Source organism: Mytilus californianus, unplaced genomic scaffold (assembly GCF_021869535.1).
Source record: "Mytilus californianus isolate M0D057914Y unplaced genomic scaffold, xbMytCali1.0.p SCAF_2, whole genome shotgun sequence".
NCBI lineage: Eukaryota > Metazoa > Mollusca > Bivalvia > Mytilida > Mytilidae > Mytilus > Mytilus californianus.
In genome coordinates this window covers 126,348,333-126,420,421 of record NW_026262668.1, presented here as the reverse complement: position 1 = coordinate 126,420,421, position 72,089 = coordinate 126,348,333, and the positions used below count along the sequence as shown (strand labels likewise).

Here is a 72,089-nt window from a genome sequence, read left to right as displayed (position 1 = left end):
ATATTGCATAGCAAAAAGCATATTGCACGGTTATTTTTAGAATATCTAAAAACCGATATACTTTGTGACGTCATGTAATGAATTTCATGATATTGTTAAAAGATTTATAAAAAAAATATCTATGATCAATTATTTGAAGAAAAAAAATCTTCAAATACATAAGATGTAAAAAAAAAACCAACATAAAAAGTAAATGAAATAACAACTAATATGTTGTTATTGTCTAATAATTTAATTTTGGATGTAACGTGTCTTCTGATTGGCTGACGTTGTTTTGTTTATCAGCTCATAGACATAATTTTGTCATGCGACCGTGACGTCATCAACGTTTTTTCATGGTTTACGCCGGTTTAAAATGGAATTTAGAATTAAATTATAAGAAATGACTGTAATATTTTTTCTGTCTATTCGAAATAACATAAAAAATGTGGTGCACACTTTAAAATAACCCGCTACGCGCGTTATTCAGTGTGCACCACATTTTTGATGTTATTTCTTCATAGACAGAAAAAATATTACAGTCATTCCTTAATGAGACAATATGATATCTATAAAATTCCAACAAAATCAAATGACGATTTTGATACAAATATGGTCGGAAATTAATAATATAACAATTATAGCCTATGTATGAGGTCAATATAGGATATATCGACCCAAAGAAGTATATCGACCTCGGACTTCGTCCTCAGCCAATATACTTCTTTCAGGTCAATATATCCTTTTATTAATTAACTACTCTGTTATTGGACTTAATATGATGAAAACTGCCTATGCAATATAAAAGTGTCAACTCGGCCAATACAGAATAACTCGGCCAATATTGATTTTTTTCTGTATTGGCCGAGTTCTGATCCGGCCAATACAGGATTTCGGAACGTCTCTAATTTTTAGATCGAAAGTCATGATAAACACAAACTGAAAGTAAACAGTCGTTAGGAAGACGCAGTTTTCATTTACTCACCATAAACATGCCGAAACGTTCAGTGTGGCATATATTTCAGGCTAAAGACGGCCACATTCATTTAAAAAGCATTTTGTAAGCAGACAATTGAATTATTTCAGGTTTGGGCAACGAGTAGTTTATCACAAAGTTCATTTCTTGTCGACCTCAGGTACAACCGATTTACTGTTTACTTTCGCTTCTCGTGTTTCGTAAACTGTCATTTATTTTTCAACCCGAACCAGGCATATGCATTGTAGAAGGGTGATCTGTAATTGTTCAAATCTTCGGTCAGTTGCCTTATGGATAGTTGTATCATTTTCAATCATATTCAACTCCTACATTTTTTTTAAATAATTTGTTTCTGCATTACACGTGCAATGGCAGTACCTTTCAAATTACTATTTATGTGTTGCGTGATATAATATGAACTGTAACACTTTATAGTGACTGGTAAGGGTAGAAAAATTCATCAGATGAGAAAATGTAGAAGACGCCTGGAAATAGCACCAGATCATTTGATATTGCAGCTTATAAACATGATAAATGGGAACTCAGATTTGGATAGTTCCACCTCAAGGTAAAAAATGTTTATCTCTTGTGGTATATAAAACAATGATAACACTTTAGTTAATTAATAAAGGTATCATTACGTGTATTTCTGTATTGGCCTTGTTATTGGTCCTTGGCCAGCTGTATTGGCCTTCGGCTTCGCCTCAGGCCAATACAGCAAGCCTTGGACCAATAACAAGGCCAATACAGAAATACTCACGTAATAATACCATAGTATCGACATCATACAAATGCTATAATTGTATAATACAAATAGGTCCCATGCACTTACTCCTGAAACGCAGGTTTTGTTAGCTTTGCGCTACTCACTGGTTCTCCGGTAAAGCGCCCATTTTATGACGCTGATTTGTTCCACCGTAACAAAGCAAAACTAACGACTACGAGTTATATACCCGTAGCTTGTTATACTTATATCTGAGATTTTTATATTTCTTTATTATCTATATTTTTAATTTATATAAAGTTTAGTACATATTGCACAACGATAGTGATCGTACCGGCCGTCATAATGTTTTCTTCGTAAACCTGTAATTCCCATTAACGGATAGACGACCAAGCAAGACTAAATATTGTAATGTTTTAATGTTTTGTAAATAATGACCTCTGGTTAAATTGGCTTTATAACTGTTTATTTGTGTACAGAGAAAATTAATGACGCAAGGCTAATTTGACAAATGGCTAGTTTAATTATCTGCAGTTAAAGTTGAACTGTCAGATGTAATTAAGACAAGTAGCAATGTCTTGGGGTATAGGGTAATAAAATTAGTTATGCCTATTTGTTTGTCTAGATATGCAGTAATTAAACTCTATGATAAAGGTCAGTTGGTCAGAGACTGGCAGATTGTGTATCAGCTGTGATACTGGAAGGATGTGATTTTCCTTGAAGTCTTGAATCAGTATTGATTCTGGAGGACTTGTATTTAAAGTTTATATGTTTAAACTTTGTTGCTAATAATTTGTCAATAAGTCTGAAGTAATGTACATTTGTGAATAAACTTGTAAATAGATACCGTATTATTTAGTTAATGGAATTTACCACAGGATACATTGTCGTGCCATAGATGGCTATGTCCGTCCGTCTGTGTCGTTGTCGTTCCTCCCCTTGGTCACGTTACAATATTTAGTACAACATAGAGTGTGATATGAGTTAAATTTGATTATCAGGTTACCATAAATAATTTTGTTTATAAGGTTACCATAAATAATTTTGTTAAATCGTCATTTATTCCAAATCATATCAGTCTTGAAAACTAAACAAAGTTGAAAACTGCAGAGATTTGTTAAGCATGTAATCTCCGTGGAATGGTATATCCTAAACAAACACCTATTTTGAAAATAAATTCTACACCCAACAGATCGATATCGTTGTCAACATTCAATTTTGATACAACTTCTATCTTCAGATTCACGTATTTTGTTTTATAAATGACGAAATCATCGAAATGTAATCTCCGTGGAATGTAATCTCCGTTCACGTTTTGTGTGAAGAGTGCTTTCTTTCACATCCGCACTTCTATCGAGTATGGCATGCCAAATAAACATTTTAGATAATAATTACGGATGTCGAATATATAGATTACAAATCAATAACTTACATTGTAATTCAGACGACATAAGAAGACACCATGTGACAATTTTAATTAGTCAATTGTTTTAGTGTAACAGAGTTGCTTTTTTTCTTAGATCTACAAAAAAAAAACACAAAAAAACGAACTGGATGTTTTTATATCAATATTAATGCAAGTAAATAATTTTAACCCGTTTTCAATATTAAAGATCTGAAACTTTTATTATTAATATAAATTTGAATGAATGGTTTACACTAGTAATTTTTGGGGCCCTTTATAGCTTACTGTTCGGTGTGAGCCAAGGCTCCGTGTTGAAGACCGTACTGTGACCTATAATGGTTTACTTTTATAAATTTTGACTGGATGGAGAGTTGTCTCATTGGCACTCATACCACATCTTCTTATATCTACAGAATTTAATACGATTAAACAATTATGCAAGTAGTCATAAAAATTGCTTTGCCTAATGAGTTTAATAAATCATATTGCACAGGGAAAGAAGCTTTTAAATACTTTCTTTCATTAAAAATAAAATTACGACGTCGGCTGAGAGGGCATGGTATATATTGTTCGTTACATTTATTAACAACACCTTGTACAAATATTCTTTTCGAAAATAAAAACAGTTAAATAAAACAAACAAAACTATCCGTCACAATGATATATGAGGATCTGGATTAGGGGGGGAGGGGAATGGGTGGCTTTTACATTTCTGTATTCTGTAATTCTTTTGGCCATTTTTCTCTATTCAGTAAGAAATATGCTTATTCTGTAAATTCTTGTGTTCAGACCGTGCATATGAAAATTTCCTGTTGTATCATGATTTTGACATGATAAGATCTTTTTGTCTGTATCAACGACATACAAATATTTGAATCTACATTTTAAATTGATACAAAAAATCAAAATTCTCTGATCTATAGATTTTCATAAATGTAGTCTAAAATATATCCATAATAAATGCACTGTATCAAATGCATATATGAGAACAACTACTTATAAACTGCTACGCGTCGCATACTATGTATAGAGAAATGCATCATAAATCTAAGTTAAAAGACAAATTAAAAAAAAAAAAGGAATTCTAAAAGCTTTCTTTGACAAATTTTATACTAACTTCATTTTAACATGTTTTAATTACATTTTCTAAAATAGAGCTAAGAACTGTTTGTAAGGTTGTATAAATTTAATTCGTTTGAAATTTTTATTCAAATACGCTGTTGAAGATTACTAAGCGCCAAAAGAATACAATAATTTTGTAATTTATAAATTAGTGTCTTCGATAATGAAAAATTCGTCATCGAACAGTCTCATTATCATGTCGGTATTCGAAATGACTCGTGTCATTGTTATTACAAAAAATAGGTCATAATAACATGACAGAAATTTTTTGTTTCAGAATGTTGTAGATAAATATACAAAAAGCAAAGTTTAGATAATGTACCCTCATAAGCCTGGAAGTGGCTAGTCACATATAGTTAACGGCGGTTTTCTCACAATGATGTTCTACCTCCATAAGCCTGGAAATGTCGTGGCGGGTCACATATAATCAATCCTTCTGACTTCATAAATTTTGTTAGAGAGTCGGCTGAATTAAGACGTTATATGATGAAAATTAATTAATTTCCTTCCGTGAAAATGCATCGCATGTATAATAGAAATGAATCGCCCCTACAGTGAAAATGAAAGCCTAGTATCATTATTCGACAGTAAACATGAATCGCATAACGAAAACAGCATAGTGGAATTTAATTCAATATCAACAAGCTGAATAACAAAACATGTTTTAAGTTATACAACATTAATAATTATGTTAAAACGTACATTTTTCTGCAAATGAAATTTATCTGCTGCTTTTAAATCTCTTGCACGCTCTGTTCGTGAACTATTCTTAATATTTATCTATTTGTGTATCAATTTTACACCTGGATGGCTGAAGGCGCGATGAAAACCCGTCCGCATCTCATACCTATATCATGAATTTATAAAAACAGTACACATTATATCTTATTTCTTATTCTATTCAAAAATCATGAATTTGTCGTCTGTTTATTTATCATTCTACATTAGAAATTCATAACGGATACAGTGAAAATGGTATTTCAGGATTTGCACATTATATACACTGGTTTTGTTTATTTTTATTGGACTTTCTTTTAATTCTTTTTCAACGACAACACATGCAACTTCTTATTTCTTGCTTGAAAATTCTTCTCTTGGTCATAAATCTGCATGAAATATTTGCCACTGTACGTTCACAAAACAGCAACCAATCAATCATATCTCCTCTAAAATTGCAGTACTATAATAACTTTAGACATTATCAAATAATTGTTAAAAAATTCGTTTAATCCTTTAATCAAATAAAAACACGTCTCGTCACTCTCCTATTATTTCAAATTTCCGATACAAAGAAAAAAAGTATTATTGAATATCAAAGGAAGTAACCCATCAAAGATACAAGGCTTGTGTTTCGTCTACAAATGAAAAACATACGAACACACCCACTCACCTGATTCGCTCGTCCTCACAAATATAAAAATTCAAAATATAAAACCAATTATATACAAAATAAAGGATAAGGTCACCCGGATGCCGCACAAATGCCAAGGCAACGAACGAGAACACTGTGTCTAAACTACCCCTGCAAAAAATGTTTGGACTCGATGGTATCTAATATCCGGCGCGGTGACGGAACATCAATAGACAGAGAAAAGGTAGTTTTCTGTTTATTTATTTGTTATTGTTATGATATCGAAGAATATTTATATATAATATATATAACTATTTTCTATTGTGAGATGTAATATTTTCTACAACCGTTCTAGATTAACAGAGAAATAAGTAAAAATGCACGTCAAAATGACGAATTGAGTGAACCTTGTCTCGAATTTGTTTAATTTCTCCTTAAATTGTTCAGATGGTACGGAAAGAAAGGTACGGAAAGAAAGATATTGACATGGAGATTGCAAAACTAGTTACTTTGAGCACCTCAATACTTGTATTTCTGAGTATGGAACGAAAGAAATGGGTCATGTCAAAATGGAAGCACCCGGTTTTGTCAATGTGTACAACCCGGTTTTGTCCTAGATTTCACAAGGCAGAACCTGGTTTTGTCAAAGAAAAAAAAATCATAATCACATAACATAATTGAACTTCAGCAATTAAAAGGAGTTTGGTGGCTGGTTGGAAAACGATTTCTTACAGAGGACAACCTGTTACTTATTTGAATCTGTAAACACTTAAATTCCTACTTTATTGGAACAAAAATAATTATAATTTTGCTTTGCATTAAAAAAAAAAAACTAAAACTGCGAAATAGAAAGAAATGAAGGTTAAACCGCAAATTGAGTTTTAAGCTCTCGTTTTTTTTTATATGAATTATGTAAATTTTAGTGTTAAAACTTAAAATTAGAGTTTATGGTCTTAAAAATTGAAGGACGCACATTTGATATGTGATTTACTTGCACAACAGGATGGTTATCTTTATAAGTAGTCCTACCTAGGGGTGTAATATTTCCTATGATCGTTTAAAATAAATCATCTTAAGGCTAAATGTTCATTATAAGGCATGATAATCAGACAAATGTATATATGCTTGCAGAATCGCCATAGAAAATGAATGTTTATGGTGAGAAAAGGATTACAATAATCATGCATTAAAAATCAAATCTATCTATCCCTAATTGTAACTATAATACTAAGTGTAAATTAGTATAATAGTCTCAGGCCATCGAGAAAATGCAATAATGATGAGTTTATTAATAGTTGTATAAATAAACGGTTCTGTTATCTCTCCATTGTGTTATGATTATCGTACATTGACGTTGGTCAATATATTATTGACAATATATAGGGACGTATTCAGGTTTTTTCAAAGTGGGCGTAATTCAAACAGCTTACATACCGGCAGAGCGTAGCTAAGCGAACAATGTTTTGGACGAATTATGCTAAAAAAAAATCGTAAAAAAAAATTTTTTTGGGCCATCAAAGGTGGGGGCCTTGATTCGCCACTAATGTTATATAACTAAATCGTATACCAACTTAAAATTTTATAAGAAATAAGAAAGCAGGGACACCGCGAAATTGGATGTATGTGAGTAGAATTATCATGTTTATTCTAAAAATTCACATTGATATTTTGGAATTGTCGGAATGCGAGACCAAGGGATGCAAATTCGTGGCGGCTTGAACTATTTGTACGAAGCTTCATATGTCAGAAGTTAGAAGGCCTGACTGAAACATACCTCGCACACAGATCTTTTATGTAACAATGTTTCTATCTGTCATATGTCCATTGCCCTTGACCTCATTTTCATGGTTTAGCGATTTCCTACACATGACTATTTAAGTGACCTTGAACTTATTTTCTTGATTAATTGGTAAATGTTAAGTTTTTTTTTGTTTGGTTTTAATGATTGTAATGTGTTCATGTCCGTCTGGCAGGTTTCATCAGACCTTGAATTTTTTTATGGTTTCATGAACAATGTTAATTTTATGAGATATTTTTATTAAATTATTTATCTTACAGACCTTCAAAATAAATTCGATAACAATCATTCCCGCAGTCGCGAAATGTCAGTGCGTACAGTCACTCCTGTATAAATAATATGTAGTATTTATTTTTGTTTAAAAAAAAACGCAATTGAAGTTGTTTTGCCGTGTCTGATAAGTTTATCTCGTTCGTGTAAGCCTTAATTATGAAATGTTAGACTTTTTTTTTATTCAAGAACGGTGCAATCTTGTTTGGAATTCTTAGTTGGTTTTAGCTCACCTGACCCCATGGGAAGAGTGAGCTTTTTTCATCACTTGGCCCCCGTCGTCCGTCGTCTCCGTTAATTTTTTTACATAATCTTCTCCTCTGAAAATACTGGGCTACAATACATTTAACAAACCTTATCCACAATCTTATGTCGGTTTTAAAAAGTCTAACGAACTTATGTTTAACAGTTTTTCATCATCATTGGGGTATCTAGTTTAAAAAGTTTTTGATGACCCCGCTTGTCAACAAAGATGGCCGACATGGCTTAAAATAGAACATATGGGATGCAAGTTTTGTCTATTATTTGAAAACAGCTATAGAAAGAGAAAATTTAACAGGGGCAGATATATATAGAAGTTAATGTCCTTGAATGACGAATTTCTCCTTTTTTTCCATTTCTGTCTAATATCTCTATATAAAAGTTATATAGCAAAAATGATCAGCAAGACAATATATACGAATAAGTCGACTTGGTCGATATCCTTGTAAGAATTATTGACCTTTAATTACGATTTTTACCATTTCTTTGCGTTTTTGCCAATTATCTTACAAAAATCTTCTCCTCTTTAACGATTTAATTAAACTTGACCACACGCTTTATTGAGATATCTGGTTTGAAAACCCACATGATCAGCCATTTGTAAATTTATTTTTTGTTTCAAGGAACCAGTGTTAACGTTGTTTTTCATAAAATAAACAAAACCGGGTTCTATACATAGACAAAACCGGGTCGTTATGTAGTAAACAACATTGACAAAACCGGGTGCTTCCATTTTGACATGACCCATTTCTTTCGTTCCATACTCAGAAATACAAGTATTGAGGTGCTCAAAGTAACTAGTTTTGCAATCTCCATGTCAATATCCTTCTTTCCGTACCTTTCTTTCCGTACCATCTGAACAATTTAAGGAGAAATTAAACAAATTCGAGACAAGGTTCACTCAATTCGTCATTTTGACGTGCATTTTTACTTATTTCTCTGTTAATCTAGAACGGTTGTAGAAAATATTACGTCTCACAATAGAAAATAGTTATATATATATATATATATATATATATATATATATATATATATATATATATATATATATATATTCTTCGATATCATAAAAATAACAAATAAATAAACAGAAAACTACCTTTTCTCTGTCTATTGATATTCCGTCACCGTGCCGGATATTAGATACCATCGAGTCCAAACATTTTTTGCCGAGGTAGTTTAGACACAGTGGAGAAACCTGAAAGGACATACTTGGATTCCAAACCGATACCGCTAAATGCCCAGCTGTATTACTGTTAGAGGAAAGCCGAAAATCCTACAATAAAGCATCTCGGAAAGAAACTACCGATCCATTAGGGGAACAACAGCTAAAACCCTCAAACATCAAATAGATTGGTCTGATAGTTTCTCACATGGAAACTACTAATGGATTCCATCTGACCACATGTCTCAAACAAACCTGAAAATATCTGCAGAAACTTTCCTCAACAAAAAAATATAATCCAAAATATAAAATATAAGATGTAAGGATAACAATATTTATCCATGAAACCAATTTGGCAAAACAATTTCAATGATGTTGAAGGATTCTCTCTGCACACATTTTCACGTCCGCTCTCATCGGCATGCTCGACTCATCGGTCTGTGAAAGAAGAGTGTGCCATATTCCGATGTAAATAAACTACGATTCACACCTCCTGTTTACAGCTAGAGTTCCTTTTAACGATACACTTACGATGATACACAGTGCGTAACTTGCGACCAACTTAGTAGTCCTTTACGATGCCTTTGTGAAACACACGTAACGGGAACGTAGAACCACACGTAAACGGATCGTAAAATGATACGGTGATCGTATGTTAAGAAGGCTTTGTGAAACGGTGGCCTGGACATATCTATGACCTGTGATATTCGCTGCGGATCACTTGGGTTTTTATCGTCAATTTTGTGTGTCTCTGTTCCTGTGATATTGGATAGCTGAGTTCTTAATATTAGATCTTTTCAATAACTCTCGACACCGACTAATGACACCTACAGTTTACAGGTAAAATGAAGGGGTCGTCTCAAAACTAAAAATCATTCATGAATAGTATTACTTTTACACCTTCGATTTATCGTTTTACACTATTTTGACGAAAGAACATATTTCAAACAAGTATGAACTATATCTCTCTCTTTTGTATATCATTATTATAACATGTAGTTATACGACATTTTACGTTGAATTTATTAAACCTTCAAGTAAATAATTACTGCAATCAATTCACATAATCTGCCTTTTTTTCTTCTTAAATTTCATGATTATGTGAGTATTTAGATAAGCGAGTCTGTCAACGCAGATTGTTCCACATGCCAATTGCGATTAATTCGCTTTTGTAATGCTATTTATGAACTTTGCTGAAGGAACATTGTAACAGGACTACCGTCCGTCCGCTAGAGTTGTGTTTCTCAACCGATCTTCACGTCACTTGTTGTACACATTCAATTTTGGGAGGGGTAAAAGCCTATTTGTCTAAAGGTCAAAGGAAAAGGCCACATCGATAATTTAGTTACGAGAGACTACTCCGCTTTAAGATACCATGTTTAAATTGAGATGTTTCCTTAATGAACTGGAAACATTAACGGCACCATTTTTTTCTGCGCCACATGCGCATTTTTACAATTAATTTCTCTTCAGTGATGCGTATGGTATTTATATCCCAACAGAGCTTGTTGTCATTGCAGTGTCTTTTTGACAGCGCCGAACTGATTGACCGTTATAGGTTGTCCGTGTCCCGAGAGACGTGAACATACCTTTTCCCCTGTCGTAAATTCCTTTCCTTTCCTTTCCCTGTTCCTGAAAAATGACCTTCGTGTGTCTTGCAAGAAGCGAGAACTGCTTACCCTTCCCCTTTTCAGGACATATCTTTGGTTTTCTACTCTTTTCTATTTTTTCCATGCATAAAGGTTTTTAAATTTCATCTCTGACCATACAAAGGGAAGATTTAAGATCCCAATTATACTAGTGAAACCCCGCCGCATGTTTTATGCGCCTGAAACAATTCCTAAACAGGTTGGTCATTGCAATTGGTAAGTTTTTGTCACAATAGAATATTTAGTTTACAATTTGATATTTTGACATCATGCTTCGCTCTCATATTTATTTCCTTTTTATTCGATCAAAGATAGTAACTTTGTTTCCTTTTTTTTTTGGGGGGGGGGGGGGGGGGGGGGGTGAACGGAACGAAACGAAACGAACAGAACGACAAAAAAAAAAACTTAAGATTTGAATCTGAATCTGAATCAGAAGAGACACCAAGGGCCTTTAAAAATCTTGGTATCTATTTTGTTATGAGTACCATTGAGACATTGGAAGCCAAAATTAACAGACATTGTAGAAACATGTACCGCCCTAGTCAACAGATATAAAACATTGATTAATTAAACATCTACTACAAAAATACAGGTATTTTTTTTTTTTTCATTTTTCAACTCGACGTCAGGCTAAAAGAAATGAAACATTGAAGTCCTTCCTTTTCTTCATAGTCAATTCACAAATAAATTTAGTTTTGATAAACAAATATCTAATAAACAAAATAAGGTACGGTACACAACAATTGCTTATATACACGTCATGTTGGATAGTGGTCTCATTGGCAATCAAAATAATCATATGCGATCAATAATATTTTTTTTCAATTTTATTTTTGAGACGACCCCTCATATCTCACCTGTCGTAGTCGTTCTCAGCTGTAGGTGTAGACAATTGTTGAAAAGGTCTATTTCCACATGTCCTGACCACGTGAGCCATTTACGCTCGTCCGTTATCCACTGGCGTCCATTCATCCATAATGTCGAATCCTCAAATTGCGGTGCAGTTATTCCACGTGTTTGTAGGTAAGCTGGGTTCATTTATGTAGGTACATATTTCCATTCGTGAGTTTCAGTTATATCTTGAATTTCACTAACACGATGTTTTACAAACTTGTTTAATGGTTTCGATGAGGTAAGCAAATGTAGAACTTTTTGACTATCGCTCCAAAATACTGCTCTTTTAATCCTTAAGTTTTCAATTACATCTTTTGAGGTTCGTGCTCCGATCACTGCAGTCATTAATAAAGTTTACTCAAGTAAACGGAAGCTCCATATGCTTTCTGACTTGCATCAACAAAAATGTGTAGAGTAGAGTCGTGGTTTGCAAAATAGTATCTCTGTAGTTTAAGTTTCGAAGTTATCTGTAAGATGTCATTCTTCACATCGTTCCATGCGTTTTCAATTTCTTCCGGTAGTGTCTCGTCTCATGCATATCCTTTTTTCCAAAGTTCTTGAATAAGTGTTTTTGCTCTAAAGGTGATCGGTCCGAGTAGTCCTAACGGATCATAAATAGCGGAAGACTGTCGCAAAAGTTCACGTTTTGTCAATTGTGTGTCCATCTTTAATTGTTTCGATCCGGAAAACCCGAGTGTATCTGAGTCTGCATTCCAGCGCATCCCCAATATTTTCGTCTCCTTGTCTGCATCTAGTACTTTTTCAGATTGGGCCAAATCTCTGAGTTTGTCGCTGTTTGACATCCATGACCTAAGTTAAAGCCTCCCTGTTTCAGTAACCCTCTCGATTCATTGAAGTATTTAACTGCTGGTTCTTCGGTGTCCATGCTAGTAAGTACATTATCAACATATATAGAATTGTAGCTACTTTGCTCAGATTCATCGATATATGTTTTAGCAATGTCGCGTTTAAAATAAACGGCGAACACGTCGCTCCAAAAAGTACAATTTTAAATCTGTATATTGTGAAGTCACTTGTTGGGTCAGTTGAGTCGGACAACCAAAAGAATCGTATGGCGTCTCGGTCTTCATTGTCAAGTCTTACTTGTAGAAATGCCTTTTCTATGTCTGTTGTGATTCCATATTTTCCTAATCTAAATCTTGTAAGAATGTTTGTTAGTTTATTCAAAATAGGTGGTGCTGAAGATAGGCAGTCATTAAGGCTGGGTAAATCTGGATTTCCACGGCAACTGCAGTCATATACAATTCTAATAGGGGTCGAGTTTGATTCCTTCTTAACGGGATGGTGCGGTATGTAGTGGATTCGTCCATTTTCGCGATCGATTTCTGTAGAGGGTACCTTTTCTATGTAGTCTTTCATCTCCTGTTCTTCGATTATCTTATCGTAAAAATGTAACATATCCGAGTCGTTTGCTAACCTAGCTATAACATTATGGGTCCTCCTTCTTGCTACATATTCATTTGTAGGTAACTCTGGGTGATTTGGTTTCCATGGAAGTTTGGCGACATATCTATTTTCCTTAAAAGTTATGCTAGAGTTTTGGTATTCAAGCATCAGGTTTTGTACGTTTTTTTTTTTATTTCTATCAGAATCCGTCTCTAATCCGCTCGACTCAATCTCCCAAAATTTCTGTAAATCGCACTCCTCGGGTTTGTGCGCCACTAAAACATTCATCATCTTAGAGTTCCATTGTCTAGTGTTAATACCTGAGTTCAGCGGTCCTGATAGCAAATAGCCTATTTTGGATTTAACCGCTGTTGGTCCGTCACCTCGAATAATTTCATCCTGTACTAAAGACCAGTAGTAATCTGCTCCAACAAGTAGTAAAATGTTGAACTTTTCATCGTGTGTGACTGGGTGGGCAAGTTGTAATCCTCGTAAATAGGACAAGCTGTTGATGTTTACACGTTTCTTCATATGTAACGGTGCGGCAATTTTTGGAACAATTATTACTTCCATTAGAACTCTTTCTTTTCTTTCGGTCCCAATCGATATTGTCGCTTTCTCTAGGTTGCGTACCTCACCTTCTTTCCCGCCAAATACAGAAATTTGCATACTATTACTTACTATACCACTGGGTTTGATATGTAGTTTTTCTACTATTCTTGAGAAATAAATGAGTTTTGGGCGCCTTGATCGAGTAGAATGTTAGTCGTAACACTTTCATCATGGCACCACACGGGCGCTACGGCAGTTTTTAATCAGAATTTCGGAATGTGCTGTATCGGCAGAATGCATAGCGACGATCTGTGTTTCTGTAGTACTTAGTACATCTCCATTAGCAGGTTTTGTTAAAGGTTTATCTTCATTCAAAGTGGAATTTCTATTTTGAAAATTATTACGGCCAATACTGCTATGATGTTTCTTATTGCAATATCGGCCACTATATTGTCACTTACATTCCGAAACCTTGTGATTACCGAAACAGTTAAAACAAACTCGTTTTTCCTTGACGATTTTCGTGCGGACGTTTATATCGGTGATCTTTGTACATTCATTTGGGTGATGTGGGGTTTGATAAAACAAACACGGCCTTTTAATCTTAATCTTGACCTCCATATTTTATTTGTAGTTTCTGTTACGAACGATGCGGTTGGGATAATATCGGTTTCAATAGGTTTGACGGTGGCCTCTTGAATACAAATTTCTTTCTTTACTGCTTTGCGTAAACTTGAAATATCCAATTCATCATTATCGTGGTCTCGAGTAATGTTTTGTCTGACAAAACATGGAAGTTTGTTGAGTATTAGTGGTATTGATAGGCTTCCATACGATTCCTGATATCGACCCATTCCTTCTAGTTCACGTATATAACTTTCTATTGGGTCACTGAACGATTTCAGTCCCTTAATTCCGGGCGTTGGTGTAGGCAAATTTAGCAAGTTTTGCATGTATGCGTTTAAAATTTTGTGTTGTTGGCCAAATCTCTCATGTAGAATTTGTATTGCTTGGTTATAATTTGTACTAGTAATTTGCATTCCCGATATACACTGGCTAGCTTCTCCGTAAAGTTGCGATTTCAGATAGTTAAATCTTTGTACGTCACTCAATAAAGGATTTTCATGTACGGCAGAATTATATGAATCCCAAAAGGCTGACCATTCTAGTAGGTTTCCGCCAAAAGTGGGCAAGTTGAGTTTAGGCAATTTGTTGTGATGATTTGACAACATAGAGGTGGGCATGTTTGACTAGCTTACGCTTGTTTGTTCTGAGTTCAAATTTATCGGATTTGAATGCTCTTGCTCGCTCGGTTTAGTGTTTATGAAATCTTGGGGCTTTAGGGTTTAATGCGGATTGGCTTTTTGACAGACTTACTTCTTTGATATACTTCTCAATTTTCGTGATTCCAATCTGTATCTCCAACTCGTATCTGTCAACTTCTTCAATTTCTTCGTCGAGGTCTTTTTCTTCTTCAATAATTTCCATAATTTTCTGATTAAGATCGGACAATGTCTTTTGCTTTGTTTTGATCAGCTCCATCATGGATTTCAGTTTTACAAAATCTTGTTGTGGTTCTTCAGCCGGGTCTCCTTTTTTTACTGCTCGCCTATGTGCTGCTCTAAGACGCGTAGATACGTAACAATAGCGTTACGTTACATTACAATAGTGTGCGCGAAAGTACGGGAAGCAATTACATAACATAACGTTCTAAAGTCTCTTGGCCCATATTCACGACACTCTGAACACCGATAAAACGTGTATCACTGATCTGATTGATTCTTGTTGATTCAATTTTGACATCGTTTTGGAGCCCCTTATAGTTCTTTGATAGTACTGCTATATACTTCTTGGGTTTTCCGGATTCATGTTTCAGCTGATCCCTATCCTTCGCAGAATTACTTAGATTTTTGATCTGACAAAGCCAGGGAATTTGGAGATAACATTATTATGTGAGAAACATTGAGAATTTCGTTCCATGAAGTGAATCTTAAACTCACCGAGCTGTTGACCTGAGTTTTCGCACGTATTCCGTAATGTGCTAATTTGATTTTGAAAGTTCTTGAAAGTTCTTGGTTTAAGAAGTAATATCAAGTAACTGGTTGTTTTCCTTTGTCAGCTTGGATACCGTATTATTAAGGTATTCAATTTATTGGGTATGATCCCCTTTTAAGGAGTTGACATCTCGAAGCCAAGTATAACAGATAGCAATCTTTCCCAGCTTACTCTCAATGGGTTCACTAGACGTTTTTAAAGACTAGCATTATTGTACGGAAAATATTGCTAACGCTTGGCGATATTCATTAATTCATATCGAATTGTTTCAATATCACTATTACGTTCCCTGCATTTGTCTACTAAATTCGACACAAAAGTATCTCTAGGCAGCGTGGCAAGAACATCATTCATATAATTAATAATGCGTGTTTCGTCAGTTTCTATTTGCGTGCTAGTAGTATTTGAATGATACGATAGATTGTTAATAAATATACATTGAGATGATGGAAAGTCAATACTCTCGAACAGGAAATGAGGTTTAAAATTGGATTTTTTTTTATATTATCATTTTCTAGTATTTTTATGTTCTCGGCTTTCATCGAAAACGTTGGAATGAATACATCTATGTGTTACGAGGATTGTTTAAGAAAATATTCTTATATTTGTTCTTAAAAGTATTTTCGGCGAATCGCCTTATATTTTGTTTATTACTCACTTTCCGATATTCGTAAAAGTTTGATGACGTTTCCCGTAAAATTCGAAATGCTGAGCGAAATAACTAACAAGTTTAATTTAAAAAAAACAAATATATTGTATTTTGCTTCATTTAAACCGCCAAAAGATTTCGTTTGTATCTAATTCGATTGGAAATTTTACGCAATTATTGATTTATCCAATGTAAGTCCTGTGATAAGAATCGGTTATTACGACGTCGTCAGAAACATCTGTACTCGTAAAATTGGAACGATCGCTGTAATAGTTGAGCCAAGTTGTTTCTTTTGACTCCCGTATCATTTGGAATGATCGGGCTTCTTTGATTTTCTTGTTTTTTACAAGTGTCTAAAGGAACTCCGACTCATATGAAAATAAGAAGAGGTCGACAAGGAGAGGTGCACAGTTCGTTCCCATAAGAATGCCGACAACTTGCTGAAAAAATCTACCTCCAAATTCAACAAATATGTTGTCAATGAGAAACTCCAACACACTGATCTCTTGTTCCTCTGTGTAGCATGTTTTACCTTTTTGTTCACTATTAACAAAATAAGCCGTATGGTATCCCAAAGCAATACCTTTATAGCGTATGCTGTCATTTTTATATTGAAAAGCATTGTGGATTATTTCTTTTAGACGATTTTTCAATTTCACATTGGGAATGGTGGTATACAGGTTTGAAAAATCAAAAGTTTTGATAGAATTAATTTCAGGGAAAGATCGAGATTTAAAATTATCAAGTTCTTTAGAGTTTTTAAGAATCCACATATGGTTAATACAACAACGCGAGTAAACCGTTTCACAGTATTTCTGAAGACCCTCTTTCACTGCGGCCAGAATGTTTGTCAATCTAATGGACAATTCCTTTGTAAAACATGCAGATGAACCGGCAATGTACCGTTGTTTGTTCGGAATTTTGTGGACTTAGGTATCCAATACAAAAAAGGCAAGTCCTCCGATTTGCTGTTCAGTATAATGTTCATTGAAGCCATGAAGGACTTATGATTCGCCAAAATGCCATCCTTGTCAAATGATATGTCTTAGTATGTGGTATTACCTGAGTGTTGATTTATTAGTTTATATCATACCTAAAAACGATAACAGAGATATTTTACGGTACAAAAGACCACCAACAAAACTAACCCCTCCTAGAACAAAAATGTATAAACAAAGACAAACAACATCGTACAGAGCATGGTCCTGAAAGCCACCTCTTTTGGTACAGCCACAACATATGGTGCGCTTGAACCAGTCTTACGTGCGAACAAACTTCCCCTTTGCCTATATCTAGACCATATGTCGTAATGGTGCGCTTGCACCAGCCTTACGTGCAAACAAACCTCCCCTTTGCCTATATCTAGACCATATGTCGTAATGGTGCGCTTGAACCAGTTTTACGTGCAAACAAACCTCCCCTTTGCCTATATCTAGACCATATGTCGTAATGGTGCGCTTGAACCAGCCTTACGTGCAAACAAACCCCCCCCCCCCCCCTTTTGCCTATATCTAGACCATATGTCGTAATTGCAGGCTTGACCCAGTCTTACGTCCAAACAACCCCCCTCTTTGCATATATACAGACCATATGTCGTAATGGTGTGCTTGACCCAGTTTTACGTGCAAACAAACCTCCCCTTTGCCTATATATAGACCATGTGTCGTAATGGTGCGCTTGAACCAATCTTACGTGCAAACAAACCTCCCCTTTGCCTATATCTAGACCATATGTCGTAATGGTGTGCTTGACCCAGTTTTACGTGCAAACAAACCTCCCCTTTGCCTATATCTAGACCATATGTCGTAATGGTGCGCTTGAACCAGCCTTACGTGCAAACAAACCTCCCCTTTGCCTATATCTAGACCATATGTCGTAATGGTGCGCTTGACCCAGTCTCACGTGCGAACAAACTTCCCCTTTCCCTATATCTAGACCATATGTCGTAATGGTGCGCTTGAACCAGTCTTACGTGCAAACAAACCTCCCCTTTGCCTATATCTAGACCATATGTCGTAATGGTGCGCTTGAACCAATCTTACGTGCAAACAAACCTCTCCTTTGCCTATATCTAGACCATATGTCGTAATGGTGCGCTTGAACCAGTCTTACGTGCAAACAAACCTCCCCTTTGCCTATATCTAGACAATATGTCGAAATGGTGCGCTTGACCCAGTCTTACGTGCAAACAAACCTCCCCTTTGCCTATATCTAGACCATATGTCGTAATTGTAGGCTTGACCCAGTCTTACGTGCAAACAAACCTCCCCTTTGCCTATATCTAGACCATATGTCGTAATGGTGCGCTTCAACCAGCCTTACGTGCAAACAAATCTCCCCTTTGCCTATATCTAACCCATATGTCGTAATGGTGCGCTTGAACCAGTCTTACGTCCAAACAAACCTCCCCTTTGCCTATATCTAGACCATGTGTCGTAATGGTGCGCTTGAACCAGTTTTACGTGCAAACAAAACTCCCCTTTGCCTATATCTAGACCATATGTCGTAATGGTGCGCTTGACCCAGTCTTACTTACAAACAAACCTCCCCTTTGCCTATATCTAGACCATATGTCGTAATGGTGCGCTTGACCCAGTCTTTCTTACAAACAAACCTCCCCTTTGCCTATATCTAGACCATATGTCGTAATGGTGCGCTTGACCCAGTCTTTCTTACAAACAAACCTCCCCTTTGCCTATATCTAGACCATATGTCGTAATGGTGCGCTTGACCCAGTCTTTCTTACAAACAAACCTCTCCTTTGCCTATATCTAGACCATATGTCGTAATTGTGCGCTTGACCAAGTCTTACGTGCATACAACCCCCTCTTTGCCTTTATACAGACCATATGTCGTAATGGTGCGCTTGAACCAGTCTTACGTGCAAACAAACCTCCCCTTTGCCTATATCTAGACCATATGTCGTAATGGTGCGCTTGAACCAGTCTTACGTGCAAAAAAACCTCCCCTTTGCCTATGTCTAGACCATATGTCGTAATGGTGCGCTTGAACCAGCCTTACGTGCAAACAAACCTACCCCTTTGTCTATATCTAGACCATATGTCGTAATGGTGCGCTTGACCCAGTCTTACGTGCAAACAAACCTCCCCTTTGCTTATATCTAGACCATATGTCGTAATGGTGCGCTTGAACCAGTCTTACGTGCAAACAAACCTCCCCTTTGCCTATATCTAGACCATATGTCGTAATGGTCTGCTTGAACCAGTCTTACGTGCAAACAAACCTCCCCTTTGCCTATATCTAGACCATATGTCGTAATGGTGAGCTTGAACCAGTCTTACGTGCAAACAAACCTCCCCTTTGCTTATATCTAGACCATATGTCGTAATGGTGCGCTTGAACCAGTCTTACGTGCAAACAAACCTCCCCTTTGCCTATATCCAGACCATATGTCGTAATGGTGCGCTTGACCGAGTCTTACGTGCAAACAAACCTCCCCTTCGCCTATATCTAGACCATATGTTGTAATGGTGCGCTTGAACCAGCCGTACGTGCAAACAAACCTCCCCTTTGCCTATATCTAGACCATATGTCGTAATGGTGCGCTTGAACCAGTCTTACGTGCAAACAAACCTCTCCTTTGCCTATATCTAGACCATATGTCGTAATGGTGCGCTTGAACTAGTCTTACGTGCAAACAAACCTCACCTTTGCCTATATCTAGACCATATGTCGTAATGGTGCGCTTGACCCAGTCTTACGTACAAACAAAACTCCCCTTTGCCTATATCTAGACCATATGTCGTAATGGTGCGCTTAAACCAGTCAAACAAACCTCCCCTTTGCCTATATCTAGACCATATGTCGTACTGGTGCGCTTGACCCAGTCTTACGTGCAAACAAACCTCCCCTTTGTCTATATCTAGACCATATGTCGTAATGGTGCGCTTGACCCAGTTTTACGTGCAACCAAACCTCCCCTTTGCCGTTATCTAGACCATATGTCGTAATGGTGCGCTTGAACCAGTCTTACGTGCAAACAAACCTCCCCTTTGCCTTTATCTAGACCATATGTCGTAATGGTGCGCTTGACCCAGTCTTACGTGCAAACAAACCTCCCCTTTGCCTATATTTAGACCATATGTCGTAATGGTGCGCTTGAACCAGTCTTACTTACAAACAAACCTCCCCTTTGCCTATATCTAGACAATATGTCGTAATGGTGCGCTTGACCCAGTCTTTCGTGCAAACAAACCTCACCTTTGCCTATATCTAGACCATATGTCGTAATGGTGCGCTTGACCCAGTCTTACGTGCAAACAAACCTCCCCTTTGCCTTTATCTAGACCATATGTCGGAATGGTGCGCTTGACCCAGTCTTACTTACAAACAAACCTCCCCTTTGCCTATATCTAGCCCATATGTCGTAATGGTGCGCTTGACCCAGTCTTACGTGCAAACAAACCTCCCCTTTGCCTATATCTAGACCATATGTCGTAATGGTCTGCTTGAACCAGTCTTACGTGCAAACAAACCTTCCCTTTGCCTATATCTAGACCATATGTCGTAATGGTGCGCTTGACCCAGTCTTACGTGCAAACAAACCTTCCCTTTGCCTATATCTAGACCATATGTCGTAATTGTGCGCTTGACCCAGTCTTACGTGCAAACAAACCTCCCCTTTGCCTATATCTAGACCATATGTCGTAATGGTGCGCTTGACCCAGTCTTACGTGCAAACAAACCTCCCATTTGCCTATATCTAGACCATATGTCGTAATGGTGCGCTTGACCCAGTCTTACGTGCAAACAAACCTCCCCTTTGCCTATATCTAGACCATATGTCGTAATGGTGCGCTTGACCCAGTCTTACTTACAAACAAACCTCCCCTTTGCCTATATCTAGCCCATATGTCGTAATGGTGCGCTTGACCCAGTCTTACGTGCAAACAAACCTCCCCTTTGCCTATATCTAGACCATATCTCGTAATTTTGCGCTTGACCCAGTCTTACGTGCAAACAAACCTCCCCTTGGCCTATATCTAGACCATATGTCGTAATGGTGCGCTTGACCCAGTCTTACGTGCAAACAAAACTCCCCTTTGCCTATATCTAGACCATATGTCGTAATGGTGCGCTTGAACCAGTCTTACGTGCAAACAAACCTCCCCATTGCCTATATCCAGACCATATGTCGTAATGGTGCTCTTGACCGAGTCTTACGTGCAAACAAACCTCCCCTTCGCCTATATCTAGACCATATGTTGTAATGGTGCGCTTGAACCAGCCGTACGTGCAAACAAACCTCCCCTTTGCCTATATCTAGACCATATGTCGTAATGGTGCGCTTGAACCAGTCTTACGTGCAAACAAACCTCTCCTTTGCCTATATCTAGACCATATGTCGTAATGGTGCGCTTGAACTAGTCTTACGTGCAAACAAACCCCACCTTTGCCTATATCTAGACCATATGTCGTAATGGTGCGCTTGACCCAGTCTTACGTACAAGCAAAACTCCCCTTTGCCTATATCTAGACCATATGTCGTAATGGTGCGCTTGAACCAGTCAAACAAACCTCCCCTTTGCCTATATGTAGACCATATGTCGTAATGGTGCGCTTGACCCAGTCTTACGTGCAAACAAACCTCCCCTTTGTCTATATCTAGACCATATGTCGTAATGGTGCGCTTGACCCAGTTTTACGTGCAACCAAACCTCCCCTTTGCCGTTATCTAGACCATATGTCGTAATGGTGCGCTTGAACCAGTCTTACGTGCAAACAAACCTCCCCTTTGCCTATATCTAGACCATATGTCGTAATGGTGCGCTTGACCCAGTCTTACGTGCAAACAAACCTCCCCTTTGCCTATATCTAGACCATATGTCGTAATGGTGCGCTTGACCCAGTCTTACGTGCAAACAAACCTTCCCTTTGCCTATATCTAGACCATATGTCGTAATTGTGCGCTTGACCCAGTTTTACGTGCAAACAAACCTCCCCTTTGCCTATATCTAGACCATGTGTCGTAATGGTGCGCTTGACCCAGTCTTACGTGCAAACAAACCTCCCATTTGCCTATATCTAGACCATATGTCGTAATGGTGCGCTTGACCCAGTCTTACGTGCAAACAAACCTCCCCTTTGCCTATATCTAGACCATATGTCGTAATGGTGCGCTTGACCCAGTCTTACTTACAAACAAACCTCCCCTTTGCCTATATCTAGCCCATATGTCGTAATGGTGCGCTTGAACCAGTCAAACAAACCTCCCCTTTGCCTATATGTAGACCATATGTCGTAATGGTGCGCTTGACCCAGTCTTACGTGCATACAAACCTCCCCTTTGTCTATATCTAGACCATATGTCGTAATGGTGCGCTTGACCCAGTTTTACGTGCAACCAAACCTCCCCTTTGCCTATATCTAGACCATATGTCGTAATGGTGCGCTTGAACCAGTCTTACGTGCAAACAAACCTCCCCATTGCCTATATCCAGACCATATGTCGTAATGGTGCGCTTGACCGAGTCTTACGTGCAAACAAACCTCCCCTTCGCCTATTTCTAGACCATATGTCGTAATGGTGCGCTTGAACCAGCCGTACGTGCAAACAAACCTCCCCTTTGCTTATATCTAGACCATATGTCGTAATGGTGCGCTTGAACCAGTCTTACGTGCAAACAAACCTCTCCTTTGCCTATATCTAGACCATATGTCGTAATGGTGCGCTTGAACTAGTCTTACGTGCAAACAAACCCCACCTTTGCCTATATCTAGACCATATGTCGTAATGGTGCGCTTGACCCAGTCTTACGTACAAACAAAACTCCCCTTTGCCTATATCTAGATTATATGTCGTAATGGTGCGCTTGAACCAGTCAAACAAACCTCCCCTTTGCCTATATGTAGACCATATGTCGTAATGGTGCGCTTGACCCAGTCTTACGTGCAAACAAACCTCCCCTTTGCCGTTATCTAGACCATATGTCGTAATGGTGCGCTTGAACCAGTCTTACGTGCAAACAAACCTCCCCTTTGCCTATATCTAGACCATATGTCTTAATGGTGCGCTTGACCCAGTCTTACGTGCAAACAAACCTCCCCTTTGCCTATATTTAGACCATATGTCGTAATGGTGCGCTTGAACCAGTCTTACTTACAAACAAACCTCCCCTTTGCCTATATCTAGACCATATGTCGTAATGGTGCGCTTGACCCAGTCTTTCGTGCAAACAAACCTCCCCTTTGCCTATATCTAGACCATATGTCGTAATGGTGCGTTTGACCCAGTCTTACGTGCAAACAAACCTCCCCTTTGCCTTTATCTAGACCATATGTCGTAATGGTGCGCTTGACCCAGTCTTACTTACAAACAAACCTCCCCTTTGCCTATATCTAGCCCATATGTCGTAATGGTGCGCTTGACCCAGTCTTACGTGCAAACAAACCTCCCCTTTGCCTATATCTAGACCATATGTCGTAATGGTCTGCTTGAACCAGTCTTACGTGCAAACAAACCTTCCCTTTGCCTATATCTAGACCATATGTCGTAATGGTGCGCTTGACCCAGTCTTACGTGCAAACAAACCTTCCCTTTGCCTATATCTAGACCATATGTCGTAATTGTGCGCTTGACCCAGTCTTACGTGCAAACAAACCTCCCCTTTGCCTATATCTAGACCATATGTCGTAATGGTGCGCTTGACCCAGTCTTACGTGCAAACAAACCTCCCCTTTGCCTATATCTAGACCATATGTCGTAATGGTGCGCTTGACCCAGTCTTACGTTCAAACAAACCTCCCCTTTGCCTATATCTAGACCATATGTCGTAATGGTGCGCTTGACCCAGTCTTACTTACAAACAAACCTCCCCTTTGCCTATATCTAGCCCATATGTCGTAATGGTGCGCTTGACCCAGTCTTACGTGCAAACAAACCTCCCCTTTGCCTATATCTAGACCATATGTCGTAATTTTGCGCTTGACCCAGTCTTACGTGCAAACAAACCTCCCCTTGGCCTATATCTAGACCATATGTCGTAATGGTGCGCTTGACCCAGTCTTACGTGCAAACAAACCTCCCCTTTGCCTATATCTAGACCATATGTCGTAATGGTGCGCTTGAACCAGTCTTACGTGCAAACAAACATCCCCTCTGCCTATATCTAGACCATATGTCGTAAAAGTAAAACACACAATAAAAAAACCGAAAAGTGCAACTATCAACATAACTATCAACATGATGACCAATAACTTAAAGACGAAACATAATTTGGAAAGTAGGGCAAAATATTATCGCTACTAGTATGTCTTATTTCAAATTTCAATAATAATCCCAATACCTTTTCATATTAAAAGACACATAATGACTCTTTACATGGTTGTATTTTTTTCATCCATAGAAGTAAAACGACTAATACTTACTGTTGAACTGTAAAAAGTGGTATGGAAACTATTCTTTTTTAAATTTTGTTATAGATGTGGGTAACACGAATATTAATGAAGACGTTGGTGACCCTAACAGCGTCGAAAACGATAGCGCTGCAAGCACTGAAAATGAAGTTGGAGTCGTACGCGGTGCTGAAAGTTATGAAAGTGCTGAAGAGATTTGATGATCAATAACGATATATGTAAATATATAATACTTCGTTGGATACAATTTTGTTCAATATGATGTTCAAAAAGTAAAATCACAAAAATACTGAACTCCGAGGAAAATTCAAAAAGGAAAGTCCCTAATCAAATGGCAAAATCAAACGCTCAAACACATCAAACGAATGGATAACAACTGTCATATTCCTGACTTGGTACAGGCATTTTCTTATGTAGAAAATGGTGGATTGAACCTGGTTTTATAGCTAGCTAAACCTCTCACTTGTATGACAGTCGCATCAAATTCCATTATATTGACAACGATGCGTGAACAAAACAAACAGACACAATAGGTAAAAATGTCAAAAATAGGGGTACAGCAGTCAACATTGTGTGATCATCTTAATCAATATAAAAACAAACAAATGTAACAAAGAAGCACAAAAAGGCATACATCAAATTTAACATCCTCATTTTGCTTTTTTATTATACGATTTTATTTATCGATGTAAAATCCACCCATAAAAAAGGATGGAAGGTTTTAAGTACTGGCGTAGAATCGCACGTTTGACGGCACACAGGTAGATATAAAATAATTTTGTCGTTCAAAGTATGACGGGATACATAAGTACAGAGTCACGTCAAATGGATATCACAAAAAACATACTTAACAGTAAAAGTAATATTAATAAAGACAAATAAACGAATACTATAATACGTTATTAAGATGATAAACAACGTCAGTACGCAGAATCTATACTTCAAGACCATCGTGTATTATTTGTGAAGTTGATACGGAATATTTATCAACAAGGTCTTGGTACCTTCCGATGAACTTTTTTAGAAAAATGACGAGACGTTCTTTGACATACCCCTGGTTCATCAACTTTCTGCTCAGACACTGGTGACGTTTTACAAAGTCTGAGTAGGAGCTGCAAGGTCTTGAATACCGAATAAGTTGGGAAATGTATATCCCATATGCAGGTGAAGTTGGTATATTGCTACCAAGGTGGGGGAAATTGATAATTTCAAAATTAAAATCGTCTCGTTTGTCATAGATTCTGGTACTGAGATGACTGTGTATGTCAAATTCGAGGTATAAGTCTAAATATGAGGCGGAGGAAGCCGTGTCTGTTGTTTCTTTAATTTCTAGTTCTGGGGGATCTATTAATGGAACATAATCAGAAAAGTTCGGATTGTTAATGGAAAGAACATCAATATATCTGAAAGTGAAATCAAATAACCTGGCTTCTTTGATCTTCTTGTTTTTGACAAGTGTCTGAAGGAACTCCGATTCATATGAAAATAAGAAGAGGTCAATGAGAAACTCAGGCATACAGATCACTTGTTCCTCTGTGTAGCATGTTTTACCCTTTTGTTCACTATTAAACAAAATATGCCTTATGGTATCCCAAAGTAATAAATTTATAGCGTATGCTACCATTTTTATGTTGAAAAGCATGTGGATTATTTCTTTTAGACGGTTTTTCAATTTTACATTGGGAATGGTGGTATACAAGGTTGAAAAAGCAAAAGTTTTGAAAGAACTAATTTCAGAAAAATACCGAGATTTAAAATTATCCAGAAGTTCTTTAGAGTTTTTAAGAATCCACATATGGTTACATTTTTTTTTGTAATACCACTACGTGCGAGTAAAACATATGCAAGGTCAACATAATTAAATGTATGCAAGCAAACCATAATTACAGTTAATTATTTAAATGTTATCAGTTCATATAAACCAAGTGTATCTTGCCCAAACTTGTATGTTTGAATTACTGCTACCACTAGACGTTCGTCTTTATCCTTCAAAAGCCTATAATGGCTAGACATATTGAGTTAAGGGTATCACAATTCAGTTATATTAAAGTTTGCTTTTAAGCAAATTCACTTAAAAGTAGTCTTTTGTGATAAAATTATTATTGTAGCACATGCAGTCTTTCCAAATTAATCGCATGCCATTGGTTAAAAATTGACACTTGCTCCCAGAAAAGCGAAATGCGCGACTTTAATTTGATAGAAATTATTGTTTGTATTTACATATTTCAAAATGCAATGAAATGAGAAACAGAAATACTATAACGATGAAGTTTAATATAACGACTAATGATGTCCGACAATGATTTTAAAGATAAAAAAATATTAAGTTTCAATCTTGAAATAACGATACCAGACGATTTACTTTTCTTTTACATACTAGTATAAGTCCATATCAATCTCATTTATCAGTTTGTTGACCATGAATGTCCATCCTTTACGTCGACGTGCCGAATATTTCCAAATTTTACTCGGCAGTCTCATTTCATCCAGTCTATATACCTTGCACAAAAGACGTGTGCAGGACTTTCTCTGTTTGGTTTCACAAGATGTCCAACCCATATAACCTCGAGAAGATAAATTTGCTGTGTATTTTCCAACGGTTAGAAAGTATTTACATGCACAGTTCTGAACAGATGTTATTTCATTGAATGTGTTCGTTCCGCATATTCCGCTTCCATACAAAAGTATCTGCTCAACTACTGTTGAATAAAGCTTCGTATAAACGACATGGGTCATTCCACCAGCAGCCACAACTTTACCACACAATGGACCTAATACTCTTCTGGCTAATTTTGACAGTTCTTTCGCGTTCTTCCGAAATGTAAGATGCTCGTCTAGTCTAGATATGTGTATGAATTTATTTTCATTATGTTGTGTCCACTACATTCAAAACTAAACTCGGAGACCGCTATTGATTGAGGATGAAAATGAACAACTTTCGTTTTATCTGCGTTAACGGACAGTTTCATGTTTCATACCATTCCGTAACAACGTTCAACATTTGCTGCATACTGTTTTCATCCGGTGCTATCAATGCTATATCATCAGCATATATCAAAATGCTCAACATAGTATCATCCATACGTACATCGCAGTTAAGCGCATTGATATGTACTGCAAAGTCGTTTATATAAACGGAAAAAAGAGTTGGTGACAAAATACAGCCTTGTTTTACGCCGTTCGCTACGTAAAACCAAGGGGTTTAGTCATTATTCAGTCGGACAGTGCATTTGACGTCAGTGTAATGTGACTGTACCGCTGCAGATATGCTTCCCTGTATTCCCAAGACTCGCAGTTTATGCCGTAGTAGTCTTCTATTCACGGTATCAAACGTTTTTCACATGTCGATAAAGCATACATGTGTTGACAGTCAAAATATTTTTCTATCGTTCAAAGTCAAGTATAACGCTTGGGTATGTTCTTCACAGCTTCTACCTTTGCGAAAGCCATTTTGTTCCTTACATAAATGATCGTTATCTTCTAACCATTTACGACGCCGTTGATTAAGAATAATACAGTATATTTTACATGGTACTGATATCAATGTTATTCCACCGTAGTTTAGTGGTATACGTTCATCGTCTGACTTCGGTTTTAATTTTGGATTTATTATTCCTCTTGTCTATTCTAATGGGACTTTATCGAGCTGAAAACATCCACTTATTATTTGGTAAAGAAGTTCTTTTGCTGTGCCAGGAGTTAAGTAACGATGCACATTATAAAATCATAGTATATTTGGTATGGTTTAATTATTATTTACAAGCATTTATGACCCAAGCTTCGACTCAATCTGAGTACGGGTTTATCCTTTTGATGAATGCATAAAAAGTTCCCGCGTTTGAATGGTTTACACTAGTAATTTTGGGGGCCCTTTATAGCTTGATGTTCGGTGTGAGCCAAGGCTCCGTGTTGAAGACCGTACTTTGACCTATAATGGTTTACTTTTATAAATTTTAACTTGGATGGAGAGTTGTCTCATTGGCACTCATTCCACATCTTCTTATATCTATAAAAGACTTTTATGCGCATAGTATTAAAATACAATAAGCAATTATAATAAAATAATGATTTATTTGAAAATAAAATTAGTTAGTTTTTTTTTTATATTAAATTGTCATGAAATATTTATTTAAATAAATACTATAATTGTCAATTTATCATTCTCAGTATAAACCATAGAAATAAATTTTAAATATTTTTATATAATTTTATATATGTGCAGCATTTAAAATAAACGTAAAAAGGCTATTTTAATAGTTCATATGGTTAAACAATTTCTTTAAACGGTTGGAACGAATTGACCAAGCAACTTGGGACGAATTGGTTGGTACGAATCGGAGTTGGAACCAATCATCCAGATACCTTTCAGGTTATTACTATCAAATAGACCAGGAGTTCAACGTAAAATGTCGATTTCAAGTTTAGGACTTATTTTTCTTTGATTTTGTTGATTTCATTACACTTTTCAAAATAGGTCATATAATAATGAGCATTATTCAACTATTCTCTTTTTATTTTATTCCAGGTCATATAGAATGCAATGTGAAGAATAAATGCAGTAACAAGAAATACACTCTGACAGTTATCAATTTTGTTAATTTACATGATATGAGCAATACAAGACAAATGCATTACTAGTTTAGTAGTTAGTGTATAACCACTTCGTTGTTTTAAATAAGAAATAAAGCAAATTCTACAAGTTCAAATCATATATAACCATAGCCTACTTAAGCCTAACAAACTGATTTTTTGTACTGTTCATTTCCAACTGTCAGTTTTATAACAAATGAATGAATGTTTTATGAAACTAAATCTACAGACCTTGTCAAGGATGTGTGCAAATAATTATATACGAACGTGCATGGCTTAACAAATGTAATAAAGCTGACCATATTATTGCATTTACCAGATTTCTGCTGAATCGTATTTTTATACAATTATTACTTAATCCTAACACCTATGACAATTGGATGTTTTCTGTTCTTGTTTGGGCAACATTGAAGCCACAAACAAACCCTCGCAAAGTCTTTACAGAGTAATACATTTTAAAACTTTTGTGTTTTGTGCGCCTCGTGTCAAGTGATATTTTTTTTAAATTGTGTGTATGCAACAGAAAAAATAGTGCAATAGTCATGGTTCATTACATATCTCAGACTAATTTTTGTCAAACATAACAAAAATTAAAAGGTCTTGTTCACATGTCTATTCCCTCTGTTTTACATAGTGTATTTCGACAATTCCTTAATAGTGGAGTGACAAATCAAGAAAAAAGTCGCTTATTTTAAGAATTTAATGGACCGACATACCTCACAGCTGAAAATCCACACGATGATAGAGTAAACATTATACTATCATTTTAGCCCTTTCGTAGAGTTTTCCCACGGTGCAGTTTTTTGTAAAATAGCGGTAAAGCGTGATTTTCCGATTTTTTTTTCTTTTTCATTATCAAACACGGGAACGCTTATAATTAATTTCTGAATGAAGATATCAGCAAATATTTGCTATGAAATGAAAGAGTAATGTATCAGCTTTCATTTAATATCAAAATTAAATATCATATGAAAATACACATAGAGTAAATTTGAAGAATTTCAATTACATGTGACATGTTTTTCAATCTTACCGTCTGTCAAAGTATATTGAATTTCTTACATACATCAAACTTTGTCGATTTTGACACAAAATAGTGGAACAATCAATACCTAAGAAGTTTTAATATATCATAGTTTGATAGAACATACACATCAACTTTTACAAGCCTTTTTTATAATATTTATCATATAGCCTAGCAGTTTTACTATTCAATATCCACCTTAATAAGTCATGTTACGGTCCCTTTTCCTATTTGCCCCTGGCATTTGAATTGCTGTGTTTTTCACAATGAATTAAATATGCATTTTCTTATTTTTTGTAAATAAGAATATAGATTTGTATCAATGTTTGTGTCTAGATGTTTGAATAAGTACAGATGATAAGGTTTAATAACTTTTGAGGTGCTTTTATTCTTGTTGAGTTTTTCGAATAGACTAATTTTAAACCACATTGGAACACATCCGAATTGATCCGGAAAATCATAGACAGTGCTAATTCCATTAAATAAGAACAAGTCAAGTAGCTTAGGTCGTGTTATAAGCCTATACATGTACACTAATAAATTTTGATACATTTGAATAAGGGTAAAACCAATGCGTGTGATGATGAATCAACTTGCGTTAACACTCGCTCCATGGCATTACAATTAGGCTGGTCCAATATTTTATTCTGCAGACAAAAGTCATACAACGCTATAAGCAATTAAGGTATATCGAGTCATTTGAGCGTGCCAATTATGTTTTAAATGACACAAATTACTAGACAGACTATCCAGTGGTAAGTTTACTCTCTATAGATTACTTCAAGGATAAGGCGCTGCGTCATTAATCAGCATGCATTGCTAACTACTGGCTGAAATGAAAAAAAAAATAACTTGCTCCTGATGCTTCAAATCAGTCGGAGCATGATTTTGCTTTCCAAAAACTAACAGAAAGTCAACATGATGATCTGTTTGTGAAAAAAAGCATGTTCGTTGTCGAAAGTTTGCTCAGATACATATTGTTCCTTTCTTCCAGATCCTTCAAGTCATGATGCGGAAAAAATTGTGAAAAGCAGTTTACGATCGTTCGAAGTTTCAAATTATTGTTATCTTTGTCCGTCAAAATTTAGTATTCCAACAGCTTTACAATTTATTACTACCTCTCTGATAAATATTTTTGCCTGGTTTGTAGATGACAATTATCTTCATATGGATAATGATTACAATACACTCTCATGTGATACTGTACGGAAATGTATACCTTTAGCTGAGTGTGTAATATCTCTGCATTGAAAACCAGTACACCCTGATCAGAGATGGTATGGGTATTGTTTATAGTCTTTATGTAGAAAAGTACAACAGTTTTGGAGATTGGTCAAGGACGCATTTAAAACCCTAATAGCTTATTTTGAAAACTTCGGGTGTGTCGTGGACGTGTTTGATTGATATGATGTGGAACATTCTACAAAATTCAGCAGAAAGAATAAGGAGTAAAATTGAGAATGGAAACGGAGATTGCGTCAAAGAGACAACAAGATCTATTTCAAATGGTGGTAGATCTAATGTTCTTCAAGTCATTGAATGCAGATCAATAAGAGATTGCCAGACATTTCTTTGTGCACCTAAAAATGAACAGGGGTTGATAAGATTTGTAGGTGACTCTACACTCCATCATTACAATGATTTTGATTTGCAAGAACATGACGAAATATTCATAGCGGTATCTTTTCACAATCTATAGACTGTGGAGCAATTTTGTGCCGAATCTGTAAGTGACTGAAGAGACAGATATAAGAATTATTCTGCCTGTGTTTGGATAGGATCCCCCCTACATCGGTCGTCCATTTTGCAGAGTGAGGTGTAGAAACATGCATGCACAGCCAAAATTGGGACGGAAAATCTAATGCTTTGTGTAAAGAAACTAAGTGTCACACCCTCGGCAAGTTAAAATATCCTTTTTAACAAATATTTCATGAGTCCGCAGTTGGTCCATAAAAATGGCCAAATGTGCTCATGCCTCAAACAGTGTTCAAATAAAGCGGATCTAAACAACTATAGGTCACCGTACGGTCTTCAACAATGTATTGATTTTCATCAAAAATTTGAGGCCAAATCGGGCCTTTAATAATAATAATACTTTATTCCAATTAACAGATAATAATTCATATGAACCAATAGTCAGAATTTTACCAAAATATCCTATTTGTAAGTGTAATCGAAATACAACATAATAATTTAATTTTGGATGTAACAAGTCTTCTGATTGGCTGAATTTTTTTTGGTCTATCGGCTCATAGACATAATTTTGCCATGTGAACGTGACGCCATCGTTTTTTTCATGATTTGCTCTTTAAAAATGGAATTTTGAATTAAATTATAAGAAATGACTGTAATATTTTTTCTGTCTATTCAAAATAACCTAAAAAATGTGGTGCACACTTTAAAATAACCTGCTACGCGGATTATTCAGTGTGCACTTCATTTTTGATGTTATTTTTTCATAGACAGAAAAAATATTACAGTCATTTCTTAAATAATAAAACAGAATACATAATACAAGCGGAGAGTGATTTACTGTAATAAACACAATTTATGAAAACAAAAACAAAAAAATTATATTCTAAATTTTTCTGAATTTTTTAAAATATACCATTTAAAATTTTCTTTTTTATATTTATGACATATAACAACTTGATTGGTTTTTAAACCGATGGACTTTCTTATATACTTATTTCGGATTTTACTGTATCTTAGTGAATCAAGTATACAGAGTTATTCCTCTTCAAATAAAGCAGTGTCACAGTTTGTACATACAATTTTTATCAGTATTATAATATCTAAAGAGACAACTTTCCACCAGAGACTAAATGACATTAAAGTAAGCATTTATAGGTCACAGTTCGGCATCAAAAATGAACAAAACCCATACCGCATAGTAAGCTATAAAAGGCCCCGAAAAGACAAATGTAAAACAATTTAAACGAGAAAACTAACGGCCTGATTTATGGAGAAAACAATAAACGAAAAAAACAAATATACAGCAACAAACGACAACCACTGAATTACCGGCTGATGACATGGGACAGGCATGTACAGTACGCGGCGGGGATAAACATGTTTGCGGGCCGCAGAAAGATTTTATTCAACACATTCAAGTATTTTTGTGCATGTTACGACATGTAAAATCAATACTTTTAATCTTTAGATTTATTATGTTTTTACATCCTTATCTGTATATATTTCCAGGACTAAGTGCTTGTGCACAATAAAACAGACTTATCCTGCTATTTACCTGAGTTTACCTGTAAAAGAATGAGCGCACATGTAATCAAAAGCTGCGCGCAAACGTAATGATTTTTGCGCGCAAATGTAATGGTAATGCGCGCAAATGTAATGCACCGTCAAAACCTCCCATAATCTATGATATTGGTGTAACAGTTCAACTTAAGAACTAACTGCCTGTTACTATGCTTAGGTTATGAGCTTATAAACGGTATTTACATTGAATTTGAATATTTGAATATATTGTTTTTATATATTTAGTTTAAAGGTCTATCTTAATACAATTGCAAATGATGTGTACCATGTATATATGTAACAAGGTCAGATGAACCCTGCAAGACAGACATGTACACCTTAAAATCATTCCATGCATCAAATATAGTTGACCTATTGCTTACAGTATCTAAGAAACAAAGCATATATATACTATAAATAAAATTATATATTTCGTTTGGGCTTGTATTATATTTGCCTTCGGGTTTATATGATCCGTTCATCCTATTTTGACTCTTTCAAAATTCAAAGAATCTATCCTAAATTGAGGTAAATTATATGGCCTTCCAAATACCGTTTCGATTCCTAACATCACTGAAGAGAATTGTCGAAATCCGGATATGGTGTACAAATTTTTTGCATGTTTGCGGTATACCATCTTTTCCGCAAGTTTATTGTTTTCTGTTTGGTAATAAATTAATGATAATATCTATTTTTTTACATCTTGTGATCCGTTTATTTGGCAATCGCCAATGGCAGTCAGCAGGGTTAAAGAACATCAGTTGTTCGACCTGCTAGTCAAATGCGTTATGTTAAAATATACTTTTTCACTCATTTGGTCTTTTGGAAAATGTTGTTTGTGCTGTATTTAGACCCCTCTACCAAGAAATTTGTTTTGCATGCACACGTATGAAAATTGCGCTTTTTATCCAACGCAATCATAGGTTTGAACGTTGTTTTCAATTTAGATTTATATATATAATTTTTTTATGGTTAATTGTTTTGACATCGTTAAAGTTTCTCACTAATTTTACTGATCCTAATGCTTCTTTCATTGCAAAGAAAAACAGGAAAATCCATCATGAAAGACACCAGGAAAAAGATTTATCTCAAAAACGTGGCATACCTGGTACATACGTATATAAACGTTGTATACCGAAAACTAACATTTTTCTGAGAATTGGAATTTGGTAACAATCATGAGTGCTTGTCAATTATTAGTCCTACCTGAAAGCTCGACTGACTTTTATCAGACTTTGAAATTTTATCCTCCTGACGAAAGATATATTCTGGATTTTGAGTAAAGGAATTGCACTGTCCACCTTTTTATGAATCTGAGGTCCTCCTAAACCTTCGGGTGGGTTTTACTGATAAATCATAGGATGTTTAACAGTTTAGGAGATCTTGGTTTATTGAGTAAATGGAATCTGTGCGAGTTTTTGCCAGTGCTAACAAAGACAAGACTGCGAGTACTCTTAGATATGTACTTTGTGTTTTTTGTCTCTTTGGTACCGGTTTTTGTGATTAGTACCGTTTGGTGAGTCATATAATTGTTATAATTTGTTCTTATGTTGTTCGTCTTAGTTCTGTTTTAATATTGTTAGCTGTTGTATAATTGACTTATACTTTTATTTACATTCTATTATTTATACATAAATCAAAGCAACAGTAATTTACCGAAGTTCAAACCTCATTAATCGATTAAGAAGACAACTTAAGGTATCAAACAAAAACTGAGGGAATTGCATTGACTCCAAAAGGGTTGAGACCGGGTTTGCCGGCAGGGTCAGGCATTATCAGGTCGATGTTCAATGTGGTCCAATTAAAATCTACAATAAATACTTTAAAAACAATGTAAAAGCATATGACAAGTGGTTTATTCCAATTTGTTCACAAACTAATATTATCTGCTTGTATATTTACGATTATGGTAGGTCTGTAATTAATTAAGTCCTGAAAATGTATGGAAATCGGTATAATTTATAAGCTACTACAGCGTCAAATGATATAACAAGTTTTTTTAAAAATGGACGCACTTAGGATACCTATAACTTAAATGAAGTTTTTTTTTGGTCGATTTCGTGAAATTAGTAAAAGACAAACATGCATGCAGTCAATCAAGGAATGCAACGAATTACCACAACAGTTTTGACTTGTTGTAGCCTCTTTCAGATGCGTCAAATGTTTAATCAAACTAAGTTATGTGTACATACGTGGATCTAGTAGATGTTATATACCTTATAGAAAGATCAATTATGACCAATCATTTCCTCAGTGCTTCCGGACGTAACAAAGGCACTAAAGGTTGATAATCTTTCTCAAATTATCTCACTTATATATACTGTAAATTCAGAAATTATTGCGATGTTTTTATTATTGCGCAAAATGCGACAGGGTTATAATCGCAATAATTTAAACTCGCATTTTGAAATTTTTTGTATGAATTAAACAGGATTTTTCTCAATATCGCAAAAATTAAAATCGCATTTTAGTCTAAAATGACAAAATCGCAATAATAAATGCACGCAATAATTTCTGAATTTACATTATTTATGTTATAATAAGGTGTAATCAAAGTACTGAAGTACTGAACATCGGATGTCCGCAAGTTCTTGTGGATGGTCACAAGCACTTGTCTCAGAAAAAAAAATCACATCTCTATACCTTAAAGTGAGATTAAGGTACATAGATATATTTTTTTCTGAGACAAGTTCGTGCGTGGATGATGAATAAATGACAGGGAATTCAACCTCACTGTAATAACTATTATATTGTAGTGATACAAATCAGTATACTCTGGTTTGTTGTTATATATTATATTAATATTTGTATATAACAGTTACATATATATATAATTTTCATCCATTTGTATATCATTCTATTCTACTATATTAATAATAGTGCAGTGCAAGTGCATGGTTAACACTCTTCTGTAATAATTCGATTTTTCTAATAGATTGGATTTGAGAAGGTATTCATATTTTCCCGCAAAACGTTCTTGAGGTATTCTTCCGCATGCCTTAACACAAGTTTTCGGTATTCTTGATTTGTTATTGATATATATATATTTCTCACGACAAAACATTTTCATATCATTTATCTATGTTCCTAAAAAATATTTTCATGAATATTTATTGATGAAATTGATATATAACAAGCAATAAGGAATGTTATTTTGCGTTCGGTTATCAGTCAAAAAACGAAAGTCACGTGGGTAGAAATGTCTGTGGCAACAATACACCGGAATACCCTCACGGTCATCCGATGTAAAAACGGTTCCTTTGCCGTCAAACATAAAGTAATCTGCAAGTCACAAACAAGTTATAATCATAAAATACATTTATGTGTTACATTTATGTGTTTTATGGTAATAATATGTTTCTGACTTGTAGATTACTTTATGTTTAGCGATTAAGGAACCGTTTTCTTTATATATCAAGGTATATAACAAAGGTTCTAGGGTCGTAAAAGCATGTACTTCTGAAAGGTAATAGCTAATTTCTTGATGCATGTTTGATATCTGTTTCTGTACAAAAACTACTCGTATTATAAACTGATTAAATCCACATGCTCGACTCATTTGACAAGAGTGGAGATGCTGGTATTCCAGAAATGCTAACATCCACGTGTCTATGACCAAATAATTGAAAATGTAGCAAGGTGCTAATTTCAACCACGGTTTCTTGGTGGAGTTCGTGTTGCTCAATCTCTAGTTTTCCATGTGGTGTTTTTAGAATGCTGTTTGTCTTTTCTTTGTTTTTCTCTTGGTCATGGTGTTGTTGTTATCTTGGATAAATGTTATTTGTATTACCCCTTGGTTAAGTCTCCTCTTTCTTTTAAACATCGTTAGTATCGTCAAACCGAAAATTTCAAACATTTATTGTTGTATTCATCACGTGTTGACTTATCATGTTCGTTTCGTTTTAATCTTTATACTAGACACAAATCTTGATAAGAAGTGTCTTTTTATAGAAGAAAGTAGTATCTACATTTGTTTTGAAAGAAAAAAAAGTTAGACATACTCTTTTAGCGTATTGTTAGGAGTTCAAGGCAAATGAAAAAAGTAAAGAAATAACTTTCGCAAAAGTATAAGGTCCATTTATGCTGATAGAAAAAAATGTAAGGTAATGTAAAGTTTTTGAGATAATTCATGGCACTGAGGGCCATACGCAGATAAGATGACCAACTGAACAAAAGCGAAGCTGCTATTTTGCCTGGAGCGACATGAATTACTTGTTAAAATTATACTGTAGTGTGAAAGGGATCAAACATTACAGCAGTGTTTCATTTTTAACCGTGAAGCCAAATATATGTAAAGCCATATTTTTTTTATCAGTATTATATTAAAACGACACATACCGTTTGATATTGATTTTCGATATCTCTATCTTTCAAGGAAAATAAAAAGACTTTTAAACATATTTTGTTGGATTGTGTTATGAAATTTTAAGCGGTTTGACTGAAACAATTTTTCAATTTTTGTTCTGATTATATTCGTGATGTCACAGTACACTATACTGATCGGCCCGCTCCGGGTTCAATATACGATATTTGAACTAGTTCATGCTTAGTAGATAAATAAGATAATTATAAGTACTTAGTATAACATTTATTAGGATAATTACTAAAACTCTATAAATATCAAGATGATCTAGGTGAATTCTCCGACGATCAGCCATTTATCGTTGATATCTACAGCATTTCCTACTTTTTACACGTTACAATATTATCCAATCAAATTTTCAGTAATGAAATTAGTTGCTTACAATTTTCAAATTTGTTTATGATTGATTGCTGGTTCAGTGAATTTGTTTTCGAATACCAAAATATATTTTATTATTATATAAACAGGTGGGTTTTTTTAGGGGGGGGGGGGTGCGATAAGACGCAACCAAATGAAAAGAATGAAAATACTTTAGGAATCTATTTGCTAAGCTGTCCATCCCACTTAGGATATATGGTTTGACCGGTTAATCCTTTACATGTTTACAGTTTTCAAGCTTGAACTATTATATTATGTATGTTGTTGGTTCGTATACTTAAGATGTGCATTTGCTTGCTATGCGGTATGGGTTTTGATCCTTGTTGAAGGCAGTGAAGACATTGCGGTGACATATAGCTGCTAACTTCTACGTAATTTGGTTTTTGGAAGAGAATTGTCTCGATGGTAATTATACGACATCTTCTTATTTTCATATTTTGTCAGGAGTTTATAGAACTTTGTCTCTTTCGTTCGTTAATATAAGCCACGAGGGGTACATGGTTTTTCCGATTAAGACCTCCTTCTGTTTTCAAGCTAGAACTTGTATGTATATGTCAGAACTTGGTTCATATTCCAAGTATTTGCATTTGATCAGGATTTTGATTTTCTTAAAATTTTCCACAAAAGACAGAATGTTGCACTTTTTTTTCACTTTTTTTAAATTAGCATGCAAAGGTACTTGGTTTATTCAGCTATCTCTTCCTAAAGTTTTTAAGCTTGAGCTTTTATATTATGCTAAATGTGTGTTCATATAAAAAAAAAGTTGTGCATATTCACAGAATGTATTTTAATTTGTCAAATGACAGAATGTTGAGTTCTGTCCTATTCATTGAAATTATGCATATACATTTTTATATAAATTAAAGGGTATTATTACATATTTTTAGAGTGTGCACCTTATCAATATTTTGATTTTCTTTAAATTTTCAATAATGGCAGTGTTAGATCCTTCTTTTGTTGGGGGCATCAAATGATTCATTCAGACTTAATCGTTTAAATTGCATTTCAACATCCTTGTTTACTACTAAATCAAATATTTACTGCACTATATCCATGCATGCAGCGGAGGCCTCATCTTTGTCTAGTTTTTGTTAATTTAATCTAATTCAATTAGAAATACATATATTCAGAGAAAATGATCGTTTATACTTACATTTTAACAAACATAATGATATAAAATCTTTTAACAACTCAAGTATTACTGATTATACCCCATGCATTCATGTAAATGCGCTAAAGATAAAGAAAACTGCATGCTTACGTTGTTTGATCTATTCGCATGACCTGAACTAATTTTAATGCACCAAACTAACATGCAGCTATATATATATATATATATATATATATATATATATATATATATATATACATCATATATTATTTAAAAGCCTTCATCTTATTGTATGTTCTATATATTTTTCGGGGTCGTCAAAAAGTCGTATTATGTTTTTTTCTTTTAATTCAAGTTAAAAATCCTAGATTTTGCCAGGATTAAACAAAAATCATACAGTGGAATCATCTTAAAGAACCATTAAAAATAATGAGCAAAATATTTCTTTTTGGATCAAATTTGATAAACCGATCTTGTACATTAAATGCCATTTACATCTCCCCAAGATAGGATACATTCGTTTGTTAAACGCCAAGAAATCTTTTCACCTAATTCAAAAATGCAATTGATGTACATTTTAACGGATACAACCATACTTATTATTGTGGCACCTTGCACACTTGCCAACGTTACGTAATCTGCCAAAAGAGATGTTTTTGCTTATCTGTAAATAGATACTTTGTACCTGTCTTCATGTCATTATCAATTAGGAATCAATTTACGGCACGTTAATGAATGAGCGAGTAACACAGTACACGTATGTTTGTTTACGCCTATTTTGATTTGTATTCATATTGAAGATGCGGGATGATCATGTATCAGTACGTATATCCTAATCCACTGATAATGGGGACTTTTAATCCGATACCTCGCGTAGAGATAGTGCCCAGTTCGCTGTACGTTACAGAACCCTTGCTACAACTCTTCGAGGCGTCCGTGTAAGTAGCCTGTTGCAAGGCTTTAATTCTATTCCTATTCAACATACCCTCACTTTATAGTGGCAGTCCAAATTTCCCGCCCCTCATCCCGGTCGATCCCTATTCAGGAGATATTTGACGTAAAGCAAACAACAATCAATCAATGAATGATATTCGACGAGCTAGGAGACAAGCTTCTCAAACAACTGGCAAATGTGTCTTCACTTTGACTTGTATTTCCAAAGACTTGGTACATATATAAGAAAAATAATTTATTAATGAATAAATCCATCTATATTTTGTTGATATCTGTACAAAAAATACTGGGGTTTAGGAGGATCCTTTTTGTGAGTAATGAAATCATTTTAACTATGAAATTCTAAATTCTAATTTGAGAAGCAACATACCTGCATCACCTGTATTTGAGATTAAAATTTATAAGATATGCCTGATCTTGTAGATTTTTCACTGATCTACAGTTAAATTTTTGAATAACGGTAATGTAAAAAAGCATTTCATTTAAAAAAAACAGATTTTGTTGGCAAATATCTAGTATTGATAAGACTATAATATATAATGCCAATTTCTTAAACAATTTATCATAAGGATACATACGTCTAAAACATTTCATACACAGACGTTTGTAAACTAGTAGATGTGTATATGTTGTGTGTATATTATAAAATAAGGATATGTGGTATGAGTGCCAAACTATCCACCAGAGACCAAATGACATAGATGTTAGCCACTACTGGTCACCGTGCGGCCTTCAATAATAAGCAAAACCCATACCGAATAGTACCCATTGCACTGTACGGGATGAACTAAAACGGGGGAACAATTACAGGTTACTTTACGTACAAGTCGGACTGAAAAACGTTACTTTCAAGACACACGAGTAAGCATGCAAAGCGCAAAGAACACCTTAATGACATATCTTTAGATCGTTCATAGATTCACAGTCTGGTCAAATTAAGGTCGATAGCTCAAAATGGTGCATTCGAGGAATGTCAAGTTCTCTGTATCTAAGAGAAACAGACCTGTAAATCTTTCTAAGTGGTTTGGTGTGCCGAAAAACATGTTTCAACCGACCAATTTCCTGTGAAACGTAAAATCAGGGATATGACAGCCATTTTTATTTGTTCCATCATGTTTTCTTTTTAATCCATGGTTTAGGACTTTCGATGTTGGATCCTTAATTTGAATTCAGTACATTTGTCATTTCTTATTCTTGCATTAATTGTAATGTTGCTGTATTCCATTATGGCGTTGTTGCAGATACAGTTATTTGACCTTTCTATCATTAAAAGAGAAAACCAACGGCAATGCCAACATATACGTACATAAAGCATGTAACCATACTGCATGTTACTGCTGTAGCATACTTTTTATATGTTGTAGGACATTTAATGAGTAAATAGAAATAACATGTGAATCCGAGGTGCTTTTCTGGATTTTCCTTCAGCAGGAACTCTCAAATACAATAAATGTGCAAACCAAAGATGGATAAATACTTGAAGACCTAAATGACCAAAAGAACTTAAAAGAATAGACAAAAGAATCTAAGGTCAACTTTACGTGTCTGGCGTACAAAGTTTTAATCCTGATATCTATGATGAGTGTATTTACCTGAGGTGGTTTAACAATGTCTAAATTTATCAACCGAATTTTAAGAATTGTATACTAGTATTATAAAATCCTGACAGTAGCGAAGCACTGACGACTAGGTTGATGATAGAATTAAATATTTAGAATTTTTACTGCACAAGATGCATTCGACCTTTTGCTTGTAAGGTTACCTTAAAAAAATATATCGTTCTGTGAAGACATAGTCGTCATTATGTAACTTTAAAACAACCAACTGCTTGATAACATGTATTACTCATCACAATAAGTTACAGATGTTTATTATATCACTGATTATACATCAAATATTTCAGTCATTATGAGATAAATAATGTTGGCTACGAATATTTTTTATTTGTGGTGCTGTAGTTAAATAGTACAGCCAGTAACTTACAATTTCTTATAATGTTGACTAACATTCGTTAATAATGATACATGTATACTAATTTCTAAATAATTATAATTTGAGTATGTTTATTTTACAAGAGTGAATGAATTTGTGGTTTATGGTAATGGTTTGTCTCCATCTGTTTATATTGAACAAGCGATAGAAAATTTGAATAAAACCGTATTCAAGTTTCTAAAAAATAACTGTATCTTTTTTCTATTACATTTAAAATTGTAAAGAAAATTACAGAATATGTTCATTTAGTCTTCAATTTTATTCTTTTATGGCAGTTACGTTTCTACACATATCCAGTTCCGTGAGGGTCTTCTAGATTCCCTAAGTTCAATCATTCTTAAATCTGAAAGTAAATGTATAACCAAATCAGTATAATATAATCAGTTAAAGGGTCATTAGTTACAAATAAGACAAAAAAATAAACTATGTTTTTGTTTTGTTTCAAACAATTATAAAAGCGGAATATTACGGAGCCCTGTTGGTCTCACACAGATTATAAAGTGTCTTTTAAAGTCCTGCGCTGAAGATGTGTAAAGTCTAGCGCTGGAGATGTAAAGTCTAGCGCTAGAGATGTAAAGTCTAGCACTGGAGATGTAAAGTCCAGCGCTGAAGATGTAAAGTCTAGCGCTGGAGATGTAAAGTCCAGCGCTGGAGATCTAAAGTCTAGCGCTGTAGATGTAAAGTCAAGCGCTGAAGATGTAAAGTCTAGCGCTGGGGATGTAAAGTCTAGCGCTGGATATGTGTAAAATCTAGCGCTGGAGATATGCAAAGTCTAGCGCTGGAGATGTAAGGTCAAGCGCTGGAGATGTAAAATCAAGCGCTGGAGATGTAAAGTCTAGCGCTGAAGATGTAAAATCAAGCGCTGGAGATGTAAAGTCAAGCGCTGAAGATGTAAAGTCAAGCGCTGAAGATGTAAAGTCTAGCGCTGGAAATGTAAAGTCCAGCGCTGGAAATGTAAAGTCCAGCGCTGGAAATGTAAAGTCCAGCGCTGGAGATGTAAAGTCTAGCGCTGGAGATGTAAAATCAATCGAATTATACGAATTCCAAACAAAAAGAAATTAGAAAATTCAGCAAAGAGTCAGAAACTCACTAAAATAAGTAAGAAAATACCAAAACGAGAATAAAAAAATTTATAGACGGAAGAAGAAATGAAGCACACTATGACCAGCAAACAACCATTAGATAGCTGATAGTGGGGGCATAAAGAACCCTAAGATAGCTGATAGTGAGCATAAAGAACCCTCAGATAGCTGATAGTGGGCATAAAGAACCCTCAGATAGCTGATAGTGGGAATAACGAACCCCTTGATAGCTAAAAGTGAGCATAACGAACCCTCAGATAGCTGATAGTGGGCATAGCAAACCCCTAGATAGCTAATAGTGGGCATAACGGACCCTCAGATAGCTGTTTGTGGGCAAAGCGAACCCTCAGATGGCTGATAGTGTATATAAAGAACCCTTAGATAGCTGATAGTGGGCATAACGAACCATTAGATAGCTGATAGTGAATAGAATAGAATAAAGGTTGGCGACGTTGGCGACGTTGGCGAACAATATTGATTTCATAAAGGTTGGCGATGTTGGCGACGTTGGCGAACAGTAATGATTTCGTAAATGTTGGCGACGTTGGCGAACAGTAATGATTTCGTTAATGTTGGCGACGTTGGCGACGTTGGCGAACAGTAATGATTTTGTAAATGTTGGCGACGTTGGCGACGTTGGCGAACATTCACACAATCCTGTACCAGAATGCAGCTTTCTAAAGGTTCGTTATGCCAACTATCAGCTATCTAAGGGTTCGTTATGCCCACTATCAGCTATCTGAGGGTTCGCTTTGCCCACTACCAGCTATCTAAGGGTTCTTTATGTCCACTATCAGCTATCTAAGGGTTCGTTATGCCCTCTATCAGCTATCTAAGAGTTTGTTATGCCCACTATCAGTTATCTGAGGGTTCGCTTTGCCCACTATCAGCTATCTGAGGGTGTTTTGTTCTTTGCTGCGTAATGCCCACTATCAACTATCTAAGGGTTCTTTATGCCCACTATCAGCTATCTAATGGTTCGTTATGCCCACTATCAGCTATCTATGGGATTTTTATGTCCACTATCAGCTATCTGAGGGTTCTTTATGCCCACTATCAGCTATCTGAGGGTTCTTTATGCCCACTATCAGCTATCTGAGGGTTCTTTGTGCCCACTATCAGCTATCTGAGGGTTCTTTATGCTCACTATCAGCTATCTGAGGGTTCTTTATGCCCCCACTATCAGCTATCTAATGGTTGTTTGCTGGTCATAGTGTGCTTCATTTCTTCTTCCGTCTATAAATTTTTTTATTTTCGTTTTGGTATTTTCTTACTTATTTTAGTGAGTTTCTGACTCTTTGCTGAATTTTCTAATTTCTTTTTGTTTGGAATTCGTATAATTCGATTGATTTTACATCTCCAGCGCTAGACTTTACATCTCCAGCGCTTGACTTTACATCTCCAGCGCTGGACTTTACATCTTCAGTGCTGGACTTTACATCTTCAGCGCTTGACTTTACATCTCCAGCACTAGACTTTAGATCTCCATCGCTGGACTTTACATTTCCAGCGCTAGACTTTACATCTTCAGCGCTGGACTTTACATCTCCAGCGCTAGACTTTACATCTCTAGCGCTAGACTTTACATCTCCAGCGCTAGACTTTACACATCTTCAGCGTAGGACTTTAAAAGACACTTTATAATCTGTGTGAGACCAACAGGGCTCCGTAGAATATAGATATAATGTTACGGTATTAACAGTCAGATTGGTCAAATTTCGTCCAAATAAGCTGAAATACATACATCCCTGATGTAACTCATTTGAATCCGTATTCATGCAACCTTTAATTTGACCTTTAGTGGAGAAGGTTGCGTATGTTTTCAACTTGTGGTTCTTTCATTGAACTGATCAGAATGTCAACATTGAAAAGAGAAACAAGGGAGACACCAGGAATAACCATTTCGTTGAATGCATGATCCGGCATACCAAAAATCATTCTTAAATAGGTAAAACGATGATATAAATATATCTTTAATATATAACGAAATCAAACAGACCTTGGAAAATCGTCATTATACGATAGCACGTGCTCGTTTGTTTGTTTCTTTTTAAATTTATATTTATCTTTATATCGGATTATATGACCACCAGGAGTCTTCGGAGTTCGTTCCTATGGAAATCAGATGGCGTCTAGTCTAAAAATACGCACGAAATGCATTTTAACGAGTCCTCGCATTGTTAATTGTTTCTTTTTGACTTTTTGTAATTTGAATATACGTATAAATCGTTATAAATCAAATACGAAAATTTGGGTCAAATTGGTGAGCATGAATTTGACAGCTAATGCCCTTTATCTAACACAAAGTTACATCGATCATGTATCAAGAAACAATGAAAATGCACAATATTATTCATTCCAGAAGAACACTTCACTCTATAGAGTATAATGCCTGTATGATAACAAAGTAAAACAATAATAAATAATACCGCATCAAAAAGTTTAATTCCTTTGTATAGATTTTCGATTATCAACATAGGTGAGGGAAAAACACTTTAATCATAAAGGGACCGATTGTTTAATTTTAATAGAGATCGTTATATCTTTTCCAGTGGTCAATATTTTTTCAGATTATATTTTTTATGTATTAGATAAACCTTGAGGGCGTTAGCCCGAATGGATGTATCTAATTTACACCAAGATGTTATTGTCAATGCAAAATGATAGTTTTCGGTAAGTTAGGAGGGGGTCTTTCGTCGAGTTGATCAGAAGTTATTGAAAAGCATGATAAATGCAGGGTATCTATCCAATTTCTTTTAACGACATCTTGGTGTAAATATTAAAACAAAACATCAGATTAGGCATGATAACTTTTTCTGTATTTTTACTCAAGAGGCAGTTGATAAAATTTGAATATTAACGAGTATTAAAATATGCTTAAAAGAGTTCTCCATAAAATTATAGGAAATGATGACATTTTGAGCTATTTAGTTTCCCTAAAAATTTGCAATATTTAAACCTGACGTTTACATAATATTTACCTTTGGTACCAGTACAGGACGACCTTTGTAAAATTTGCTTGTATCCTTTTCTGAAGTCTTTAAATCGGAAGGCGTATATAACCGGGTTACATATACTGTTTGTAAAACCAGAACAGTAAGCCTGAAAACATAAACTTATTGATTAAACATTAATTCGACAAAATTCGGGATTCTGAATAATGGGAATAATGCAAGGTTTTAATTCATGGGTTTAAATTGAATTGTATGCAGGAAAATCCTGATAAATTCCAAGTCATTGCAGTTGAAAATACAACATTTGCGAAGAAGCCTGTTTTAATATACAGTCTGACAGCTAAAATATCATGTCATGTGATTGTCAAATTAGGTATTGATATTGATTATCCACTTAATTTTATTCACCACATTAAAAATATGTGTCGTAAAGTATCTCATCAACTGACTGTTTGAGAGCGCATCGGTTGCTATCTTACAAAATTAAATAAATTGACAATTTTTCACACATTTATTTCATATAATTTTTTTGGCATTTTTGCAACACATCTTATACCACTAAATAAGAAAGGGTTTTACGATTTATATATTAAGACTATAGTAGTACGTATGATGAATTATTTGTACGAGCAAAGGTTCAATCCCTTAAATTTAGACGTTTGCGTAACATGTCTATTGTATGTTCTAAAATTTTATATAAGTTGTCACCACCAATTTACACGACTTAGTTATACTGAAAAGATTATAAATATGAGTATAGATATTCTAACATTGTAAATATACCTAGAGTTCGAACATTAAACAGTTTGTGAAGATTATTAATATATATGTACATGTATTTTGTTAAATGGTTACCATTTAGATCATATTCTATCCTTTTATGCTATGAGTTTTACCCACTTTCTAATCATGCTTAGTTAGTTTACATTTTTATATTTCCTATTAGCTTTAATACCGAGCTTATCATACTTATAAATCTGCTTATTACTACCATGCTTAATTATGGTGCTTCATTTTGTATTTTTTATTCCCATACTGTTTTTTTTAAGCAAAATCGAAAATAAATAAATGCTCACATCGTATTGCAAGCGTTAAATGACATAAATTTTGATAGGCGGTTAATCAAAACGGACAAATGCATTTAATCGAATTTATTCTGGTATTGCAGAATATCAAAAACACAAACAACATCACTAATGAATGTTATGTAGACGAAATGCGCGTTTGAGGAACAAAATAATGAACCTGCGACTCTTTTCACAAAAAATCTTAAGAGTAAAAATACTCGTAAGTCATACACATTTCAGTATAACTTACGATCAATTTAAATCGTAAGATTTTTTGTGAAAAGAGTCGCTGGCATCTTTGATGAGTTTGTACGATACCGATATAGTTAATGATGAAAACATCGAGAAAAACCTTGAATAACGGTTTAGAATTAAAAACTCGATAAATGTCGTAAAATTGTTAAATTACAAGAGAATTAAGATCTATCTGTTACAAAGACGATGCGTACCAGACTGTCCTTCTAGAGAAACCTATGAATGTTTTAAAAAGAAAACCCAGCATCTTATTTGGGGGGGGGGGGGGCTTATTTGTTAGTATTAAAATCTAGGTGACCAGAATTCGTTATCTCATAGCATCTGTTCACAAGTATGGATTGTTACTCAATCGATATCAGATATCAAAGACTGAGGACCTGTGTTCTGATTGGTGATTTCAGATTTTGCGTTGCATTCGGGTGTTATTTGTTTGTTTTTGTTGTTTTGTTGGGGTTTTTTTTGGGGGGGGCGAGATGCTTAGCAAAGAATATAGGAAAATGGACTTATATAAAATTGCTGCTCTTGTTTCCTAATCCTACTTTCGAATTACTTGTTTATTCGTATTTATTTATTATTGTAGTTGAACATGACGAATTCTGTAATTAAATATGCTTGCACTAATGATATAGGACCTCATTTTGTTAAAATGTCAAGTCAAATAGCAAAATGATCAATATATACAAACTAAATGTTATCAATAAAAACAATTGCAACTTACGAAGGCCCAGTAGGATCAATCCATTTTAAAATTTGAAACTCGATATTAGATAGTATTATAATAGATATAAGAAGATGTGGTATGCGTGCCAATGAGACAACTCTCCATCCAATTCACAATTTGTAAAAGTAAACCATTATATGTCAAAGTACGGCCTTCAACACGGAGCTTTGGCTCACACCGAACAGCAAGCTATAAAGGGCCCCAAAAATGTAAAAAGTGTAAAACCATTCAAACAGGAAAACCAACGGTCTAATCTATATAAAATCGAGAAACGAGAAACACTTATGAACCACATCAACAAACAACAACCACTGAACATCAGGTTCCTGACTTAGGACAGGTGCAAACAAATGCAGCGGGTTTAAACGTTTTAATAGGCGCCAACCTTCACCGTACCTGAAACTATAGTGTAACACCACAACATAGAAAGAAACACTATAAAATATCAATTGAAATGGCTTAACTCCATCAAAAGACATATTAACAAAAACAAGTGAAAATACACTGAACGAATAAATTTGATCTATGATACAATGTAAATACAAAATTAATAAAACAAGGGGTTAGATGTAAAACAATATCAAAAAGACAACCATAACCTTGGACAAAATGCCGCCAAATAAAATAACGTACACAGGTAAATAAAAATAATTTTGTTGTAAGGGTATACATGGAGTACGGAAATAAATTTTACAAAATAAATAATTTTGTTGTTCCTAGTACGAGGACAAAAATGAAAATATAATTATCGTCATACTAAACACTTATCAAAGGTGGTATATATTAAAAATAGTGAGACTAGATATAACACTGAATAAGTAAACATTAAATAACAAAAAAATATTGCAAATTGTATCAACAGGTCAAATTAACACGAAAGTACGATTTGAAAGTACTCGCAGTTACTGAAAGCTAGTTAAAAGCCAAAAACAATTAATAATAAAAAATCATGCATCAGAGACTAAAATCAACTAAAACACATCCCAGGGATTTATAGTGTTTTAACGTCATGGACAGTCAAAGAAGACATGACTTGTGCAATGCCAAAATAAAAGTATCGACAGGCAGTAGGATAGTTAAGAGTTAACATGTTAATAAATATGTATAATGTAATATATAGATAGAGTAATTTCTATATAGAAAATGAACGTGGATGTGCATTTATACATCCCAAAAAACCGTTTGAAAAGAATACAAATTTAGTTATGTTTTGATTTGCTGTTGACAAAATCGATATTTGTGCCATTGTAAACTATATTCAAAGATCTAATTACAACATTGGTAAGATAACCTTTACTTGTCTAATAAGTTTGTTTAAAGGTTTGATGAGTTTACACGGATCACATAGTGATTTCCGCGCTTTTAGTACAATATTACCGTAAAATTTAGGATGTGAAATACCGTTTTTTAATAAGTTGTCTACAGGTACAGGTAAAATTTACTAATCAAATCTATGTATCTTTGAAAGAATTTAGTAAAAGTTTTAAGCAATTTATGGTAACGAAATCCCTGACTTAATAATTTACCAGTGATACGTTGATTACGTTCGTTAAAATCTATGACATCACTACACACACGGGCATAACGAACGAGTTGGGATATATAAACACCGTATGATGGAGCCAAAAACCATTAAAGTCATACTAACACCATACTTAAGAATGGAAAAATTGTAAGAGAAACGTACAATATGGCATTTTTTAGAGGGAGGGGGGAATATTAGTATCAATAATATAATATATACAACTCCCCGACTGATAAAATATTGCTTCTTCGTTCTTTCAGCATCAAAGTCCGTACTGAACTACAACAAGTTAATTTCCGCCCTCAGACCAACAAATCTATTATCCGTTGCCGAGACCAACAAGTCGTCTTCACATAGACATACACATCAAGGGTCCGAACTGAGACCAATAAGTATTTTCATAATACCAACAAGGCAAGTGTCCGTACTGGTACAAAACAGACAAGTGTCCTTCCAAGACAAATATGTGTCCGTACTGAGACCAATGAGTCATTTCTTCGTCCTGAGATCAATACGTCAAGTGTCCATACTGATACAAAAAAGTCAAGTGTCCTTCCAAGACAAATAAGTCAAGTGTCCGTCCTGAGTCTAAAAAATCAAGTGTCCGTCCTGAGTCCCGCAATTCAAGTATCGGTCCTGAGACCAACAAGTACAGTGTCCGTACTGATACAAAACAGTCAAGTGTCCTTCCAAGACAAATAAGTGTCCGTAATGAGACCAATGAGTCATTTCTTCGTCCTGAGTCCAACAACAACAGTGTCCGTACTGAAACCAACCAGTACAGTGTCGGTACTGAGACCAACAAGTACAGTGTTCGTAATGAGACCAACAAGTACAGTGTTCTTACTGAGACCAACAAGTACAGTGTCCGTACTGAATCCAACAAGTCAAGTGTTCTTACTGAGACCAACAAGTATAGTGTCCTACTGAGACACAAGTACAGTGTCCGTACTGAGACAAACAAGTACAGAATTCGTACTGAGACCAAAAAGTACAGTGTCCGTCAGATACCAACAAGTACAATGTCCGTACTGAGACCAACAAGTACAGTGTCCGTACTGAGAACAACAAGTACAGTGTCCGTACTGAAACAAACAAGTCAAGTGTTCGTATTGAGACCAATAAGTACAGTGTTCGTCAGATACCAACAAGTATAGTGTCCGTACTGAAACCAACAAGTACAGTGTCCATACTGAGAACAACAAGTACAGTGTTCGTACGGAGACAAACAAGTCAAGTGTTCGTACTGAGACCAACAAGTATAGTTTCCGTACTGAAACAAACAAGACAAGTGTTTGTTTTGAGAGTACAGTGTCCGTACTGAGACCAACAAGTACAGTGTTCGTCCTGAGATCAACAAGTACAATGTCCGTACTGAGACCAACAAGTATAGTGTTCTTACTGAAACAAACAAGACAAGTGTTCGTTTTGAGACCAACAAATATAGTGTCCGTACTGAAACAAATAAGACAAGTGTTCGTTTTGAGACCAACAAGTCAAGTGTTCGTACTGAGACCAACAAGTACAGTGTTCGTCCTGAGACCAACAAGTACAGTGTCCGTGCTGAGACTAACACGTATAGTGTCCGTACTGAAACAAACAAGACAAGTGTTCGTTTTTAGACCAACAAGTATAGTGTCCGTACTGAAACAAACAAGACAAGTGTTCGATTTGAGACCAACAAGTCAAGTGTTTTTACTGAGACCAACAAGTACAGTGTCCGTACTGAAACAAACAAGACAAGTGTTCGTTTTTAGACTAACAAGTATAGTGTCCGTACTGAAACAAACAAGACAAGTGTTCGTTTTTAGACTAACAATTACAGTGTTCGTCCTGAGACCAACAAGTACAGTGTCCGTGCTGAGACTTACACGTATAGTGTTCTTACTGAAACAAACAAGACAAGTGTTCGTTTTTAGACCAATAAGTATAGTGTCCGTACTGAAACAAACAAGACAAGTGTTCGTTTTGAGACCAACAAGTCAAGTGTTTGTACTGAGACCAACAAGTACAGTGTCGGTACTGAAACAACCAAGACAAGTGTTCGTTTTGAGACCAACAAGTATAGTGTCCGTACTTTGAGCAACAAGTACAGTGTTCGTCCTGAGACCAACAAGTACAGTGACCGTACTGAGACCAACAAAAACAGTGTTCGTACTGAGACAAACAAGTCAAGTGTCCGTACAGAGACAAATAAGTTTTATGTCCGTCTTGAGAAACAAGTACATTGTCCGTACTGAGACCAACAAGTCAAGTCTCCGTACTGTGACCAACAAGTACAGTGTCCGTATTGATACTAACAAGTACAGTGTTCGTTCTGAGACAAACAAGTCAAATGTCCGTACTGAGACCAGTACAGTGTCCGTACTGAGACAAACAAGTTAAGGTTCCATACTGAGACAAACAAGTCAAGCGTCCGTATTGAGACAAGTCAAATGTCCGTACTGAGACCAACAAGTACAGTGTTCGTCCTGAGACAAATAAGTCAAGAGTCCGTCAGATACCAACTAGTAAAGTGTCCGTCCTGAGAGCAACAAATTAAGTGACCGTCGGAAACAAACCAGTCAAGTCTCGATCCGAAACAAACATTTAGCAAATAATTAGCGTTCGTCCGTCCGAGATCAAGTCAAGTGTTCGTACTGAGACCAACAAGTCAGGTGTCCGTACAGCGATCAACAAGTCAAGTGTCCGTACAGTCTGTACTACAGAGATCAATAAGTCAAGTGTCCGTACTTAACCCAACGAGTCAAGTGTCCCTTGCTAAGACCAACAGATCAAGTGTTGAGAGCAACAAGCCAAGTGTCTGTATTGATACCAAGAAGATAAATGTGCTTAATTGCTTTAATTATTTAGTTTGATTTACTTAAAGCTTTGTTAATGTACTTGTAAAGCTGTTATAGTTTTTACAAGGTTAGGCATACATTTTAATAAAAACCTTCCATTGCAATATACATTTTGGTTTTATGGTAGGACAATCCCTATTATAAGAGTTATGTAGAGTTTGTATAAATATGGTTGAAATCCTGTGTTACACGTAAAAACTCAACCCCTTTTTAAAGAAATACTGTATCCAACACTATCTGTGATAAAGGGCAAATTGATTACTTTTGTCATTTAATATTATGATATACTTAAAATATACCTTTCACCAAATTTATCATTTAATGTTAGGACTAAGTTTTCCTCTTTAGGCTACTTTAAAATATTAAAATATGTAAATTGCATGTCGAATCTACAATCATGCTTTTCAAATTCATAAATTGAATTATGGATCTCGAAATTTAAACTTATCTGTGTGAGCTTTCGTAGAACATAACAATACAAGAGCCATTGAAGAGCAACAATATAAAAATAAGGAGATGTGGTATGATTGCCGATAAGACAACTATCCACCAAAGTTCAAATGATGTAATAATAAAAACTATTAGTAGACAGCTCTCTCACATGCAAAAAAACCCATGTATGTACTTGAAGTACTTGTGAAGTTTTCATATAACGATAAGTAATAATTTAGATCCAAAGAGCTTTTCTTATGCAAATACATCATGCTAATGTAATAGAACTTAGATCTTGCAATTGCTTCTTTGATTGATGATTTAAAAATAATATTCCAAGTAAGCTAAATAGAAATATAAATGGTGTTAATTAATGCTCCTATGTTGGAAAATATGTATTGGGAGTACATTTTTCAAGAAATTAACCAATTATTTTTTATCATAAGTCAAAAAACAAGTCAGACCGTTGGTTTTCTATAATGAATTGTTTCACATCTTGTTAATACGGGCTTATTATTGCTTGCGGTATTGGTTTTGCTCATTGTTGAAGGCCATACAAAGTCCTATAGTTGTATCACTGGTAATCATTCCACATCTTATTTTCATGTAAGAGTAATCGTAGATACTGAAAGTAAGTTCAAAGGCCAATTTCAACTCATAAATAAACAATACCTTCAGACTAAAATATCAATCAGCACAATTCTAACGTATTTAGAATAAAGACTCATAAGCAGTCGGGAAACAGAGGGCGTTATGCAATGTCTTAATATAAGGATGAAAATGATGCAGGACCATGAGGGTTAAGGGATTACTCGCAGTTACTGAATGCTAGTTCAAAGCCCTATTTCAATTAACAAATAGGCCATGTCTTCCAAGAATAAAATATCAATCAACAAATTTCCAACGGTATTAGAGAAAAGACGAACTCAAGCAGGACCCTTTGCAATACCAAATTTTAAGGTATGGGTTTAGCTAATTGTTGAAGTCCGTACAGTGACACATAATTGTTTACATTCTCGTCCTTTGATATCTGGTGTATACAATGTTGTTGTCTTATTGGCAATCGTATCAAATACCACATATCGGTTTTGAATATGTTAATTTGTTACAAATTGTCTATTATTAAATTTAAGATAAGAATATTTTATTTAATGTACCGGCATAAACAATCTTTATCTACGCTTTGAAACATTGACTTACATAATAATAGGTCACATTCTAAGCCAGCTGTAGCATATTAAAAGTAAAATTTACATTAATATGGTCTTAGTCATTCTAAATTTATTAACAACATAAAACTCTATCAATTAATATGCGTTCAACATTGACAGAGGTGTGTCTTAGATACAACACGATTTTTAAGGGTGAGACAGTCGAATTTGGATACAGAAAATTCTGCAACAGGACTGTAATTTTTTTTTTATCTGAACTGAGAACATGATTTTCAAAAAGTGGGGCTATCTAGAAAAAAAATCTGTTTCTAAAATGACCTTCATGTGAAGAAACCATATTAAGACAACTATTTTTTAAATCTAAATTGGAGTAATAATTTTTAACGTATTTACCATAAGCAAAATAAAGAACGGCATTGTTCATTGAGTTTCTTAATCTTAATTCATGACACTTACTTACTTGTGACAATTTCGATTGAAAATCTTTAAAATATCAACCACAATATTAGAGTTGTATGTTTCTTTTATCTTGTTCAATTTATTAGAGTACCAGTAGAGCGTGAATAGTGGTAAGCTTCATATTTTATTCCGGAACCGCCCTCAAGATTTTACGAAATACGATCAAGTATTAAGAAAGTTCATGCGCGGGACCAACTAGTGCGCAAATACTATAAAAAAAGAAGTGAGATTGAATGACTATTTGTGTGTAAAACTGTCGAAATATTGAAATAAGGAAGTACTTGTAGGGTATTTGTGCTGTTTGCATGATATTAATTGACTAGCAAAGAAAATAGCATTGTAAAAGATGATCAAAGCACAACTTGCACTTGAGTAAAAGTTCAATACAAATAAATAAGTTGCACAGTGCCACTCTCCTGAAAAAAGGCTTAATTCAAGTTCGGCCATGATTATTTCAATCCCTCATAGACTAATGATTTATGGTATAATGCCTATATATTTGTACGCTTTCTATATTTTGAACTGTATTCTGCTTTTGTACTGTCATGTAGCAAGTACATTTTAGTTTGATTTGCAAATGGTGATCTCAAACGCAATTTGGAACTACAAACATATGAATGCATGCATGTTTTCGAATGAATACTCATATTTCATTTTTTGTTGTTGAATAAACGCATTTTATTCATGCAGGATGTATTCAATGAAATATAATTAATAAGACAAACGAGATTTAGGATCATCTTCTTGGCTTGATATACTTATTGACTAAGGTTATAAATATACAATACTAATTATAGTAATTCACGCATTTTGTAATTTTGGGTTTATATCAAATCCCTTATTTGTAAATTTAAATTTCACATTGACTAAGGTAATAAATATACAATAATATTAATGCATGTGGAGTTAAAATCAATTTCCTTGTTTACAAATTTAGACATGACCAAGTTTTATTATTTTCAATTTTCTGTTTTTAGCATTCTGTGAACATGTCCACGTTACATTGCATAAAAACGACTTCTATGCATTGATAAAGACGCTGCTGGTAGAAAAAAATGTATTAATACAGCGACAGATATTGTTGTTAAAAAGATATGACTTTGATATAAGCTTATAAAGAACCCGTATTTCCCTTTATTTCCCTTTCAGTGATTTCTGTTTGTCTTTTCTCCACAGAGCAATAAAATAAATAGCAAACTTTGGTTGTCTCTATAGATTTCTTTCACATTCGATGACATTTATTTGTTATCTAAATCTTCATCGCAGTCTCTTCCTAAAAATTCCCTAAATATTTCTCTATCAATCTGCATTCCATTTGTCAACCGATTTGATGTTGCTCTTGTTCTTAAGAATCGCGCTGTATGTAATCAAGACAATTGTCTATCAAGGAAAATGGAATGTTGAGCTATAGATGTCATTAAAGTGTTATATTGTTGTTACAGTGCTCAAGTTCTTTTATTTACACAAATATCATTACATAACTTACTTACCAACGGATTTATGTATGATGGAATATCATTTTTGTCCTCTAACATTAGAGCCAAGAAAATGTAGACAACATAAGGTAACCAGCACACAATGAATACACCAAGCACAAGAACCAGCGTGATGGTTACACGTTTGTCATCGGAAAAAATGTCATCTGTACTGTTGGCGGAATTCCGTCGGAACACAACAGATTGATGGAGAATTGTAAATATTTTTCTGTATGTAATTCCCATGATCACAATTGGTAGCAAGATATTTATTGTAAAATTAGTGAAGAACAGAATAGAATCTTTTGGTATGTTAAAATGTGGGTACATCGGACCACATTGAAGTTTCTTTTGCCTATAGACTGCTTTACTTAGTCCAGATACTGCAGCGACACCTAACATGACCCCCCACAACCAAGCTGCAACTATCATTAATACACAAATTTTTCGAGAAATAAATGTTCGGTCTCCATTTGAGTGTCTTTTTAATGAGAAATATTTGTGTATGCTAATATACATTAGAGTATGAATGGATAACGACAAAAATACAGAATTTAGAAAACTATTTATACTACAAAACCATTGTGGAAATTGCCATTTTTCGTAAATAAGTGTATTCAAAGACACCGGTGCCATGCAAATTCCGACCATCATATCAGAAATAGCTAGGTTGAATAAGAATAAATTGGTGCCATTCTTAGCTGCTCTCATGTTACTGTCTCGCAGTATAACAATTATAACCATCACATTCCCTATTATTGAAGCCATTATTATGATGATTAACCAAGTTCCAAATAATCCAGTCTGAAATGGTCCAAAATAATCCGTATAATTACTGATTAAGACTGAGGCATTCGACGTCATTTTCTTGTAGAATGGTTAAAATAATAACTTCACAAAAGTCCCCCTATGTAAACTTCAATTAGACACATAGGCGGCTGGTATGTTAAATTAGGTATAGGAAATGGTTTGTTGAAAATCGCATGTCTTTCATCAGTAACCTGAAATGTAATAAGAATGTATATTGCTAGTATTCAAAGTACACCTCACTTGATAACATTTTTCGCGTGTAAAATCAAATCAAATCACATCGTTTGATTGGTGTAAAATCCAAATATTGGGTTGTTACCAAGACAAACATGACAATATTTACACTCATACAATATTCAAAGTTAACCAACATTCATATCATATTATGTGTATCATATATTTAGATATTTTGGAGGAGGTGATACTTGTACAAATTTGAAATTAAAAGTACAATATTCTTTATGATATTGTTATATAATACAACAAAACAAATATATAAGCAATAAAAAAAAATTGTTTGAAAGATTGATTAATTTTGTCTTTCACTATATCCGGGTATGGTTAATGATTAACGAATTAATTATAATTTACCACCAAAATTTGTAAATAAGTGCATAATCAATTATTGTTGCATTTCCTAAATTATTAAGTTTCTATTGTACTTTTCATGAGTCGTAAACTTCGGAGATTTTTTTTGTGTTTTACTCTTTAAGTCAAGCAAAGCACTATATTTTCCTACACAGCGACAAAAGATTTACTTTGCATGATATATTGAGTAGACACCTTTCTATTGTTGAAGATCTTGCCCTCTAGCTGATCATTTGATCGTTTTTGTCGTTGGCTTGCTATCTCACTCGCGTATACCCACCATTTTCTCTTATTCATACTTATACGTGTCTGTATAACAAAAAAGGAAATGTGGTATGATTGCCAATGAGACAACTATCCATAAGAGATCATAGGATGAGAATGTAAACAGCTATACGTTCACCATACTAAGCTATACAAGGCCCAGACATGACAAAATGAGATACAAATCAAAAAAGAAAACCAACGGCCTGATTTTACTGATTTTTCGAGAACAGGTTACCATCGTCAAATATTTGCTCCATTAAAATTATACGCATAACAAACGCTGTCACATTACGATGAATAGGACTTATAAATATAATGTTAATGACACGTATAGTCCAGTAATTCCTTGCTGTTAATGACACGTTTAGTTCAGTAATCCATTGCTGTTAATGGCACGTATAGTACAGTAATCCCTTGCTGTTAATGGTACGTATAGTCCAGTAATCCCTTGCTGTAAATGGCACGTATTGTCTAGTAACCCATTACTGTTAATGGCACTATAGTACAGTAACCCATTGCTGTTAATGGTACGTATAGACCAGTAATCCCTTGCTGTTAATGACACGTATAGTCCAGTAATTACTTGCTGTTAATGACATGTATTGTCCAGTAACCCATTGCTGTTAATGGCACGTATAGTCCAGTAATCCCTTGATGTTAATGGCACGTATAGTCCAGTAATCCCTTGCGGTTAATGGCACGTATAGTCCAGTAATCCCTTGCTGCTAATGACGTGTATAGTCCAGTAATCCCTTGCTGTTAATGACTCGTATGGTCCAGTTATCCCTTGCTGTTAATGACACATCTAGTTCAGTAATTCCTTGCTGGAGTGCTACAGAATTCAATATACAATTGCAATAGAAGGATTTCTTTGTCAATTTTATGATTTGAAAATAGTCAAACTATAGTCCTATTTATTATAGAGGAATTAACGGTCTCCTTTGTCTTGCCTTTTTGTTGCCGACATAGTCATTTATGCCAGGGTTTCAATTAACACGTCAAGATGCAGAGTATGAACGTAGTACTTTTGTATTTTTAATGCATAACATTATTAGGATTGCATATGCAATATTCCTAACTGCTTAAACAATCGACTGCAATAAATTTAAAATGTCAACGATTGTCAATCAAATCATCAATATTATGAAATAATCTGTCAAGAAATAAAGGTCACTAAATTAGGGAATAGCTTGACATTAACATTGTTTTAAGGAACTTGCTGTTCAAAAATTTAAAAATCATTTTTGCATTAATGACTTTATCTCCATCATCCAAACCACTTATTTCTTATCTGTTTCTTATCTGGATTTAGTTTTATCTTAGGTCCTTTTTGGTTTGATAAGCTCTTCAACCTTTGAATTAGGTTTTGTATTTACAAATATTTTGGCCTCGAGCATCACTGAAGAGACCATTCATTGTCGAAATACGAATCTAGTGCAGTAAAATACAATGTAAAATGCAATAAATGTTTAAATGGAGATGGAGGGCTTCCGAAAAAATACTCTTCACTGGCGGATCCAGCGGGGGTGTTCCGGGGGTTGGAACCCCCCCCCCCCTCCCCTTTTTTCGATTTTTTGTTTGTTTTTTTACTTAATATGTGAACGTTTTGTGGTGTTCCTCCCTTTTCAAAATGGCCGGATCCGCGCCTCTTTGTTGAGAGAACAGTAATCAGATGTTAAAAGAGCGGAACATAGAAGTGAAATGTGGTTTTTGGATGCATTCATGAATTCCTTTATGATAAAAAAAACCAACAGAGGATTCTTGTAGGGGATGCATCACAATAAGGTCAAAGAGTGAAATGTCTCGTCAAGAATTTATAGAAATGATTCAGTAACGTTCAACTAAAGCTAAACTTCATTTGAAATTTGACTGGCTGTGCCAAATAATTCACTTCAAGTGCAAAGTACTAATTTTACCAAAGTATTATTGTTCTTGGTCTAATAATCAGTAATCTAGTAAGTCTCTCACTATCAAATTATGTAATTATATAACATCTGCATGGATTAGTAGATCTCATATCTAAATATAGTTTCATAACTTTACATTTGTCATAATATTATACTATTGTTCTCTGCTGTCTATCCGTGTTTATATTATGTATTATATGTTGCTATTTTTGCCATTGCATGTTTATGCTTTTGCAATAAAGATTTATTCATTATATATTCATTTAAGAAGATTGTAAATTAAGGAAGCAATACATGAATTTCGGGTGAAAAGTATATGGGGGATAATTAATGTATGGAGAAATTTTAATATACATTTGAGCCAAGATGGTTAAAACTCTTTATGGCATGTGCACTAGATAAATACACGTGTACAAAACAAACATTGCGTAGAACTGTGTGCTTCTTAGGGAAAGTAAAGCAGAAAATGTTTATTTAACGCTTCTACGAATAAGTAAAGGTCTTTGCTCCCGACATAAGTTTCATTAAAACTACAGATGACAAGTTGTTTTCAAAGGTTAGGTCGTCTGAGTTTTTCTTTTTCCAGTATGATAGGAATTTGAATGAGATTTTTTCTTAAAAGTCCCTCCCGTTTTAAATTTGTAAAAAATACACCGAAACAATATCAAACCATTACTTGATAAAATAGTATAAAATAACATTTCTTACCTTCTATACATCTGTTATATGTTTACATTTTTCCATTCGACCATTTATATCATGTTAAATTTTGAAATCTGATAAGAGTCTTCTCTGACGTATTTTTATCAGTATTTGCATCCTCCCAGAAAATGAAACATTCAAAGAAAACACTTCAATTAAATGTTTTATCATATTTTCATGATTTTGCTAACTCGTGAAGAATTTTATCTGTGATATGCTATCAATAATTGGCACAATATTTTGTAATAAATTAACAAAGATTCTTATTATTATACAATAATTACATAAATAGATACCAAAATTAGATAATTACGCAACATATTTTGTGTAATCGATAATACAGCACCAACACTGAAGTGGATATGTCAGTTATAATGTGTGAGCTACCTCTTTTGATGAGATTTGTGGAATATTTGATAATTTTTGGTTATATATTGTGACAAAATATTTGATAAAACTTTATAGCAAACTAGGTCGGAAACTATTATTTCACTTTAAGAAGGATCAATAGCAATACTACAACGTATAGTTGGGTATTGTCAATAATAATTTAAATAATCTGCTAAGACACTTTCTTTGTCATTACAAGATTAATACAAATGAACTATTAGAGAGGCGAAGGATACCAAAGGGACATTCAAACTCACAAATCGAAAATAAACTGACAACACCATGGCTAAAAAGAAAAGGACAAACATACAACAGTACACAAAACACAACATAGAAAACCAAAGACTGAGCAACACGAACCCCACCAAAAACTGGGGATGATCTCAGGTGCTCCGGAAGGGTAAGCAGATCCTGCTCCACATGTGGCACCCGTCGTGTTGCTCGTGTTAATACAATCCCGGTGATAAGTCTAATTCGGTAGGTCACATTCGGGTAATAGGGGACGGGATTGTAATTACGACAATTGAAACATATCCGTTGTCATCTGTGAAACGGATATTCCATAACGGTCAACCAACTCGTGATGGCGTCCGTAAAATTTACGAAGTATCGATTTCAACTTCACCACTTGGAACTCTTAGTCAAGTTAATAGCTTCCTTGTGAGCAGCAACCCTCTATCAAGGAAATCATGATAGGAAAAACAAGCCCTGGAATATCGTATCAACTGGTAGATATATACTCCGTATGCAGGTGCTGCTGGAATGTTGCTACATAGAAATGGGAAGTTCACAATTGGGAAGCTGAAATCATCTCTTTTGTCGTAAACTGGTTTTGTTTTCAACTGACCATTAGTATCAATTTCTAGATGTAAGTCAAGATATGAGGCCGACTTAACTGTATCTGTTGTATCCTTTATCTCAAATTCGATGGGATGGATGCGTTCAACATAGTCACCAAATGTTGAATTACTTTTAGTATTTAGTGAGAGAACATCATCTATATAGCGGAAAGTGAAGTTAAAATATACTGCTAAATTCTTTTCTTTCTTCTTAAGAAGTTCCTGTATGAAGTCAGCCTCATATGAATTAAGGAACAAGTCGGCAAGAAGAGGAGCACAACTGGTTCCCATAAAAATGCCGATTGTTTGTTGAAAAACACGTCCTCCAAACAAGACAAATATGTTGTCAATCAAGAAATCAAGCATCTTGATAATGTCAGTTGCAGAGAATCAGAGAATGTTTTGTTTGAATCAGAGTGATTTTTTACAAAGAACGATTTATCCCTCCCTAAGACAAGAAACTTGTATCTACGTAGGCCATTCTTTTTTATAAAACAAAGCAGGATCAACTCTCTCAATTTGTCTTTTAGTTTGGAATGGGGAATACTTGTATAAAATGTAAAGTCAAATGCTTTAATACTATTGCAAGAGGAAAGAGTCTCAGATTGTATGTACTCTAAAAGATCTTTGGAAATTTTTAGTATCCACATCTGATTCACGCCATTTAACTATTTCTTAATAGATCAAATCTCTAATGAGATACAAATCAAATTAACATCACAAGCTGGTCAACATTATTTTATAACTTTGGACATAAAATAATCTGTTCTTAAACAACTTAACAATTAGCCTTACTTTGGACAATTTCGATATTTGGCTATAATAACTAAGAAAGTTACGTTGCCATATCATCAGCGCGTACTGCTATATAAGCTTGAATTAAGGCTGACTTGCCAAAATGTAAACCTCTCCTTAATAGGTGTCAGTCGATTCCGGCCGGTCTCTTCAACGACAAAAATGCCTTATACCATCTCGGACATTGCAACTAGCTAGTCTCCCCGAAATGAAAAGGTTTAGTTTCTATTCTCACAGAAGTCATTTTTTTGTTGAGCGCCAGAGAGAGAAACTCAAAGACATATCATGTTACAACGTAGTTAACATAATAGTATAGTTAAGTCTCTTTTATAATAAATATCTGATGACTGACTGTTACTTGCTTTAAGTTCTGTTTCTATCATTTCATCCATAATCAGCATAAGGACAGTAGAATAGAGAACGGATCAGGGGAATGTGTCAAAGAAATAACAACACGACCAAAGAACAGAAAACAATCCAAGTCCACCAATGGGTCTTCAACGCAGCAAGAAAATCCCGCACACGGAGGTCAGTTGACCCCTAAACAATAATGTATACTAGTTCAGCGAAATGGACGCCACACTTAACTCCGAAACATACAAATGAACCAAAATAAAAAACACAAGACTAACAAAGGCTAGAGATTCCTGACTTTGGACAGAAATGCGGCAGGGTTAAACATGTTTTGTGAGATCTCAACCCTCTCCTATACTGTAGCCAATCTGATGCCCCTCTATTCTTATTTTTCACAAATCGTATGGATAAGAGCAAAAAGACATTACAAAAAAGTGAAAATAGGTTAAAATATCAAAAAATATTTACTAAACAAAAGTTCAAACACGAAAACAAACCATTTAGAAGAATGAGTTCATTCCCCAATCGCCTGTGTCCAAGAAATGAGATCCATTGCAGTGGGAGCAAATAAATTCTAAAAATAATTTAAATAGGCTGTTGAAACTGTAAAAAGTTATCCATCGTTTTGGGTTTAAACAAGTCAAAATATAATAATATAACAAATAAGACAAAACAGTCAGTGTTGTAGCCAACACGTCTATTATACTAACGGTAATCATTCAACGATCATAATATTTCAGTTTGAAAATTTATTAGAATGTTGTCAAATTTTCATGTATAGAAGTGTTATAAATAGTTAATATGATGCCCTCTATTCTTATTTTCCACAAATCGTATGGATAAGAGCAAAAACACATTACAAAAAGTGAAAATAGGTGAAAATATTAAAAAAATGTTTACTAAACAAAAGTTAAAACACGAAAACAAACCATTTAGAAGAATGAGTTCATTCCCCAATCGCCTGTGTTCAAGATTTGAGATCCATTGCAGTAGGAGCAATTCAATTCTAAAATTCTGTATTTGTGACTAGTTTCTTGAGTTATTCATTTCACGGGTATCAATAACCCCTTGATTCGGGTACATGTATATATCACCTTGACTTCTCCTATGCTAGAGAGGTCTGTTTGACTGTGTGGGATGTATAGATAAATATCCAGGTCTGATCAGAATTGGGTCGTTAACTTCGATGCTCGTGTAGGGGGATTCCATGCTCACTGTACACTAAAGAACCATTGAAACCATTTGAAGGGTATGTAGGTGGCTTATTGCAAGTAACATTTTACCCTATCTTACATACGGAGTTTGCCCTTTGGTAGTTATAATCTCCCAGTCGACCCAATTTGCAGGACCTTCTTATTGTATCGTAGCAAGTTTAAATATCCGCCCTCTCTTATTATTAATTTGTTGTCCACCTCAATATGCATAAAATATTTGCTATTGTACGTGAATCAAACAACAATCAATCGATCCAGAAAGAAATATTATATTGATTTTTGAAAATATGATCTGTAGAATGGAGGGATTCTCTCACTCAACGCCTTTAAATTTTTTGTAAAGATACGGAAGAGAAACAAGTAATGAATTTAACTGACCTCCTCCTCAGCTTTTATTTCGACACCAGCTCGTGTCATTTTCAATTCTAACTATCTATTATTACTAAATATTGTCTTATTAATCACTTACAATGTATAAAAATAACCTATTTTTAATAAGCGTGGGGGTTTCACGCTTGTCATAATGAAAAAGATGTGTTCAATGTTGCTGGCGGAATTCCGTCGGAAGTTACATGTGTAACGACCTGATATAGAATTGTCAAATTTATCTGACCTCCTCAGCTTTACTGATTTCTTTACATGTACGTGTCATTTTCAATGATATAGACACATATAGTTATTGTTATTTTATTTGATCTTAGTAATCACTAATAAACTAACCTATTTTTCCTACTGTAAACTGCACGTTGGCAAAATAACTGTTTGGCAGGTAGTAAACATAAGCCTTCTTAATACGCGCGTTTTCGTCTATAAGAAATAACTAGCTATGCCCCTTAATTTGTTGTCGTCTGGTGAAAATATATGGTCATCATTATTTCTTTCATCAATAAAGAAGAAAAATAACCTTTTATCGATTTAATGATTTTGAATTTAAACTTTTGATCAAGGACATGATTATATGAGTTTCAGAGTATATGAATATTTGGACCATACGCGTATGTTCATATATAATCATAGTATGGACTTTTTTGATCGGCTGGGGTCGTTTGATGTTAGAGCGCAGTCCATATGGAAATTGCTGCCCCAACCTTGAGTAATAAAAGATCCATTTTCATGCAGATAAATAATACATTAATCGATTCCTTATTCATTTTTCTCCACGAACATTGTATTATGTATTCACGTATTAACCACCTGTATCACAATTGAAAACTTCTTTTATCTTCGATCCCTTAGTTTTGCTTCGTCTTTTTGCTTTAAACAAGTTGTCATGTGACTGCATTCACATATAATTTATGCATATGATCCCGGTGACATATGAACACAATTTGCCTCATGGATGCAAGCGTAGTGCATACCAACTTTCGTGCATAAATTAGCTCTCACTATCACAAATACTGTGAGGAAATAACGCGAGATCGCAATCATATCTTTTTCAAAGAGAAAGTATGTCGCTGAAAATGGTTGTCCTAGATAGAAAATGCTCAATCTTGCTGACTTTTTGAATGCTAAAAGTTTAGTCCTAAGACCAAGGCTATATTTATGTTTGGATGCTAAAAGTTTAGTCCTAGGACCACGGCTTTATTTATGTTTAGATGCTAAAAGTTTAGTCTTAAGACCACAGCTATATTTATGTTTTGGTGCTAAAGGTTTAGTCCTAAGACCACGGCTATATTTATGTTTGGATGCTAAAAGTTTAGTCTTAAGACCACGGCTATATTTATGTTTGGATGCTAAAAGTTTAGTCTTAAGACACGGCTATATTTATGTTTGGATGCTAAAAGTTTAGTCTTAAGACCACGGCTATATTAATGTTTGGATGCTAAAAGTTTAGTCTTAGAACCAAGGCTATATTTATGTTTGGATGCTAAAAGTATAGTCCTCAGACGCACGGCTATGTTAATGTTTGGATGCTAAAAGTTTAGTCCTAAGACCACGGCTATATTTATGTTTGGATGCTAAAAGTTTAGTCCTAAGACCACGGCTATATTTATGTTTGGATGCTAAAAGTTTAGTCTTAAGACTACGGCTATATTTATGTTTGGAAGCTAAAAGTTTAGTCTTAAGACCACGGCTATATTTATGTTTGGATGTAAAAAGTATAGTCTTAAGACCACGGCTATATTTATGTTTTGATGCTAAAAGTTTAGTCCTAAGACCACGGCTATATTTATGTTTGGATGCTAAAAGTTTAGTCCTAAGACCACGGCTATATTTATGTTTGGATGCTAAAAGTTTATTCCTAAGACCACGGCTATATTTATGTTTGATGCTAAAAGTTAAGTCCTAAGACCACGGCTATATTTACGTTTGGATGCTAAAAGTTTAGTCTTAAGACCACGGCTATATTTATGTTTGGATGTAAAAAGTATAGTCTTAAAACCGTGGCTATATTTATGTTTTGATGCTAAAAGTTTAGTCCTAAGACCACGGCTATATTTATGTTTGGATGCTAAAAGTATAGTCCTAAGACCACGGCTATATTTATGTTTGGATGCTAAAAGTTTAGTCCTAAGACCACGGCTATATTTATGTTTGGATGCTAAAAGTTTAGTCCTAAGACCACGGCTATATTTATGTTTGGATGCTAAAAGTTTATTCCTAAGACCACGGCTATATTTATGTTTGATGCTAAAAGTTTAGTCCTAAGACCACGGCTATATTTACGTTTGGATGCTAAAAGTTTAGTCTTAAGACCACGGCTATATTTATGTTTGGATGTAAAAAGTATAGTCTTAAGACCGTGGCTATATTTATGTTTTGATGCTAAAAGTTTAGTCCTAAGACCACGGCTATATTTATGTTTGGATGCTAAAAGTATAGTCCTAAGACCACGGCTATATTTATGTTTGGATGCTAAAAGTTTAGTCCTAAGACCACGGCTATATTTATGTTTGATGCTAAAAGTTTAGTCCTAAGACATCGGCTATATTTACGTTTGGATGCTAAAAGTTTAGTCCTAAGACCACGGCTATATTTATGTTTGGATGCTAAAAGTTTAGTCCTAGGACCACGGCTATCTTTATGTTTGGATGCTAGTCTTAAGACCACGGCTATATTTATGTTTGGATGCTAGTCTTAAGACCACGGCTATATTTATGTTTTGATGCTAGTCTTAAGACCACGGCTATATTTATGTTTGGATGGTTTAGTCTTAAGACCACGGATATATTTATGTTTGGATGGTTTAGTCTTAAGACCACGGATATATTTATGTTTAGATGCTAGTCTTAAGACCACGGCTATATTTATGTTTAGATGCTAGTCTTAAGACCACGGCTATATTTATGTTTGGATGCATATCTTTGATAGTTTCTGTTTGGTATATTTGTTTTTAGATTTGAGGCGATTTAGACCTTGACAAGTGGTATATACACCTGTTTATTCTTGATGTGATGACCTATAGATGTCTGTTGGCTATTTATGTTGTTGGGTTGCTGTCTCCTTTATGTAAACTCCAACACCTCAATTGTTCATGCGACGGATGCCTTTGTGGAGCAGCAACTGTTTGTCTTCCGGAACCACCAGGGATCACCTTGAGATGTTATTTAGTTTTCTTTTTCGATATTATGATGTTTGTTCTTCATTGACTTTTGTTTGTTTTTTCTTTATTTCTTTTTGTATTTACTTTTTAGACAATTTCGTATCAGAGAATAGTTTAGAAATATATCTGAATGAAATATTTCCTTTGACCGTTATATGTTTAGTTCGAAAGGAGAGGGAACTATTAATTTGTGTTAGAAATTAAGAACTCTCAGTAAGCCCTAATACTTTGGAAGCTTTAGCTGTTGTCTGAATATATATATACCGGTACATTTTGCATAAACAAATTAATCATATCACATACTGTTCTACTGACGTAACATGCACAAGTCTGAACATTTTGACATCTTCCTTGAAATCAATAGAACTTCCAGGATCTTCCATTTCATTGGTTTACTATCATCCACAGATGTGGGTGTGTGTAATCTAATGTTATCTTATATTTTTTTACAATGCTGTTTTATATAATATTAGACTGACGTAAAGTATATAAAAAGACTTCCTCAGAATTACCAAAATTTATTTGTAAAAACTGATCTATATTTTTTTTATTAGAAATTGATATGTTGTTGACAAATAAATGTACGAACAGACATAATCATAGGTCATCAATTTTGATTTTCGTAAATAATTTTGAGTTGGAGTTTTGTATAGAAATGATTTACAAATGCTTGAAACAAGAGAAATGGGTCTAAAGTCGTTAAACTAAAATAGTATAAAGTAACTGTTCTCACTTCAAGTTTTATTTTGGTGACCCATTATTAATAATTATCTTTAAAGTTGAAATTTATTCAGTATTAAGCAAGATATCATTTTTGAGAGAGAAAAAAATCTGGATTGGGTTCGAGAAAATGTTGATTCAAAAGAACTGTTTCCACTATTACACGAATTTTATTAAATCATACTTCAAAATATAGAAGAAATACATGCACCAATTTTTATTTAGTAAACCTCATCAAACAAAAAAGATTGACGGTTGCAGATGAATCTGATCAGTCTGCAATGGGAATTCTAAACTACACTGACAGATAATGCTGAAAACATCAATTAAACAATTTTATTGCCACAAGTCCTAAATCAACCGGAAGATAGGATTATTTAGTCAGGACGAATGTTTCAGGCTACACAGGAACAACCCGCCCCCTCCAAATAAAAAAAAACAACATGAAATCAATTGATCGTGACTGAGTATTTCGATCCCAAATGAGAAAATGCCTGCCTGCACAGGACGGCGCTGTTCATACCAAGCATGCAAATATTATTGTATTGCCTTCCTCAGTCAAAGAAACCACCGAACGTAATACAGCTATAGGATCACTGGCTAAGCACCAGGATTCAAGGTAATGACATTCTTCACTGTGGGGTATAATCAAAATTAAGCCTCTTTAAATACATTGCCAGTGACCATTTTCGTATTATTTGTTTTCAAAAACATTGGCTATGAGAATACGAAAAGAATTTCTTTGACAAACATTTCCCATTTCATATATTTTTTTCTCGTTCCCATGATGACAACGAACCCTTATCAAATTTCAAAGCTCCCCGAGGACTAGCAGGTATATATTATGGTTCTCCTGTCTAGATATATTTGTGCATATTACATATTTCATATATAGAACAAGGTAATTATACATAGCAAGAGCCCAGTCTAGTAGGTACATCTCATTAGGCCTGTTTTTCTCATAAACTCCTATAGGGTATCTCTCGTGTGGTCATGGCCATAAAATAGAGATTGAAAACCAGAATATATGTACACACAAATCCAAAAAAATACGATGTGATATGATTGCCAACTATACACCAGAGTCGAAATGACGTCGATGTAAGGAACTATATGTCATCGTACGGCCTTCAATAATGAGCGAAACCCATACCTTAAATTCAGCTAAAAATTACCGACATTACAAAATGTAATTCAAACAAAGGAGAAAACAAACGGCCAGGTTTATGACAAAACAATTAACGAAAAACAAAAAGGACAGACAACTCACTATCAGATAGTGAAAATCTCATATGTATTTCTAATAATGAAAATGTTACTACTGTATAGTTGCAAAAACCTGCAACAACATTTTATTGAGGAGAAACAGTATTTTATTTAACTTGTTGTTAATAAAAGAAACAAAATGTTTTACAATCTGAATCTGACATTTTCTTCCTCCTATCCATTCAAGAAAAGAGTCTTCTTCTTCAGACAAAATAAACAAATCTTTAAAAAGGTAAATAAGTCCTAAGTCAGGAGCCTGTTGTTCAGTGGTTGTCGTTTGTTGGTGTGGTTCATAGGTGTTTCTGGGTTCTCGTTTTTTATAAAGATTAGACCGTTGGTTTTCCCGTTTGAATTGTTTTACACTAGTCATTTTGGGGCCATTTGTAGCTTGATGTTTGGTGTGAGCCAACGCTCCGTGTTGAAGGCCATACTTTGACCTATAATTGTTAACTTTTTATACATTGTGACTTGGATGGAGAGTTGTCTCACTGGCACTCATAACACATCTTCTTATTTAAATAGTATCTTATTTGTTCTTGGATCCATAGCTAAGGTAGACTAGAACACTCATCTTGGTTTTATTAAGTCATCAAGGAATGATTTTTGATGATGTGTTGACCTATAGATGTCTGTTGGCTATTTATGTTGTTGGGTTGCTGTCTCCTTTATGAAAACTCCAACACCTCAATTGTTCATGCGACGGATGCCTTTGTGGAGCAGCAACTGTTTGTCTTCCGGAACCACCAGGGATCACCTTGAGATGTTATTTAGTTTTCTTTTTCGACATTATGTTGTTTGTTCTTCTATGACTTTTGTTTGTTTTTTCTTTATTTCTTTTTGTATTTACTTTTTAGACATTTTCGTATCAGAGAATAGTTTAGAAATATATCTGAATGAAATATTTCCTATGGCAGTCATAATTTTCCAGGTCGAAATGAGAGAGAAATATTAACTTGCATTAGAAGTTATACAGCTATAAGTAAGCCCTAATACTTTGGAAACTTTAGCTGTTGTCTGTATAAACATACCGGTACATTTTGCATAAACAAATTACTTATATCACATACTGTTCTACTGAAGTAACATGCACAAGTCTGAACATTTTGACATCTTCCTTGAAATCAATAGAACTTCCAGGAATACATCCTGACAAAAGTATGATCTTCCATTTCATTGGTTAAGTAGCATCCACAGATTAGTGTGTGTGTAATCTTAATGTTATCTTATATTTTTTTACAATGCTGTTTTATATAATATAAGCCTGACGTAAAGAAGATAAAAAGACTTCCTCAGAATTACCTAAATTTATTTGTTAAAATCGATCTATATTTTTTTTCTTAGAAATTGATATGTTGTTGGCAAATAAATGTACGAACAGACATAATCATAGGTCATCAATTTTGTTTTTCGTAAATAATTTTGAGTTGGAGTTTTGTGTAGAAATGATTTACAATTGCTTGAAACAAGAGAAATGGGTCTAAAGTCGTTAAACTAAAATAGTATAAAGTAACTGTTCTTACTTCAGGTTTTATTTTGGTGACCCATTATTAATAATTATCTTTAAAGTTGAAATTTATTCAGTATTAAGCAAGATATCATTTTTGAGAGAGAAAAAAATCTGGATTGGGTTCGAAAAAATGTTGATTCAAAAGAACTTTTTCCACTATTACACGAATTTTATTAAATCATACTTCAAGATATAAAAGAAATACATGCACCAATTTTCATTTAGTAAAAATTATCAAACAAAAAGATTAACTGTTACAGATGAATCTGATCAGTCTGCAATGGGAATTCTAAACTACACTGACAGATAATGCTGAAAATATCAATTAAACAATTTTATTGCCACAAGTCCTAAATCAACCGGAAGATAGCATTATCTAGTCACGATGAATGTTTCAGGCAACACAGGAACCCCTCTCCCCCCCCCCCCTAAAAAAAAAAAAACAACCGTGAAATCAATTGATCGTGACTGAGTATTTCGATCCCAAATGAGAAAATGCTTGCACAGGACGGCGCTGTTCACACCAAGCATGTAAATATTTTTTTTATTGCCTTTATCAAATTCCAAAGCTGCCCGAGGACTAGCAGGTATATATAATGGTTCTCCTGTCTTAATATATGTGTGCATATTACATATTTCATATATAGAACAAGGTAATTATACATAGCAGGAGCCCAGTCTAGCAGGTATAACTCATTAGGCCTGTTTTTCTCAATAAGATTTCTCATAAAATCCCTTAGGGTATCTCTCGTGTGGTCATGGCCATAAAATAGAGATTGAAAACCAGAATATATGTACACACAAATGCAAAAATATACGATGTGGTATATGATTGCCAACTATACACCAGAGTCGAAATGAAGTCGATGTCATCGTACGGCCTTCAATAATGAGCGAAACC

At 34.7% G+C, this 72,089-nt stretch overlaps 1 protein-coding gene across 1 annotated transcript; it reads right to left on the bottom strand.

The window, feature by feature from the left end:
• Nucleotides 1-42,133: 42,133 nt before the first annotated feature.
• LOC127730933 (histamine H2 receptor-like) lies at nucleotides 42,134-61,075 on the bottom strand. Its single transcript, XM_052239564.1, has 4 exons — nucleotides 60,566-61,075; nucleotides 56,301-57,286; nucleotides 46,364-46,484; nucleotides 42,134-42,643 (listed from the first exon to the last, which is right to left on the bottom strand). The coding sequence occupies exons 2-4, from the start codon at nucleotides 57,147-57,149 to the stop codon at nucleotides 42,576-42,578; spliced, it is 1,038 nt and encodes a 345-aa protein (XP_052095524.1). The 5' UTR covers nucleotides 57,150-57,286; nucleotides 60,566-61,075; the 3' UTR covers nucleotides 42,134-42,575.
• Nucleotides 61,076-72,089: the final 11,014 nt, after the last annotated feature.

Excerpts from the sequence above, each read along its gene's own strand:
- LOC127730933 (XM_052239564.1), bottom strand. The coding sequence starts at position 57,149 with ATGACGTCGAATGCCTCAGTCTTAATCAGTAATTATACGGATTATTTT. Across the intron at positions 46,485-56,300 it reads CATCATACATAAATCCGTTG|GCTTACTGTTCTGGTTTTAC; the intron begins GTAAGTAAGTTA and ends TTATGTTTTCAG. Across the intron at positions 42,644-46,363 it reads GTCCTGTACTGGTACCAAAG|ATTTAAGAATGATTGAACTT; the intron begins GTAAATATTATG and ends ATTTACTTTCAG.